We start from the raw sequence: 72,089 nt of genomic DNA, 5'->3' as shown, positions 1-72,089 counted from the left end.
ACACAAAAGATGATGGACGGAATGTTGCACAATGGCAAAACATTCACCCCCAGTCACAGATCTGGGTTTAATCCATCGTTATTTTGCTCACCAAGCCACCCAAGTTCAGACATGGCCATAGGCAAATCAGTCTTGACCCTGTGCCTCATGGGAACAGTCCAGACCGAACTGCCAAGCCATGTTTTCCCTGGACTGGAATCTAGCATCCTAGGACCGGTTTCTGGCTATCAGCCGTCTTCAGCCAGGATAGCTTGACTCAAGTGGCGTAGTGAGCACGGGACCCAAGTCTGGGCATACCCTTCCCACATAGGGTGAACAGCAAAACACACAAGGTGATGGACGGAATGTTGCACAATGGCAAAACATTCACCCCCAGTCACAGATCTGGGTTTAATCCATCGTTATTTTGCTCACCAAGGCACCCCAGTTCAGACATCGCCATATGCAAATCAGTCTTGACTATGTGCCTCATGGGAACAGCCCTGATCGAACTGCCAAGCCATGTCTTCCCTGGACCGCAATCAAACATTCTAGGACCGATTTCTAGCTATCAGCTGTCTTCAGCCAGGATAGCTTGACTCAAGTGGCGTAGTGAGCACAGGACCCAAGTCTGGGCATACCCTTCCCACATAGGGTGAACAGCAAAACACACAAGGTGATGGATGGAATGTTGCACAATGGCAAAACATTCACCCCCAGTCACAGATATGGGTTTAATCCATTGTTATTTTGCTCACCAAGCCACCCCAGTTCAGACATCGCCATATGCAAATCAGTCTTAACCCTGTGCATCATGGGAACAGTCCAGACCGAACTGCCAAGCCATGTCTTCCCATGGACTGGAATCAAGCTTCCTAGGACCGGTTTCCTGGCTATCAGCCATCTTCAGCCAGGATAGCTTGACTCCAGTGGCGTAGTAGTGAGCACGGGACCCACGTCTGGGCATACCCTTTCCACATAGGAGGAACAGCAAAACACACAAGATGATGGATGTAATGTTGCACAATGGCAAAACATTCACCCCCAGTCACAGATCTAGGTTTAATCCATCGTTGTTTTGCTCACCAAGCCACCTCAGTTCAGACATGGCCATATGCAAATCAGTCTTGACCCTGTGCCTCATGGGAACTGTCCAGATGGAACTGCCAAGCCATGTCTTCCCTGGACCGGAATCAAGCATCCTAGAACCGGTTTCTGGCTATCAGCCATCTTCAGACAGGATAGCTCGACTCCAGTGGAGTAGTGAACACGGGACCTACGTCTGGGCATACCCTTCCCACATTGGGTGAACAGCAAAACACACAAGATGATGGACGGAATGTTGCACAATGGCAAAACATTCACCCCCAGTCACAGATCTGGGTTTAATCCATTGTTATTTTGCTCACCAAGCCACCCCAGTTCAGACATGGCCATATGCAAATCAGGCTTGACCCTGTGTCTCATGGGAACAGTCCAGACAGAACTGCCAAGCCATGTCTTCCCTGGACCGGAATCAAGCATCCTAGGACCGGTTTCTAGCTTTCAGCTCTCTTCAGCCAGGATAACTTGACTCAAGTGGCATAGTGAGCACGGGACCCAAGTCTGGGCATACCCTTCCCACATAGGGTGAACAGCAAAACACACAAGATGATGGATGTAATGTTGCACAATGGCAAAACATTCATCCCCAGTCACAGATCTAGGTTTAATCCATCGTTGTTTTGCTCACCAAGCCACCTCAGTTCAGACATGGCCATATGCAAATCAGTCTTGACCCTGTGCCTCATGGGAACTGTCCAGATGGAACTGCCAAGCCATGTCTTCCCTGGACCGGAATCAAGCATCCTAGAACCGGTTTCTGGCTATCAGCCATCTTCAGACAGGATAGCTCGACTCCAGTGGAGTAGTGAACACGGGACCTACGTCTGGGCATACCCTTCCCACATTGGGTGAACAGCAAAACACACAAGATGATGGACGGAATGTTGCACAATGGCAAAACATTCACCCCCAGTCACAGATCTGGGTTTAATCCATTGTTATTTTGCTCACCAAGCCACCCCAGTTCAGACATGGCCATATGCAAATCAGGCTTGACCCTGTGTCTCATGGGAACAGTCCAGACAGAACTGCCAAGCCATGTCTTCCCTGGACCGGAATCAAGCATCCTAGGACCGGTTTCTAGCTTTCAGCTCTCTTCAGCCAGGATAACTTGACTCAAGTGGCATAGTGAGCACGGGACCCAAGTCTGGGCATACCCTTCCCACATAGGGTGAACAGCAAAACACACAAGGTGATGGACGGAATGTTGCACAATGGCAAAACATTCACCCTCAGTCACAGATCTGGGTCTAATCCATCGTTATTTTGCTCACCAAGCCACCCCAGTTCAGACATGGCCATATGCAAATCAGTCTTGACCCTGTGCCTCATGGGAACAGTCCAGACCGAACTGCCAAGCCATGTCTACCCTGGACTGGAACCAAGCATTCTAGGACCGGTTTCTGGCTATCAGCCGTCTTCAGCCAGGATAGCTTGACTCCAGTGGCGTAGTGAGCACGGGACCCATGTCTGGGCACACCCTTCCCACATAGGGTAAACAGCAAAACACACAAGATGATGGATGGAATGTTGCACAATGGCAAAACATTCACCCCCAGTCACAGATCTAGGTTTAATCCATCGTTATATTGCTCACCAAGCCACCCCAGTTCAGACATGGCCATATGCAAATCAGTCTTGACCCTGTGCCTCATGGGAACAGTCCAGATGGAACTGCCAAGCCATGTCTTCCCTGTACCGGAAACAAGCATCCTAAGACCGGTTTCTGGCTATCAGCCATCTTCAGCCAGGATAGATTGACTCCAGTGGCATAGTGAGCACGGGACCCACGTCTGGGCATACCCTTCCCACATAGGGTGAACAGCAAAACACACAAGATGATGGACGATCCATCATTATTTTGCTCACCAAGCCACCCCAATTCAGACATGGCCATATGCAAATCAGTCTTGACCTTGTGCCTCATGGGAATAGTCCAGACTGAACTGCCAAGCCATGTCTTCCCTGGACTGGAACCAAGCATCCTAGGACCGGTTTCTGGCTATCAGCCGTCTTCAGCCAGGATAGCTTGACTCCAGTGGCGTAGTGAGCACGGGACCCACGTCTGGGCATACCCTTCCCACATAGGGTGAACAGCAAAACACAAAAGATGATGGACGGAATGTTGCACAATGGCAAAACATTCACCCCCAGTCACAGATCTGGGTTTAATCCATCGTTATTTTGCTCACCAAGCCACCCAAGTTCAGACATGGCCATATGCAAATCAGTCTTGACCCTGTGCCTCATGGGAACAGTCCAGACCGAACTGCCAAGCCATGTTTTCCCTGGACCGGAATCAAGCATCCTAGGACCGGTTTCTAGCTTTCAGCTCTCTTCAGCCAGGATAACTTGACTCAAGTGGCATAGTGAGCACGGGACCCAAGTCTGGGCATACCCTTCCCACATAGGGTGAACAGCAAAACACACAAGGTGATGGACGGAATGTTGCACAATGGCAAAACATTCACCCCCAGTCACAGATCTGGGTTTAATCCATCGTTATTTTGCTCACCAAGGCACCCCAGTTCAGACATCGCCATATGCAAATCAGTCTTGACTATGTGCCTCATGGGAACAGCCCTGATCGAACTGCCAAGCCATGTCTTCCCTGGACCGCAATCAAACATTCTAGGACCGATTTCTAGCTATCAGCTGTCTTCAGCCAGGATAGCTTGACTCAAGTGGCGTAGTGAGCACAGGACCCAAGTCTGGGCATACCCTTCCCACATAGGGTGAACAGCAAAACACACAAGGTGATGGATGGAATGTTGCACAATGGCAAAACATTCACCCCCAGTCACAGATATGGGTTTAATCCATTGTTATTTTGCTCACCAAGCCACCCCAGTTCAGACATCGTCATATGCAAATCAGTCTTAACCCTGTGCATCATGGGAACAGTCCAGACCGAACTGCCAAGCCATGTCTTCCCTGGACTGGAATCAAGCATCCTAGGACCGGTTTCCTGGCTATCAGCCATCTTCAGCCAGGATAGCTTGACTCCAGTGGCGTAGTAGTGAGCACGGGACCCACGTCTGGGCATACCCTTTCCACATAGGAGGAACAGCAAAACACACAAGATGATGGATGTAATGTTGCACAATGGCAAAACATTCACCCCCAGTCACAGATCTAGGTTTAATCCATCGTTGTTTTGCTCACCAAGCCACCTCAGTTCAGACATGGCCATATGCAAATCAGTCTTGACCCTGTGCCTCATGGCAACTGTCCAGATGGAACTGCCAAGCCATGTCTTCCCTGGACCGGAATCAAGCATCCTAGAACCGGTTTCTGGCTATCAGCCATCTTCAGACAGGATAGCTCGACTCCAGTGGAGTAGTGAACACGAGACCTACGTCTGGGCATACCCTTCCCACATTGGGTGAACAGCAAAACACACAAGATGATGGACGGAATGTTGCACAATGGCAAAACATTCACCCCCAGTCACAGATCTGGGTTTAATCCATTGTTATTTTGCTCACCAAGCCACCCCAGTTCAGACATGGCCATATGCAAATCAGGCTTGACCCTGTGTCTCATGGGAACAGTCCAGACAGAACTGCCAAGCCATGTCTTCCCTGGACCGGAATCAAGCATCCTAGGACCGGTTTCTAGCTTTCAGCTCTCTTCAGCCAGGATAACTTGACTCAAGTGGCATAGTGAGCACGGGACCCAAGTCTGGGCATACCCTTCCCACATAGGGTGAACAGCAAAACACACAAGGTGATGGACGGAATGTTGCACAATGGCAAAACATTCACCCTCAGTCACAGATCTGGGTCTAATCCATCGTTATTTTGCTCGCCAAGCCACCCCAGTTCAGACATGGCCATATGCAAATCAGTCTTGACCCTGTGCCTCATGGGAACAGTCCAGACCGAACTGCCAAGCCATGTCTACCCTGGACTGGAACCAAGCATTCTAGGACCGGTTTCTGGCTATCAGCCGTCTTCAGCCAGGATAGCTTGACTCCAGTGGCGTAGTGAGCACGGGACCCATGTCTGGGCACACCCTTCCCACATAGGGTGAACAGTAAAACACACAATATGATGGACGGAATGTTGCACAATGGCAAAACATTCACCCCCAGTCACAGGTCTTGGTTTAATCCATCGTTATTTTGCTCACTAAGCCACCCCAGTTCAGACATTGCCAAATACAAATCAGTCTTGACCCTGTGCCTCATGGGAACAGTCCAGACCGAACTGCCAAGCCATGTCTTCCCTGGACTGGAATCAAGCATCCTAGGGCCGGTTTCTGGCTATCATCCGTCTTCAGCCAGTATAGCTTGACTCCAGTGGCGTAGTGAGCACGGGACCCACGTCTGGGCAAACCCTTCCCACATAGGGTGAACAGAAAAACACACAAGATGATGGACCGAATGTTGCACAATGGCAAAACATTCACCCCCAGTCACAGATCTGGGTTTAATCCATCGTTACTTTGCTCACCAAGCCAACCCAGTTCAGACATGGCCTTATGCAAATCAGTCTTGACCCTGTGCCTCATGGGAACAGTCCTGACTGAACTGCCAAGTCATGTCTCCCCTAGACTGGAATCAAGCATCCTAGAACCAGTTTCTAGCTATCAGCTGTCTTCAGCCAGGATAGCTTGACTCAAGTGGCGAAGTGAGCACGGGACCCACGTCTGGGCATACCCTTCCCACATAGGATGAACAGCAAAACACACAAGGTGACGGACGGAATGTTGCACAATGGCAAAACGTTCACCCCCAGTCACAGATCTGGGTCTAATCCATCGTTATTTTGCTCACCAAGCCACCCCAGTTCAGACATGGCCATATGCAAATCAGTCTTGACCCTGTGCCTCATGGGAACAGTCCAGACCGAACTGCCAAGCCATGTCTACCCTGGACTGGAACCAAGCATTCTAGGACCGGTTTCTGGCTATCAGCCGTCTTCAGCCAGGATAGCTTGACTCCAGTGGCGTAGTGAGCACGTGACCCATGTCTGGGCACACCCTTCCCACATAGGGTGAACAGCAAAACACAAAAGATGATGGACGGAATGTTGCACAATGGCAAAACATTCACCCCCAGTCACAGGTCTGGGTTTAATCCATCGTTATTTTGCTCACTAAGCCACCCCAGTTCAGACATTGCCATATACAAATCAGTCTTGACCCTGTGCCTCATGGGAACAGTCCAGACCGAACTGCCAAGCCATGTCTTCCCTGGACTGGAATCAAGTATCCTAGGACCGGTTTCTGGCTATCATCCGTCTTCAGCCAGTATAGCTTGACTCCAGTGGCGTAGTGAGCACGGGACCCACGTCTGGGCAAACCCTTCCCACATAGGGTAAACAGCAAAACACGCAAGATGATGGATGGAATGTTGCACAATGGCAAAACATTCACCCCCAGTCACAGATCTAGGTTTAATCCATCGTTATATTGCTCACCAAGCCACCCCAGTTCAGACATGGCCATATGCAAATCAGTCTTGACCCTGTGCCTCATGGGAACAGTCCAGATGGAACTGCCAAGCCATGTCTTCCCTGTACCGGAAACAAGCATCCTAAGACCGGTTTCTGGCTATCAGCCATCTTCAGCCAGGATAGATTGACTCCAGTGGCATAGTGAGCACGGGACCCACGTCTGGGCATACCCTTCCCACATAGGGTGAACAGCAAAACACACAAGATGATGGACGATCCATCATTATTTGGCTCACCAAGCCACCCAAATTCAGACATGGCCATATGCAAATCAGTCTTGACCTTGTGCCTCATGGGAATAGCCCAGACTGAACTGCCAAGCCATGTCTTCCCTGGACTGGAACCAAGCATCCTAGGACCGGTTTCTGGCTATCAGCCGTCTTCAGCCAGGATAGCTTGACTCCAGTGGCGTAGTGAGCACGGGACCCACGTCTGGGCATACCCTTCCCACATAGGGTGAACAGCAAAACACAAAAGATGATGGACGGAATGTTGCACAATGGCAAAACATTCACCCCCAGTCACAGATCTGGGTTTAATCCATCGTTATTTTGCTCACCAAGCCACCCAAGTTCAGACATGGCCATATGCAAATCAGTCTTGACCCTGTGCCTCATGGGAACAGTCCAGACCGAACTGCCAAGCCATGTTTTCCCTGGACTGGAATCTAGCATCCTAGGACCGGTTTCTGGCTATCAGCCGTCTTCAGCCAGGATAGCTTGACTCAAGTGGCGTAGTGAGCACGGGACCCAAGTCTGGGCATACCCTTCCCACATAGGGTGAACAGCAAAACACACAAGGTGATGGACGGAATGTTGCACAATGGCAAAACATTCACCCCCAGTCACAGATCTGGGTTTAATCCATCGTTATTTTGCTCACCAAGGCACCCCAGTTCAGACATCGCCATATGCAAATCAGTCTTGACTATGTGCCTCATGGGAACAGCCCTGATCGAACTGCCAAGCCATGTCTTCCCTGGACCGCAATCAAACATTCTAGGACCGATTTCTAGCTATCAGCTGTCTTCAGCCAGGATAGCTTGACTCAAGTGGCGTAGTGAGCACAGGACCCAAGTCTGGGCATACCCTTCCCACATAGGGTGAACAGCAAAACACACAAGGTGATGGATGGAATGGTGCACAATGGCAAAACATTCACCCCCAGTCACAGATATGGGTTTAATCCATTGTTATTTTGCTCACCAAGCCACCCCAGTTCAGACATCGCCATATGCAAATCAGTCTTAACCCTGTGCATCATGGGAACAGTCCAGACCGAACTGCCAAGCCATGTCTTCCCTGGACTGGAATCAAGCATCCTAGGACCGGTTTCCTGGCTATCAGCCATCTTCAGCCAGGATAGCTTGACTCCAGTGGCGTAGTAGTGAGCACGGGACCCACGTCTGGGCATACCCTTTCCACATAGGAGGAACAGCAAAACACACAAGATGATGGATGTAATGTTGCACAATGGCAAAACATTCATCCCCAGTCACAGATCTAGGTTTAATCCATCGTTGTTTTGCTCACCAAGCCACCTCAGTTCAGACATGGCCATATGCAAATCAGTCTTGACCCTGTGCCTCATGGGAACTGTCCAGATGGAACTGCCAAGCCATGTCTTCCCTGGACCGGAATCAAGCATCCTAGAACCGGTTTCTGGCTATCAGCCATCTTCAGACAGGATAGCTCGACTCCAGTGGAGTAGTGAACACGGGACCTACGTCTGGGCATACCCTTCCCACATTGGGTGAACAGCAAAACACACAAGATGATGGACGGAATGTTGCACAATGGCAAAACATTCACCCCCAGTCACAGATCTGGGTTTAATCCATTGTTATTTTGCTCACCAAGCCACCCCAGTTCAGACATGGCCATATGCAAATCAGGCTTGACCCTGTGTCTCATGGGAACAGTCCAGACAGAACTGCCAAGCCATGTCTTCCCTGGACCGGAATCAAGCATCCTAGGACCGGTTTCTAGCTTTCAGCTCTCTTCAGCCAGGATAACTTGACTCAAGTGGCATAGTGAGCACGGGACCCAAGTCTGGGCATACCCTTCCCACATAGGGTGAACAGCAAAACACACAAGGTGATGGACGGAATGTTGCACAATGGCAAAACATTCACCCTCAGTCACAGATCTGGGTCTAATCCATCGTTATTTTGCTCACCAAGCCACCCCAGTTCAGACATGGCCATATGCAAATCAGTCTTGACCCTGTGCTCATGGGAACAGTCCAGACCGAACTGCCAAGCCATGTCTACCCTGGACTGGAACCAAGCATTCTAGGACCGGTTTCTGGCTATCAGCCGTCTTCAGCCAGGATAGCTTGACTCCAGTGGCGTAGTGAGCACGGGACCCATGTCTGGGCACACCCTTCCCACATAGGGTAAACAGCAAAACACACAAGATGATGGATGGAATGTTGCACAATGGCAAAACATTCACCCCCAGTCACAGATCTAGGTTTAATCCATCGTTATATTGCTCACCAAGCCACCCCAGTTCAGACATGGCCATATGCAAATCAGTCTTGACCCTGTGCCTCATGGGAACAGTCCAGATGGAACTGCCAAGCCATGTCTTCCCTGTACCGGAAACAAGCATCCTAAGACCGGTTTCTGGCTATCAGCCATCTTCAGCCAGGATAGATTGACTCCAGTGGCATAGTGAGCACGGGACCCACGTCTGGGCATACCCTTCCCACATAGGGTGAACAGCAAAACACACAAGATGATGGACGATCCATCATTATTTTGCTCACCAAGCCACCCCAATTCAGACATGGCCATATGCAAATCAGTCTTGACCTTGTGCCTCATGGGAATGGTCCAGACTGAACTGCCAAGCCATGTCTTCCCTGGACTGGAACCAAGCATCCTAGGACCGGTTTCTGGCTATCAGCCGTCTTCAGCCAGGATAGCTTGACTCCAGTGGCGTAGTGAGCACGGGACCCACGTCTGGGCATACCCTTCCCACATAGGGTGAACAGCAAAACACAAAAGATGATGGACGGAATGTTGCACAATGGCAAAACATTCACCCCCAGTCACAGATCTGGGTTTAATCCATCGTTATTTTGCTCACCAAGCCACCCAAGTTCAGACATGGCCATATGCAAATCAGTCTTGACCCTGTGCCTCATGGGAACAGTCCAGACCGAACTGCCAAGCCATGTTTTCCCTGGACTGGAATCTAGCATCCTAGGACCGGTTTCTGGCTATCAGCCGTCTTCAGCCAGGATAGCTTGACTCAAGTGGCGTAGTGAGCACGGGACCCAAGTCTGGGAATACCCTTCCCACATAGGGTGAACAGCAAAACACACAAGGTGATGGACGGAATGTTGCACAATGGCAAAACATTCACCCCCAGTCACAGATCTGGGTTTAATCCATCGTTATTTTGCTCACCAAGGCACCCCAGTTCAGACATCGCCATATGCAAATCAGTCTTGACTATGTGCCTCATGGGAACAGCCCTGATCGAACTGCCAAGCCATGTCTTCCCTGGACCGCAATCAAACATTCTAGGACCGATTTCTAGCTATCAGCTGTCTTCAGCCAGGATAGCTTGACTCAAGTGGCGTAGTGAGCACAGGACCCAAGTCTGGGCATACCCTTCCCACATAGGGTGAACAGCAAAACACACAAGGTGATGGATGGAATGTTGCACAATGGCAAAACATTCACCCCCAGTCACAGATATGGGTTTAATCCATTGTTATTTTGCTCACCAAGCCACCCCAGTTCAGACATCGCCATATGCAAATCAGTCTTAACCCTGTGCATCATGGGAACAGTCCAGACCGAACTGCCAAGCCATGTCTTCCCTGGACTGGAATCAAGCATCCTAGGACCGGTTTCCTGGCTATCAGCCATCTTCAGCCAGGATAGCTTGACTCCAGTGGCGTAGTAGTGAGCACGGGACCCACGTCTGGGCATACCCTTTCCACATAGGAGGAACAGCAAAACACACAAGATGATGGATGTAATGTTGCACAATGGCAAAACATTCACCCCCAGTCACAGATCTAGGTTTAATCCATCGTTGTTTTGCTCACCAAGCCACCTCAGTTCAGACATGGCCATATGCAAATCAGTCTTGACCCTGTGCCTCATGGCAACTGTCTAGATGGAACTGCCAAGCCATGTCTTCCCTGGACCGGAATCAAGCATCCTAGAACCGGTTTCTGGCTATCAGCCATCTTCAGACAGGATAGCTCGACTCCAGTGGAGTAGTGAACACGGGACCTACGTCTGGGCATACCCTTCCCACATTGGGTGAACAGCAAAACACACAAGATGATGGACGGAATGTTGCACAATGGCAAAACATTCACCCCCAGTCACAGATCTGGGTTTAATCCATTGTTATTTTGCTCACCAAGCCACCCCAGTTCAGACATGGCCATATGCAAATCAGGCTTGACCCTGTGTCTCATGGGAACAGTCCAGACAGAACTGCCAAGCCATGTCTTCCCTGGACCGGAATCAAGCATCCTAGGACCGGTTTCTAGCTTTCAGCTCTCTTCAGCCAGGATAACTTGACTCAAGTGGCATAGTGAGCACGGGACCCAAGTCTGGGCATACCCTTCCCACATAGGGTGAACAGCAAAACACACAAGATGATGGATGTAATGTTGCACAATGGCAAAACATTCATCCCCAGTCACAGATCTAGGTTTAATCCATCGTTGTTTTGCTCACCAAGCCACCTCAGTTCAGACATGGCCATATGCAAATCAGTCTTGACCCTGTGCCTCATGGGAACTGTCCAGATGGAACTGCCAAGCCATGTCTTCCCTGGACCGGAATCAAGCATCCTAGAACCGGTTTCTGGCTATCAGCCATCTTCAGACAGGATAGCTCGACTCCAGTGGAGTAGTGAACACGGGACCTACGTCTGGGCATACCCTTCCCACATTGGGTGAACAGCAAAACACACAAGATGATGGACGGAATGTTGCACAATGGCAAAACATTCACCCCCAGTCACAGATCTGGGTTTAATCCATTGTTATTTTGCTCACCAAGCCACCCCAGTTCAGACATGGCCATATGCAAATCAGGCTTGACCCTGTGTCTCATGGGAACAGTCCAGACAGAACTGCCAAGCCATGTCTTCCCTGGACCGGAATCAAGCATCCTAGGACCGGTTTCTAGCTTTCAGCTCTCTTCAGCCAGGATAACTTGACTCAAGTGGCATAGTGAGCACGGGACCCAAGTCTGGGCATACCCTTCCCACATAGGGTGAACAGCAAAACACACAAGGTGATGGACGGAATGTTGCACAATGGCAAAACATTCACCCTCAGTCACAGATCTGGGTCTAATCCATCGTTATTTTGCTCACCAAGCCACCCCAGTTCGGACATGGCCATATGCAAATCAGTCTTGACCCTGTGCCTCATGGGAACAGTCCAGACCGAACTGCCAAGCCATGTCTACCCTGGACTGGAACCAAGCATTCTAGGACCGGTTTCTGGCTATCAGCCGTCTTCAGCCAGGATAGCTTGATTCCAGTGGCGTAGTGAGCACGGGACCCATGTCTGGGCACACCCTTCCCACATAGGGTAAACAGCAAAACACACAAGATGATGGATGGAATGTTGCACAATGGCAAAACATTCACCCCCAGTCACAGATCTAGGTTTAATCCATCGTTATATTGCTCACCAAGCCACCCCAGTTCAGACATGGCCATATGCAAATCAGTCTTGACCCTGTGCCTCATGGGAACAGTCCAGATGGAACTGCCAAGCCATGTCTTCCCTGTACCGGAAACAAGCATCCTAAGACCGGTTTCTGGCTATCAGCCATCTTCAGCCAGGATAGATTGACTCCAGTGGCATAGTGAGCACGGGACCCACATCTGGGCATACCCTTCCCACATAGGGTGAACAGCAAAACACACAAGATGATGGACGATCCATCATTATTTTGCTCACCAAGCCACCCCAATTCAGACATGGCCATATGCAAATCAGTCTTGACCTTGTGCCTCATGGGAATAGTCCAGACTGAACTGCCAAGCCATGTCTTCCCTGGACTGGAACCAAGCATCCTAGGACTGGTTTCTGGCTATCAGCCGTCTTCAGCCAGGATAGCTTGACTCCAGTGGCGTAGTGAGCACGGGACCCACGTCTGGGCATACCCTTCCCACATAGGGTGAACAGCAAAACACAAAAGATGATGGACGGAATGTTGCACAATGGCAAAACATTCACCCCCAGTCACAGATCTGGGTTTAATCCATTGTTATTTTGCTCACCAAGCCACCCAAGTTCAGACATGGCCATATGCAAATCAGTCTTGACCCTGTGCCTCATGGGAACAGTCCAGACCGAACTGCCAAGCCATGTTTTCCCTGGACTGGAATCTAGCATCCTAGGACCGGTTTCTGGCTATCAGCCGTCTTCAGCCAGGATAGCTTGACTCAAGTGGCGTAGTGAGCACGGGACCCAAGTCTGGGCATACCCTTCCCACATAGGGTGAACAGCAAAACACACAAGGTGATGGACGGAATGTTGCACAATGGCAAAACATTCACCCCCAGTCACAGATCTTGGTTTAATCCATCGTTATTTTGCTCACTAAGCCACCCCAGTTCAGACATTGCCATATACAAATCAGTCTTGACCCTGTGCCTCATGGGAACAGTCCAGACCGAACTGCCAAGCCATGTCTTCCCTGGACTGGAATCAAGCATCCTAGGGCCGGTTTCTGGCTATCATCCGTCTTCAGCCAGTATAGCTTGACTCCAGTGGCGTAGTGAGCACGGGACCCACGTCTGGGCAAACCCTTCCCACATAGGGTGAACAGAAAAACACACAAGATGATGGACCGAATGTTGCACAATGGCAAAACATTCACCCCCAGTCACAGATCTGGGTTTAATCCATCGTTACTTTGCTCACCATGCCAACCCAGTTCAGACATGGCCTTATGCAAATCAGTCTTGACCCTGTGCCTCATGGGAACAGTCCTGACTGAACTGCCAAGTCATGTCTCCCCTAGACTGGAATCAAGCATCCTAGAACCAGTTTCTAGCTATCAGCTGTCTTCAGCCAGGATAGCTTGACTCAAGTGGCGAAGTGAGCACGGGACCCACGTCTGGGCATACCCTTCCCACATAGGATGAACAGCAAAACACACAAGGTGACGGACGGAATGTTGCACAATGGCAAAACGTTCACCCCCAGTCACAGATCTGGGTCTAATCCATCGTTATTTTGCTCACCAAGCCACCCCAGTTCAGACATGGCCATATGCAAATCAGTCTTGACCCTGTGCCTCATGGGAACAGTCCAGACCGAACTGCCAAGCCATGTCTACCCTGGACTGGAACCAAGCATTCTAGGACCGGTTTCTGGCTATCAGCCGTCTTCAGCCAGGATAGCTTGACTCCAGTGGCGTAGTGAGCACGTGACCCATGTCTGGGCACACCCTTCCCACATAGGGTGAACAGCAAAACACAAAAGATGATGGACGGAATGTTGCACAATGGCAAAACATTCACCCCCAGTCACAGGTCTGGGTTTAATCCATCGTTATTTTGCTCACTAAGCCACCCCAGTTCAGACATTGCCATATACAAATCAGTCTTGACCCTGTGCCTCATGGGAACAGTCCAGACCGAACTGCCAAGCCATGTCTTCCCTGGACTGGAATCAAGTATCCTAGGACCGGTTTCTGGCTATCATCCGTCTTCAGCCAGTATAGCTTGACTCCAGTGGCGTAGTGAGCACGGGACCCACGTCTGGGCAAACCCTTCCCACATAGGGTAAACAGCAAAACACGCAAGATGATGGATCGAATGTTGCACAATGGCAAAACATTCACCCCCAGTCACAGATCTAGGTTTAATCCATCGTTATATTGCTCACCAAGCCACCCCAGTTCAGACATGGCCATATGCAAATCAGTCTTGACCCTGTGCCTCATGGGAACAGTCCAGATGGAACTGCCAAGCCATGTCTTCCCTGTACCGGAAACAAGCATCCTAAGACCGGTTTCTGGCTATCAGCCATCTTCAGCCAGGATAGATTGACTCCAGTGGCATAGTGAGCACGGGACCCACGTCTGGGCATACCCTTCCCACATAGGGTGAACAGCAAAACACATAAGATGATGGACGATCCATCATTATTTGGCTCACCAAGCCACCCCAATTCAGACATGGCCATATGCAAATCAGTCTTGACCTTGTGCCTCATGGGAATAGTCCAGACTGAACTGCCAAGCCATGTCTTCCCTGGACTGGAACCAAGCATCCTAGGACCGGTTTCTGGCTATCAGCCGTCTTCAGCCAGGATAGCTTGACTCCAGTGGCGTAGTGAGCACGGGACCCACGTCTGGGCATACCCTTCCCACATAGGGTGAACAGCAAAACACAAAAGATGATGGACGGAATGTTGCACAATGGCAAAACATTCACCCCCAGTCACAGATCTGGGTTTAATCCATCGTTATTTTGCTCACCAAGCCACCCAAGTTCAGACATGGCCATATGCAAATCAGTCTTGACCCTGTGCCTCATGGGAACAGTCCAGACCGAACTGCCAAGCCATGTTTTCCCTGGACTGGAATCTAGCATCCTAGGACCGGTTTCTGGCTATCAGCCGTCTTCAGCCAGGATAGCTTGACTCAAGTGGCGTAGTGAGCACGGGACCCAAGTCTGGGCATACCCTTCCCACATAGGGTGAACAGCAAAACACACAAGGTGATGGACGGAATGTTGCACAATGGCAAAACATTCACCCCCAGTCACAGATCTGGGTTTAATCCATCGTTATTTTGCTCACCAAGGCACCCCAGTTCAGACATCGCCATATGCAAATCAGTCTTGACTATGTGCCTCATGGGAACAGCCCTGATCGAACTGCCAAGCCATGTCTTCCCTGGACCGCAATCAAACATTCTAGGACCGATTTCTAGCTATCAGCTGTCTTCAGCCTGGATAGCTTGACTCAAGTGGCGTAGTGAGCACAGGACCCAAGTCTGGGCATACCCTTCCCACATAGGGTGAACAGCAAAACACACAAGGTGATGGATGGAATGGTGCACAATGGCAAAACATTCACCCCCAGTCACAGATATGGGTTTAATCCATTGTTATTTTGCTCACCAAGCCACCCCAGTTCAGACATCGCCATATGCAAATCAGTCTTAACCCTGTGCATCATGGGAACAGTCCAGACCGAACTGCCAAGCCATGTCTTCCCTGGACTGGAATCAAGCATCCTAGGACCGGTTTCCTGGCTATCAGCCATCTTCAGCCAGGATAGCTTGACTCCAGTGGCGTAGTAGTGAGCACGGGACCCACGTCTGGGCATACCCTTTCCACATAGGAGGAACAGCAAAACACACAAGATGATGGATGTAATGTTGCACAATGGCAAAACATTCATCCCCAGTCACAGATCTAGGTTTAATCCATCGTTGTTTTGCTCACCAAGCCACCTCAGTTCAGACATGGCCATATGCAAATCAGTCTTGACCCTGTGCCTCATGGGAACTGTCCAGATGGAACTGCCAAGCCATGTCTTCCCTGGACCGGAATCAAGCATCCTAGAACCGGTTTCTGGCTATCAGCCATCTTCAGACAGGATAGCTCGACTCCAGTGGAGTAGTGAACACGGGACCTACGTCTGGGCATACCCTTCCCACATTGGGTGAACAGCAAAACACACAAGATGATGGACGGAATGTTGCACAATGGCAAAACATTCACCCACAGTCACAGATCTGGGTTTAATCCATTGTTATTTTGCTCACCAAGCCACCCCAGTTCAGACATGGCCATATGCAAATCAGGCTTGACCCTGTGTCTCATGGGAACAGTCCAGACAGAACTGCCAAGCCATGTCTTCCCTGGACCGGAATCAAGCATCCTAGGACCGGTTTCTAGCTTTCAGCTCTCTTCAGCCAGGATAACTTGACTCAAGTGGCATAGTGAGCACGGGACCCAAGTCTGGGCATACCCTTCCCACATAGGGTGAACAGCAAAACACACAAGGTGATGGACGGAATGTTGCACAATGGCAAAACATTCACCCTCAGTCACAGATCTGGGTCTAATCCATCGTTATTTTGCTCACCAAGCCACCCCAGTTCAGACATGGCCATATGCAAATCAGTCTTGACCCTGTGCCTCATGGGAACAGTCCAGACCGAACTGCCAAGCCATGTCTACCCTGGACTGGAACCAAGCATTCTAGGACCGGTTTCTGGCTATCAGCCGTCTTCAGCCAGGATAGCTTGACTCCAGTGGCGTAGTGAGCACGGGACCCATGTCTGGGCACACCCTTCCCACATAGGGTAAACAGCAAAACACACAAGATGATGGATGGAATGTTGAACAATGGCAAAACATTCACCCCCAGTCACAGATCTAGGTTTAATCCATCGTTATATTGCTCACCAAGCCACCCCAGTTCAGACATGGCCATATGCAAATCAGTCTTGACCCTGTGCCTCATGGGAACAGTCCAGATGGAACTGCCAAGCCATGTCTTCCCTGTACCGGAAACAAGCATCCTAAGACCGGTTTCTGGCTATCAGCCATCTTCAGCCAGGATAGATTGACTCCAGTGGCATAGTGAGCACGGGACCCACGTCTGGGCATACCCTTCCCACATAGGGTGAACAGCAAAACACACAAGATGATGGACGATCCATCATTATTTTGCTCACCAAGCCACCCCAATTCAGACATGGCCATATGCAAATCAGTCTTGACCTTGTGCCTCATGGGAATAGTCCAGACTGAACTGCCAAGCCATGTCTTCCCTGGACTGGAACCAAGCATCCTAGGACCGGTTTCTGGCTATCAGCCGTCTTCAGCCAGGATAGCTTGACTCCAGTGGCGTAGTGAGCACGGGACCCACGTCTGGGCATACCCTTCCCACATAGGGTGAACAGCAAAACACAAAAGATGATGGACGGAATGTTGCACAATGGCAAAACATTCACCCCCAGTCACAGATCTGGGTTTAATCCATCGTTATTTTGCTCACCAAGCCACCCAAGTTCAGACATGGCCATATGCAAATCAGTCTTGACCCTGTGCCTCATGGGAACAGTCCAGACCGAACTGCCAAGCCATGTTTTCCCTGGACTGGAATCTAGCATCCTAGGACCGGTTTCTGGCTATCAGCCGTCTTCAGCCAGGATAGCTTGACTCAAGTGGCGTAGTGAGCACGGGACCCAAGTCTGGGCATACCCTTCCCACATAGGGTGAACAGCAAAACACACAAGGTGATGGACGGAATGTTGCACAATGGCAAAACATTCACCCCCAGTCACAGATCTGGGTTTAATCCATCGTTATTTTGCTCACCAAGGCACCCCAGTTCAGACATCGCCATATGCAAATCAGTCTTGACTATGTGCCTCATGGGAACAGCCCTGATCGAACTGCCAAGCCATGTCTTCCCTGGACCGCAATCAAACATTCTAGGACCGATTTCTAGCTATCAGCTGTCTTCAGCCAGGATAGCTTGACTCAAGTGGCGTAGTGAGCACAGGACCCAAGTCTGGGCATACCCTTCCCACATAGGGTGAACAGCAAAACACACAAGGTGATGGATGGAATGTTGCACAATGACAAAACATTCACCCCCAGTCACAGATATGGGTTTAATCCATTGTTATTTTGCTCACCAAGCCACCCCAGTTCAGACATCGCCATATGCAAATCAGTCTTAACCCTGTGCATCATGGGAACAGTCCAGACCGAACTGCCAAGCCATGTCTTCCCTGGACTGGAATCAAGCATCCTAGGACCGGTTTCCTGGCTATCAGCCATCTTCAGCCAGGATAGCTTGACTCCAGTGGCGTAGTAGTGAGCACGGGACCCACGTCTGGGCATACCCTTTCCACATAGGAGGAACAGCAAAACACACAAGATGATGGATGTAATGTTGCACAATGGCAAAACATTCACCCCCAGTCACAGATCTAGGTTTAATCCATCGTTGTTTTGCTCACCAAGCCACCTCAGTTCAGACATGGCCATATGCAAATCAGTCTTGACCCTGTGCCTCATGGGAACTGTCCAGATGGAACTGCCAAGCCATGTCTTCCCTGGACCGGAATCAAGCATCCTAGAACCGGTTTCTGGCTATCAGCCATCTTCAGACAGGATAGCTCGACTCCAGTGGAGTAGTGAACACGGGACCTACGTCTGGGCATACCCTTCCCACATTGGGTGAACAGCAAAACACACAAGATGATGGACGGAATGTTGCACAATGGCAAAACATTCACCCCCAGTCACAGATCTGGGTTTAATCCATTGTTATTTTGCTCACCAAGCCACCCCAGTTCAGACATGGCCATATGCAAATCAGGCTTGACCCTGTGTCTCATGGGAACAGTCCAGACAGAACTGCCAAGCCATGTCTTCCCTGGACCGGAATCAAGCATCCTAGGACCGGTTTCTAGCTTTCAGCTCTCTTCAGCCAGGATAACTTGACTCAAGTGGCATAGTGAGCACGGGACCCAAGTCTGGGCATACCCTTCCCACATAGGGTGAACAGCAAAACACACAAGATGATGGATGTAATGTTGCACAATGGCAAAACATTCATCCCCAGTCACAGATCTAGGTTTAATCCATCGTTGTTTTGCTCACCAAGCCACCTCAGTTCAGACATGGCCATATGCAAATCAGTCTTGACCCTGTGCCTCATGGGAACTGTCCAGATGGAACTGCCAAGCCATGTCTTCCCTGGACCGGAATCAAGCATCCTAGAACCGGTTTCTGGCTATCAGCCATCTTCAGACAGGATAGCTCGACTCCAGTGGAGTAGTGAACACGGGACCTACGTCTGGGCATACCCTTCCCACATTGGGTGAACAGCAAAACACACAAGATGATGGACGGAATGTTGCACAATGGCAAAACATTCACCCCCAGTCACAGATCTGGGTTTAATCCATTGTTATTTTGCTCACCAAGCCACCCCAGTTCAGACATGGCCATATGCAAATCAGGCTTGACCCTGTGTCTCATGGGAACAGTCCAGACAGAACTGCCAAGCCATGTCTTCCCTGGACCGGAATCAAGCATCCTAGGACCGTTTTCTAGCTTTCAGCTCTCTTCAGCCAGGATAACTTGACTCAAGTGGCATAGTGAGCACGGGACCCAAGTCTGGGCATACCCTTCCCACATAGGGTGAACAGCAAAACACACAAGGTGATGGACGGAATGTTGCACAATGGCAAAACATTCACCCTCAGTCACAGATCTGGGTCTAATCCATCGTTATTTTGCTCACCAAGCCACCCCAGTTCAGACATGGCCATATGCAAATCAGTCTTGACCCTGTGCCTCATGGGAACAGTCCAGACCGAACTGCCAAGCCATGTCTACCCTGGACTGGAACCAAGCATTCTAGGACCGGTTTCTGGCTATCAGCCGTCTTCAGCCAGGATAGCTTGACTCCAGTGGCGTAGTGAGCACGGGACCCATGTCTGGGCACACCCTTCCCACATAGGGTAAACAGCAAAACACACAAGATGATGGATGGAATGTTGCACAATGGCAAAACATTCACCCCCAGTCACAGATCTAGGTTTAATCCATCGTTATATTGCTCACCAAGCCACCCCAGTTCAGACATGGCCATATGCAAATCAGTCTTGACCCTGTGCCTCATGGGAACAGTCCAGATGGAACTGCCAAGCCATGTCTTCCCTGTACCGGAAACAAGCATCCTAAGACCGGTTTCTGGCTATCAGCCATCTTCAGCCAGGATAGATTGACTCCAGTGGCATAGTGAGCACGGGACCCACGTCTGGGCATACCCTTCCCACATAGGGTGAACAGCAAAACACACAAGATGATGGACGATCCATCATTATTTTGCTCACCAAGCCACCCCAATTCAGACATGGCCATATGCAAATCAGTCTTGACCTTGTGCCTCATGGGAATAGTCCAGACTGAACTGCCAAGCCATGTCTTCCCTGGACTGGAACCAAGCATCCTAGGACCGGTTTCTGGCTATCAGCCGTCTTCAGCCAGGATAGCTTGACTCCAGTGGCGTAGTGAGCACGGGACCCACGTCTGGGCATACCCTTCCCACATAGGGTGAACAGCAAAACACAAAAGATGATGGACGGAATGTTGCACAATGGCAAAACATTCACCCCCAGTCACAGATCTGGGTTTAATCCATCGTTATTTTGCTCACCAAGCCACCCAAGTTCAGACATGGCCATATGCAAATCAGTCTTGACCCTGTGCCTCATGGGAACAGTCCAGACCGAACTGCCAAGCCATGTTTTCCCTGGACTGGAATCTAGCATCCTAGGACCGGTTTCTGGCTATCAGCCGTCTTCAGCCAGGATAGCTTGACTCAAGTGGCGTAGTGAGCACGGGACCCAAGTCTGGGCATACCCTTCCCACATAGGGTGAACAGCAAAACACACAAGGTGATGGACGGAATGTTGCACAATGGCAAAACATTCACCCCCAGTCACAGATCTGGGTTTAATCCATCGTTATTTTGCTCACCAAGGCACCCCAGTTCAGACATCGCCATATGCAAATCAGTCTTGACTATGTGCCTCATGGGAACAGCCCTGATCGAACTGCCAAGCCATGTCTTCCCTGGACCGCAATCAAACATTCTAGGACCGATTTCTAGCTATCAGCTGTCTTCAGCCAGGATAGCTTGACTCAAGTGGCGTAGTGAGCACAGGACCCAAGTCTGGGCATACCCTTCCCACATAGGGTGAACAGCAAAACACACAAGGTGATGGATGGAATGTTGCACAATGGCAAAACATTCACCCCCAGTCACAGATATGGGTTTAATCCATTGTTATTTTGCTCACCAAGCCACCCCAGTTCAGACATCGCCATATGCAAATCAGTCTTAACCCTGTGCATCATGGGAACAGTCCAGACCGAACTGCCAAGCCATGTCTTCCCTGGACTGGAATCAAGCATCCTAGGACCGGTTTCCTGGCTATCAGCCATCTTCAGCCAGGATAGCTTGACTCCAGTGGCGTAGTAGTGAGCACGGGACCCACGTCTGGGCATACCCTTTCCACATAGGAGGAACAGCAAAACACACAAGATGATGGATGTAATGTTGCACAATGGCAAAACATTCACCCCCAGTCACAGATCTAGGTTTAATCCATCGTTGTTTTGCTCACCAAGCCACCTCAGTTCAGACATGGCCATATGCAAATCAGTCTTGACCCTGTGCCTCATGGCAACTGTCCAGATGGAACTGCCAAGCCATGTCTTCCCTGGACCGGAATCAAGCATCCTAGAACCGGTTTCTGGCTATCAGCCATCTTCAGACAGGATAGCTCGACTCCAGTGGAGTAGTGAACACGAGACCTACGTCTGGGCATACCCTTCCCACATTGGGTGAACAGCAAAACACACAAGATGATGGACGGAATGTTGCACAATGGCAAAACATTCACCCCCAGTCACAGATCTGGGTTTAATCCATTGTTATTTTGCTCACCAAGCCACCCCAGTTCAGACATGGCCATATGCAAATCAGGCTTGACCCTGTGTCTCATGGGAACAGTCCAGACAGAACTGCCAAGCCATGTCTTCCCTGGACCGGAATCAAGCATCCTAGGACCGGTTTCTAGCTTTCAGCTCTCTTCAGCCAGGATAACTTGACTCAAGTGGCATAGTGAGCACGGGACCCAAGTCTGGGCATACCCTTCCCACATAGGGTGAACAGCAAAACACACAAGGTGATGGACGGAATGTTGCACAATGGCAAAACATTCACCCTCAGTCACAGATCTGGGTCTAATCCATCGTTATTTTGCTCGCCAAGCCACCCCAGTTCAGACATGGCCATATGCAAATCAGTCTTGACCCTGTGCCTCATGGGAACAGTCCAGACCGAACTGCCAAGCCATGTCTACCCTGGACTGGAACCAAGCATTCTAGGACCGGTTTCTGGCTATCAGCCGTCTTCAGCCAGGATAGCTTGACTCCAGTGGCGTAGTGAGCACGGGACCCATGTCTGGGCACACCCTTCCCACATAGGGTGAACAGTAAAACACACAAGATGATGGACGGAATGTTGCACAATGGCAAAACATTCACCCCCAGTCACAGGTCTTGGTTTAATCCATCGTTATTTTGCTCACTAAGCCACCCCAGTTCAGACATTGCCATATACAAATCAGTCTTGACCCTGTGCCTCATGGGAACAGTCCAGACCGAACTGCCAAGCCATGTCTTCCCTGGACTGGAATCAAGCATCCTAGGGCCGGTTTCTGGCTATCATCCGTCTTCAGCCAGTATAGCTTGACTCCAGTGGCGTAGTGAGCACGGGACCCACGTCTGGGCAAACCCTTCCCACATAGGGTGAACAGAAAAACACACAAGATGATGGACCGAATGTTGCACAATGGCAAAACATTCACCCCCAGTCACAGATCTGGGTTTAATCCATCGTTACTTTGCTCACCATGCCAACCCAGTTCAGACATGGCCTTATGCAAATCAGTCTTGACCCTGTGCCTCATGGGAACAGTCCTGACTGAACTGCCAAGTCATGTCTCCCCTAGACTGGAATCAAGCATCCTAGAACCAGTTTCTAGCTATCAGCTGTCTTCAGCCAGGATAGCTTGACTCAAGTGGCGAAGTGAGCACGGGACCCACGTCTGGGCATACCCTTCCCACATAGGATGAACAGCAAAACACACAAGGTGACGGACGGAATGTTGCACAATGGCAAAACGTTCACCCCCAGTCACAGATCTGGGTCTAATCCATCGTTATTTTGCTCACCAAGCCACCCCAGTTCAGACATGGCCATATGCAAATCAGTCTTGACCCTGTGCCTCATGGGAACAGTCCAGACCGAACTGCCAAGCCATGTCTACCCTGGACTGGAACCAAGCATTCTAGGACCGGTTTCTGGCTATCAGCCGTCTTCAGCCAGGATAGCTTGACTCCAGTGGCGTAGTGAGCACGTGACCCATGTCTGGGCACACCCTTCCCACATAGGGTGAACAGCAAAACACAAAAGATGATGGACGGAATGTTGCACAATGGCAAAACATTCACCCCCAGTCACAGGTCTGGGTTTAATCCATCGTTATTTTGCTCACTAAGCCACCCCAGTTCAGACATTGCCATATACAAATCAGTCTTGACCCTGTGCCTCATGGGAACAGTCCAGACCGAACTGCCAAGCCATGTCTTCCCTGGACTGGAATCAAGTATCCTAGGACCGGTTTCTGGCTATCATCCGTCTTCAGCCAGTATAGCTTGACTCCAGTGGCGTAGTGAGCACGGGACCCACGTCTGGGCAAACCCTTCCCACATAGGGTAAACAGCAAAACACGCAAGATGATGGATGGAATGTTGCACAATGGCAAAACATTCACCCCCAGTCACAGATCTAGGTTTAATCCATCGTTATATTGCTCACCAAGCCACCCCAGTTCAGACATGGCCATATGCAAATCAGTCTTGACCCTGTGCCTCATGGGAACAGTCCAGATGGAACTGCCAAGCCATGTCTTCCCTGTACCGGAAACAAGCATCCTAAGACTGGTTTCTGGCTATCAGCCATCTTCAGCCAGGATAGATTGACTCCAGTGGCATAGTGAGCACGGGACCCACGTCTGGGCATACCCTTCCCACATAGGGTGAACAGCAAAACACACAAGATGATGGACGATCCATCATTATTTGGCTCACCAAGCCACCCCAATTCAGACATGGCCATATGCAAATCAGTCTTGACCTTGTGCCTCATGGGAATAGTCCAGACTGAACTGCCAAGCCATGTCTTCCCTGGACTGGAACCAAGCATCCTAGGACCGGTTTCTGGCTATCAGCCGTCTTCAGCCAGGATAGCTTGACTCCAGTGGCGTAGTGAGCACGGGACCCACGTCTGGGCATACCCTTCCCACATAGGGTGAACAGCAAAACACAAAAGATGATGGACGGAATGTTGCACAATGGCAAAACATTCACCCCCAGTCACAGATCTGGGTTTAATCCATCGTTATTTTGCTCACCAAGCCACCCAAGTTCAGACATGGCCATATGCAAATCAGTCTTGACCCTGTGCCTCATGGGAACAGTCCAGACCGAACTGCCAAGCCATGTTTTCCCTGGACTGGAATCTAGCATCCTAGGACCGGTTTCTGGCTATCAGCCGTCTTCAGCCAGGATAGCTTGACTCAAGTGGCGTAGTGAGCACGGGACCCAAGTCTGGGCATACCCTTCCCACATAGGGTGAACAGCAAAACACACAAGGTGATGGACGGAATGTTGCACAATGGCAAAACATTCACCCCCAGTCACAGATCTGGGTTTAATCCATCGTTATTTTGCTCACCAAGGCACCCCAGTTCAGACATCGCCATATGCAAATCAGTCTTGACTATGTGCCTCATGGGAACAGCCCTGATCGAACTGCCAAGCCATGTCTTCCCTGGACCGCAATCAAACATTCTAGGACCGATTTCTAGCTATCAGCTGTCTTCAGCCAGGATAGCTTGACTCAAGTGGCGTAGTGAGCACAGGACCCAAGTCTGGGCATACCCTTCCCACATAGGGTGAACAGCAAAACACACAAGGTGATGGATGGAATGGTGCACAATGGCAAAACATTCACCCCCAGTCACAGATATGGGTTTAATCCATTGTTATTTTGCTCACCAAGCCACCCCAGTTCAGACATCGCCATATGCAAATCAGTCTTAACCCTGTGCATCATGGGAACAGTCCAGACCGAACTGCCAAGCCATGTCTTCCCTGGACTGGAATCAAGCATCCTAGGACCGGTTTCCTGGCTATCAGCCATCTTCAGCCAGGATAGCTTGACTCCAGTGGCGTAGTAGTGAGCACGGGACCCACGTCTGGGCATACCCTTTCCACATAGGAGGAACAGCAAAACACACAAGATGATGGATGTAATGTTGCACAATGGCAAAACATTCATCCCCAGTCACAGATCTAGGTTTAATCCATCGTTGTTTTGCTCACCAAGCCACCTCAGTTCAGACATGGCCATATGCAAATCAGTCTTGACCCTGTGCCTCATGGGAACTGTCCAGATGGAACTGCCAAGCCATGTCTTCCCTGGACCGGAATCAAGCATCCTAGAACCGGTTTCTGGCTATCAGCCATCTTCAGACAGGATAGCTCGACTCCAGTGGAGTAGTGAACACGGGACCTACGTCTGGGCATACCCTTCCCACATTGGGTGAACAGCAAAACACACAAGATGATGGACGGAATGTTGCACAATGGCAAAACATTCACCCCCAGTCACAGATCTGGGTTTAATCCATTGTTATTTTGCTCACCAAGCCACCCCAGTTCAGACATGGCCATATGCAAATCAGGCTTGACCCTGTGTCTCATGGGAACAGTCCAGACAGAACTGCCAAGCCATGTCTTCCCTGGACCGGAATCAAGCATCCTAGGACCGGTTTCTAGCTTTCAGCTCTCTTCAGCCAGGATAACTTGACTCAAGTGGCATAGTGAGCACGGGACCCAAGTCTGGGCATACCCTTCCCACATAGGGTGAACAGCAAAACACACAAGGTGATGGACGGAATGTTGCACAATGGCAAAACATTCACCCTCAGTCACAGATCTGGGTCTAATCCATCGTTATTTTGCTCACCAAGCCACCCCAGTTCAGACATGGCCATATGCAAATCAGTCTTGACCCTGTGCCTCATGGGAACAGTCCAGACCGAACTGCCAAGCCATGTCTACCCTGGACTGGAACCAAGCATTCTAGGACCGGTTTCTGGCTATCAGCCGTCTTCAGCCAGGATAGCTTGACTCCAGTGGCGTAGTGAGCACGGGACCCATGTCTGGGCACACCCTTCCCACATAGGGTAAACAGCAAAACACACAAGATGATGGATGGAATGTTGCACAATGGCAAAACATTCACCCCCAGTCACAGATCTAGGTTTAATCCATCGTTATATTGCTCACCAAGCCACCCCAGTTCAGACATGGCCATATGCAAATCAGTCTTGACCCTGTGCCTCATGGGAACAGTCCAGATGGAACTGCCAAGCCATGTCTTCCCTGTACCGGAAACAAGCATCCTAAGACCGGTTTCTGGCTATCAGCCATCTTCAGCCAGGATAGATTGACTCCAGTGGCATAGTGAGCACGGGACCCACGTCTGGGCATACCCTTCCCACATAGGGTGAACAGCAAAACACACAAGATGATGGACGATCCATCATTATTTTGCTCACCAAGCCACCCCAATTCAGACATGGCCATATGCAAATCAGTCTTGACCTTGTGCCTCATGGGAATAGTCCAGACTGAACTGCCAAGCCATGTCTTCCCTGGACTGGAACCAAGCATCCTAGGACCGGTTTCTGGCTATCAGCCGTCTTCAGCCAGGATAGCTTGACTCCAGTGGCGTAGTGAGCACGGGACCCACGTCTGGGCATACCCTTCCCACATAGGGTGAACAGCAAAACACAAAAGATGATGGACGGAATGTTGCACAATGGCAAAACACTCACCCCCAGTCACAGATCTGGGTTTAATCCATCGTTATTTTGCTCACCAAGCCACCCAAGTTCAGACATGGCCATATGCAAATCAGTCTTGACCCTGTGCCTCATGGGAACAGTCCAGACCGAACTGCCAAGCCATGTTTTCCCTGGACTGGAATCTAGCATCCTAGGACCGGTTTCTGGCTATCAGCCGTCTTCAGCCAGGATAGCTTGACTCAAGTGGCGTAGTGAGCACGGGACCCAAGTCTGGGCATACCCTTCCCACATAGGGTGAACAGCAAAACACACAAGGTGATGGACGGAATGTTGCACAATGGCAAAACATTCACCCCCAGTCACAGATCTGGGTTTAATCCATCGTTATTTTGCTCACCAAGGCACCCCAGTTCAGACATCGCCATATGCAAATCAGTCTTGACTATGTGCCTCATGGGAACAGCCCTGATCGAACTGCCAAGCCATGTCTTCCCTGGACCGCAATCTAACATTCTAGGACCGATTTCTAGCTATCAGCTGTCTTCAGCCAGGATAGCTTGACTCAAGTGGCGTAGTGAGCACAGGACCCAAGTCTGGGCATACCCTTCCCACATAGGGTGAACAGCAAAACACACAAGGTGATGGATGGAATGTTGCACAATGGCAAAACATTCACCCCCAGTCACAGATATGGGTTTAATCCATTGTTATTTTGCTCACCAAGCCACCCCAGTTCAGACATCGCCATATGCAAATCAGTCTTAACCCTGTGCATCATGGGAACAGTCCAGACCGAACTGCCAAGCCATGTCTTCCCTGGACTGGAATCAAGCATCCTAGGACCGGTTTCCTGGCTATCAGCCATCTTCAGCCAGGATAGCTTGACTCCAGTGGCGTAGTAGTGAGCACGGGACCCACGTCTGGGCATACCCTTTCCACATAGGAGGAACAGCAAAACACACAAGATGATGGATGTAATGTTGCACAATGGCAAAACATTCACCCCCAGTCACAGATCTAGGTTTAATCCATCGTTGTTTTGCTCACCAAGCCACCTCAGTTCAGACATGGCCATATGCAAATCAGTCTTGACCCTGTGCCTCATGGCAACTGTCCAGATGGAACTGCCAAGCCATGTCTTCCCTGGACCGGAATCAAGCATCCTAGAACCGGTTTCTGGCTATCAGCCATCTTCAGACAGGATAGCTCGACTCCAGTGGAGTAGTGAACACGAGACCTACGTCTGGGCATACCCTTCCCACATTGGGTGAACAGCAACACACACAAGATGATGGACGGAATGTTGCACAATGGCAAAACATTCACCCCCAGTCACAGATCTGGGTTTAATCCATTGTTATTTTGCTCACCAAGCCACCCCAGTTCAGACATGGCCATATGCAAATCAGGCTTGACCCTGTGTCTCATGGGAACAGTCCAGACAGAACTGCCAAGCCATGTCTTCCCTGGACCGGAATCAAGCATCCTAGGACCGGTTTCTAGCTTTCAGCTCTCTTCAGCCAGGATAACTTGACTCAAGTGGCATAGTGAGCACGGGACCCAAGTCTGGGCATACCCTTCCCACATAGGGTGAACAGCAAAACACACAAGGTGATGGACGGAATGTTGCACAATGGCAAAACATTCACCCTCAGTCACAGATCTGGGTCTAATCCATCGTTATTTTGCTCGCCAAGCCACCCCAGTTCAGACATGGCCATATGCAAATCAGTCTTGACCCTGTGCCTCATGGGAACAGTCCAGACCGAACTGCCAAGCCATGTCTACCCTGGACTGGAACCAAGCATTCTAGGACCGGTTTCTGGCTATCAGCCGTCTTCAGCCAGGATAGCTTGACTCCAGTGGCGTAGTGAGCACGGGACCCATGTCTGGGCACACCCTTCCCACATAGGGTGAACAGTAAAACACACAAGATGATGGACGGAATGTTGCACAATGGCAAAACATTCACCCCCAGTCACAGGTCTTGGTTTAATCCATCGTTATTTTGCTCACTAAGCCACCCCAGTTCAGACATTGCCATATACAAATCAGTCTTGACCCTGTGCCTCATGGGAACAGTCCAGACCGAACTGCCAAGCCATGTCTTCCCTGGACTGGAATCAAGCATCCTAGGGCCGGTTTCTGGCTATCATCCGTCTTCAGCCAGTATAGCTTGACTCCAGTGGCGTAGTGAGCACGGGACCCACGTCTGGGCAAACCCTTCCCACATAGGGTGAACAGAAAAACACACAAGATGATGGACCGAATGTTGCACAATGGCAAAACATTCACCCCCAGTCATAGATCTGGGTTTAATCCATCGTTACTTTGCTCACCATGCCAACCCAGTTCAGACATGGCCTTATGCAAATCAGTCTTGACCCTGTGCCTCATGGGAACAGTCCTGACTGAACTGCCAAGTCATGTCTCCCCTAGACTGGAATCAAGCATCCTAGAACCAGTTTCTAGCTATCAGCTGTCTTCAGCCAGGATAGCTTGACTCAAGTGGCGAAGTGAGCACGGGACCCACGTCTGGGCATACCCTTCCCACATAGGATGAACAGCAAAACACACAAGGTGACGGACGGAATGTTGCACAATGGCAAAACGTTCACCCCCAGTCACAGATCTGGGTCTAATCCATCGTTATTTTGCTCACCAAGCCACCCCAGTTCAGACATGGCCATATGCAAATCAGTCTTGACCCTGTGCCTCATGGGAACAGTCCAGACCGAACTGCCAAGCCATGTCTACCCTGGACTGGAACCAAGCATTCTAGGACCGGTTTCTGGCTATCAGCCGTCTTCAGCCAGGATAGCTTGACTCCAGTGGCGTAGTGAGCACGTGACCCATGTCTGGGCACACCCTTCCCACCTAGGGTGAACAGCAAAACACAAAAGATGATGGACGGAATGTTGCACAATGGCAAAACATTCACCCCCAGTCACAGGTCTGGGTTTAATCCATCGTTATTTTGCTCACTAAGCCACCCCAGTTCAGACATTGCCATATACAAATCAGTCTTGACCCTGTGCCTCATGGGAACAGTCCAGACCGAACTGCCAAGCCATGTCTTCCCTGGACTGGAATCAAGTATCCTAGGACCGGTTTCTGGCTATCATCCGTCTTCAGCCAGTATAGCTTGACTCCAGTGGCGTAGTGAGCACGGGACCCACGTCTGGGCAAACCCTTCCCACATAGGGTGAACAGCAAAACACACAAGATGATGGACAGAATGTTGCACAATGGCAAAACATTCACCCCCAGTCACAGATCTGGGTTTAATCCATCGCTACTTTGCTCACCATGCCAACCCAGTTCAGACATGGCCTTATGCAAATCAGTCTTGACCCTGTGCCTCATGGGAACAGTCCTGACTGAACTGCCAAGTCATGTCTCCCCTAGACTGGAATCAAGCATCCTAGAACCAGTTTCTAGCTATCAGCTGTCTTCAGCCAGGATAGCTTGACTCAAGTGGCGAAGTGAGCACGGGACCCACGTCTGGGCATACCCTTCCCACATAGGATGAACAGCAAAACACACAAGGTGACGGACGGAATGTTGCACAATGGCAAAACGTTCACCCCCAGTCACAGATCTGGGTCTAATCCATCGTTATTTTGCTCACCAAGCCACCCCAGTTCAGACATGGCCATATGCAAATCAGTCTTGACCCTGTGCCTCATGGGAACAGTCCTGACCGAACTGTCAAGTCATGTCTCCCCTAGACTGGATTCAAGCATCCTAGAACCAGTTTCTAGCTATCAGCTGTCTTCAGCCAGGATAGCTTGACTCAAGTGGTGAAGTGAGCACGGGGCCCATGTCTGGGCATACCCTTCCCACATAGGGTGAACAGAAAAACACACAAGATGATGGATGGAATGTTGCACAATGGCAAAACATTCACCCCCAGTCACAGATCTGGGTTTAATCCATCATTATTTTGCTCACCAAGCCACCCCAGTTCAGACATGGCCATATGCAAATCAGTCTTGACCCTGTGCCTCATGGGAACAGTCCAGATGGAACTGCCAAGCCATGACTTCCCTAGACTGTAAGTAAGTAAGTAAATAAGTTTATTGTGCAGTTAATTAAAACCATTACAAAAATTGACCCTCTCTTATAAACTGTAAAACCTCAGGTTTAAAAAAAGGCTAATGGCCACAGTTAAAAACACACGTTAAAATTGCGAAGAAAATCCACACCCCCTTGGTGATCCATAATCTTATTTCTTCATTTCGGTCGGCAAATAATAGTTGCAGTCTGTGTGATAGTGTTACCCCCCTTATCAGAGTCTTGGCTGCAGAATGATGACAGGCCGAGAGGCGCCAATTTAAAGTGCATAGTGCCGCCTCAACTTCCGTTGGTTTGTGCAAAGTATGTCATATAGTTAGCCTTTCGATTATATTCTTTGAGGCTTAGGTGTGCAAAAAAGCTTGACATTATGGGCTTAAAACACTATTAAGGCTGTATGCACTTTTTTTAAACCGTAGGTCAGCTGCAGATAAAAACTTTACCAGACAACAGCTTAGTTGAGTGTCTTGGCCAGAGAAGCTTGCAAGCACCGCTTATCTGTACGACCGTATTTGGTTTTTGTTAAAAATGGGTCTGAGTAGTAGCTGGCGCTCCTGCATCAGCTCACGGCAAATAGTTATAATGTTGATTAAGTCCTCCTCTCCTTCCCTGCAAAGACGGCACATTGCTGGCTTTTGAGGGCACAACCAAGGGGGCAGATGGTATACTGTCGATAATAGACCTAACCAAAATTTCAGAAACTTCTCTTTGGTGGTTCTGGAGAAGTTAGAAAGGAGGTAAACTTGAGGAGTCGCTTTACTGTAAGATTGTATAGTGAGCCAGCCAAGGCCGCTTTGTCTTGTAAGATAGACTCTTTTTTAACAATATTATTTACGATTTTCTTGAAGCTTGCCATGGTCCCAGACGTTGCCCAGAGTTGCCTTAACCCCAACTGGTTCAGTGCAGTGTCCAAGAAATATCTGGCTGGGCAAGTTTCTTTCATTTCTATTTTTCTCCTCAAGTAGAAATTTAACGTTTCTGACTGCCCTTTTTTTAACTTGAATCAGGTTCTAACAAAGGCTCCTTTTCTGGCTAGCTCCTGTTTTTGTGTACCGAATTCCAGCCTCATTTGCACCGGAGATGTATATCCAGGCAACCCGTATATAATTCTCAGCGCTCTCGCGATGGTGTCATTTAATGTTTCTGCGTCCCTCCCTCTCATGGCTTTACTTCCATAGGTGATTGATGGTATAAGTTTTGTTGTAATTTAGCAGACCATTGGATTAAGCATTAGCAGAAGACATTTCAATATCTTGAATATCTTACGTTCTGAGATCTTGGTATTCTGGTTTTAACTGTTAACTTGACATTTAGTGGACTCCATTTTGTATTCATGGCAGCCATCTTGTCTGCCTCATGTTGCCTCGTGTCGACCATGTGCTTTGTCCTATCTTCCTGTTCACGATAGCTGAAATCTGCCCTGTGGCTATATTTAGAATCCCCGACTTTCGCGCATGTCAAGTAGAGTCCACATCTGTTGGCGATTAGTTACCGATAGGAATGTGCTCGACGACCACCAGAATTTGTAACTCCTCCCACTGATCGATTGTGCCTCTCGATATTACCTTATATGTACATAAATTGTGCCTCTGTGTTTGTACCGACTTCTTTTGAGCCCCTGTGTGGGTATTAATAAACCTCGCTTTGTTAGCTCGGTGTGCTGCTTCTTGCAATACCGAAGGGTACTGTTTGAACCGTGGCACCCCCTCATGAGGTGTAATAAATATTGCTCTTTGTATTCTAGCTTCCGTGCCAAATTTCTTACCATTGTCTGAGGACTTGTGCAGAGATGGGCGAACCCCTTGCACTAGCGGGTCTGGCTGTGGCTTGTTACAACAGTTTGGCCTGTATCACCTTGGTCAGAGGGAGAAAGCTAGGGCCCGCGGTTATGTTCTTCAGGGTTCTTAGTGCTACTGCTGTCATTAATCCCCTCTTTTTTATTGCCTCAAATTGTGCTTTGTAATTGCCTTTGCTATCTATCATAACCCCCAGATATTTGTAGTCTTGTACGACTTCGAGCTTGCATCTTGCCAAGTGCCAGTTGTATTTTGTTTTTATTTTCCGGTAATTTATACACATGACTTTTGTTTTGTCTTAGTTGATGCTTAATTTGTTGGTGTCTGAGTATTGAGATGTAATGTCCAGCAGGCGTTGTAATCCTATAGGTGTCCGACTGATGAGTACTAAATCGTCTGCGTATAGGGGGTTAGATAGCTGGTGACCTCCCAGATTTGGGGCATGCGTGTTGCTTCCATTAAGTCGAACTGAAAGTTCGGCCATAAATAGATTGAATAGTGTTGGGGCTAATACACAACCTTGTTTTAGTCCTGAGGTTCTGTTCATCTTTTTCAATAGATAGTCACCTGCCCTCATCTTTACTTGTACCCAGGTGTTACTGTGCAGGATTAGTTGTCTTAGGAGCAGTGATGGAATACCTAACATTTTTAGTTTTTGCCACAGAATATTTCTGTTTATGTAGTCGATAAAGCACATGTACAGAGGCTGTTTGATTATAAGTGCTGCGTCTATCATTAGTGAGAGGGCGGAGATGTTAGTGGCAGTGCCCATGTCTCTACAGAAGCCGGTTTGATTGTAGGGTATTGCTTTAATTTCTGTGGCCCATGTTGTTAATTCTTGAAGCAGTACCCCGGCATAATATTTGGCTTCGTTGTCCAAAAGAGCTGCCAACCGATAGCTCTTTGGATTGTTCCTGTTGCCTTTTTTGTAAATGGGAGAGATTATTGAACCTCTCCATGATGATGGTAATGTTGATGTCTGCAGGATTCTTTCACAGATCGGTTTTAGAACTGTAGCCCAAAATGCAGGGTCTTGTTTAAATAACATGGGCGGAATCCCATTGGGGCCAGGAGCTCCTTCTCGTCTACCTTTCAAGATTCTTTTGTGAACTTGGGTGTTTGTGATTGTGAAGTTCTGTCCAAGTTCTGCATTGAGATTTGCCTGGATCGGTTGAAGTTCCATACTAGGCGCACGGGTATTTACACCGATTTGGAGGGTCTGATCTTTGGTAAAATGGGGTTCAATGAGGGTTATCCATTCGTCTTCTGTGACATTGGAGCTGATGCATTGACCTAGCGGGTTTGATAGGGCATTTATCTTCTTCCAAATTGTGCACTATTGTTGTTCTTCATATCATACAGGAGTCTGGCCCAGAGAGATTCTTCAGTTTACTTTTTATTTTGCCGAATAAGTTTTTTGCGAGTGGCTGCTTCAGCTCTTGAGGGATCTTTCTTCAGCCTCCTCAATGTGAAGTTTATCCGTTTTTTTAGCTTTTTTAATTTGGCTCTATTCCTTAAATTGGAGCCAGGCCGTGGATTTTGCTGGCACTTTATTCTCCCGTTTCCCGAGTGGCCCTTTGTATCTCCGTAGCTTTTACGTAGGGCGTTTGTAAATGCCTCCCAGCCTCCAATTATGTCGGGACTAACTGCTTTCGCTTCTTCCCAGAGTTGTTTTGCTCGAGCGAGTAGTCCTTCGGGATTGTTGGTACTACATTTTACTCTTCTCTTGTTCTTGGTGTATTCTGAGCAGATTATGTTTGCTGGGGGCAATTTATATAATGATGGCTCATCTACTGTTATTTCCCGGGGTAAGTGGTCGCTACATTCTTCGCTCGCAATGCAATCGTTTTTTACTTTTGTGAACATGCAGCGAGAGCAGAAAGTGTAGTCAATTGTTGACCTCGTTACTGCATTATTGAATGTAGCTGTTTGCGGGTGATCTCCCGGGAATCTGCCGTTTAGTGCCCGTGCACCCAGTTGTTCTAAAAACGACAATAGACTTTTCGAGGTGATTGTGAGTCTTCCGTCTGTGTTAATGTCTTGGGGCATCTCCTCCCAAGCAAATGGATCCTCCTTTGAGTTGATGTTGTCAGTTCGTCTCCTCAGCATGTTTAAGTTGAAGTCTCCTGTGATTATCCAATTATTTGTTTCCTCATTGTAGGAGAGTAGGGTCTGCTATCCTATGGTCACCACATTTTTTTTGCTTTTTTGCTTCACTGGTTTTCGACTTAATGTGGCTGTGGGCCTGCTAATTAGACCCACAGCCCTGCTGTTCTCTCTCTTAATTCACAACCATGTACTTTAGGTACATCACCAATTGGGATTGGGTCACCTTATGAGCCCCTGTACAGTGTACTATAGGTACCCAGGGCATAGGTGCATCCAAGGCCTACCAGGGGCTGCAGCATATCTTTTGCCACCCCTGGCTGGCCATCCAAACTGACACAACTGGCTGATCACTCAGCTGGGGCAAGGTCGTGTAATCACCCCTTGCTTAGATATAGTATACCTATGTCTAACCTTATATCTGGACACATAGGGCCCGATTCACAGAATGAACTTAAGACTCAATCCTAAACTTACTACTAATTTGGTATTCACAGAATGCACTTACTACTTTTGGCATTCACAGAATGAACTTACTACTTTCGGTATTCACAGAAATTAGGATTTTGTCTTAAGTCGGTCTTAAGTCTGTCTTAAGTTTGTCTTAAGACAAACTTAAGACAAAATCCTAACATTCTGTGAATGCCAAAAGTAGTAAGTGCATTCTGTGAATACTAAGATAGTAGTAAGTTTAGGATTGAGTCTTAAGTTCTTTCTGTGAATCGGGCCCCTATACACCTATAAGCAGACCCCCCCAGGATATAGCGGCATGGATTAGCAAATTTAGCGGCACAAAAAGGGAAATTTAGCGGCACAAATATGGAAATTTAGCAGCAAATTTGCGGCATTTTATGTGCCCATTGTTCCTACAACAAACACAGATATCTTAATTTTTTTAGTTATTTAACAACATGAAGCTATGTATATTTGGTTTATTTACAATGCAGACACTTTGTTTCCCTCGAGCGTGTGCTTCACAATTATTGGCTGCTGCAGTTTCACAGCAAATCTACAACTAGGAAGGAATATTTCTTTCCTGTCCATATTTTATTGTATCTTGCTCCCTGTCCCATCCTTCCCCTGTTGTTGCAACAACACCTCCTCACTGTACAGGAGTTTTTTCCAGCTAGTACTGCAGCCACTACGTCTGGTGCACTATGTGATTTTAACATGGCATCTCCCAGTCTATGATATTGAGTATTGTGAACCACTAGTAACTCGATTGCTCTTGACCTTCACTCACCCAGGCACCCAGGCAGGGCACAATAAAAAAAATTAAAAGGCTAATCATAATTCTACTTTATACATTTATGCTTGTTTTTTCCAAAGGTTTTTATTTTGGAATTTAAAAAAAAAAATCCTACGTTGGCCTTCCCTACACCTCCATTAGTTATGGGGATGTTCCTTCCTCCTTCCCACCCTGTATATGGATTTAGTCTAACCGTATCCAGACTGGAAGTGTGCCTCGGCAAAGTTTGTGAATACCCTCAGTCATACGTTTTTGTGTGAACAATGAACATCACATTTCTGTGGCACGCCTCCCCCCTCCCGCTCCCCTCACAAGGGAGCTCATTTACTACAGAGTAACTTTCCAAACTACATTTTCGTATCGTAAATATAAAATGTTAAAACGCATTCAAAAATCTTGCAGCCCATGCAGAGTTTAGGTGCTCAAATGGATTTCTGAATTAGGCCTGGCAAGAAGATTGCGCCATTAAACTGGTGGCATTGATTCTGTGTGCGTGCAGACAGGAAGTTCACAGACACAACTCTTTCAATAAAAAGAAGGCGCTGGCTGTAAAGAGCCTGACTAAGACGATTCAGACAAGAAGGCACATTAGACGCAAACAGGGCACATCTGGAGGCCTCTTTAATCTGCTCTTTAAATAATTTCCCGCATGGTATGTTAAGGTGACGCAGGGCCCCGAGGGCTCCGTGGGATGAAAGCGCAGTAAAACATTCCAACTGGAGGAAGACGAGCTGGGGTATAATGACAAATGTGGACAGGAGATAGGGCCTCCCCCAGGGCCTCTCCCGTCGGCTGCTGCTGCTGCTGCACTGCAGCCTCCTTCCCACCCTTCCAAAGTAGTTTGAGGCTGTGCAGACCCCCCCAGGATATAGCGGCTTTTGTAAAAATGCCGTGCGATTTCTACAAAAGTACCGATTTTGAGGGCACTTTTGTAAAAATCGCAGCATTTTTACAAAAGTGCCAATTTTGTGGGAAATCGCGAAATCGCGATATACTGGAGGATCTGTATAAGTCACTCCTATGGCAGGCCTTAACAATCCTGGAGGCAGAGTGCTTGGTTGTATGTGAGATGGTGCTCTAGCATGAGCTGAGCCTGTCTGCAGCTTTCGGAACCATGTCCTTATAGGTGTTCTAGGATATTGCCATACCATATACTCTTAAGTGCATTATGAACCTCGCGGTTAAATGATATCTTTGGTTTGGCTTTATCAAAACATGTCATGTAAGGTGTCATACGCTTTGGAATACTACCCCCTCGCCAATACTGGTGACGGGGGTAGCATTCCACCTTTCTAGAGGGAGAAGATATGTTACTAACCTTAATCCCGGTTAAAGTTAACCAGAGCCTCAGCATCACAAAATGGATGCTGCTGCCACAGACACAAGTCTGGCCTCCTACCGCTGACCGAAACTCCGGCAGGGGAGGCCTGGACAATCAGTTTCCTGTCACATGGAGGTGCTAGCACCACCCCAGACAGGAGATAGTGGATTGGGACAGGGAGGGCTGAATGAAACTAGACACTGCCTGGGACACACAAGGTGTCCCATGCATAGCCCAGTTCAAACAGGTGCTGGGGCACTCCAGCCCCAGCTCTGGCATGAAACTGGACAAAAGCAAAGGGGTGTAACCACCCCCTTCCTGGGTCCCACCCATAGGCGGTACGTAGCAGGTAATCCAGCCCCTTGATTTGAAATCAAGGTAGAAGCTGTGTCTATAGACTTTAGATAATCCTGACTGAAACTTTGAAACAGAACTCCGGACCCTTCAACATCCTACTCAACGTAGAAGACTGAAGAATCTCCCTTGTGGTCAAGGAGTCACCACCCTGTGAAAGCAGGCACCACCAAGCGCTCAACGGTTTGCTTTGTTGTTGCTCCTGCCAGAGCTCGAACAACAGAGATCAACAAGACCCAGACTTCCAGACTCCCAACAGCCCGATCCACAGCCACAGCAAAGCTGAGACTTGTGGAGGCGACGTGAGACGTGGGACCAGCCATCTTGGAAAGCTAGCAAAGTGCTTTCTGTGCAGCTCCTGAGGCACCCTCGAAGCTGTCCATTGGGGATTGAGAAGCCCCAGCCCTGAGCAGCTTTTGCACCGAAGATCACCTCTCTACACTCACTGAGTGCTGCGTGGGGCCCTTTTGCATTTTCCTGCTTGATGCGTCTGTCAGGCCACTTGCCCGTTGGCTTGTGGCCTCTGCGACGACGAACCTTTGAATTTTCAACGCTGGTCTGGTTGCTCCAGACTGGCCCTTGCTCCCCTGAAAAGAAACAGCGCATCAGACCTTGCTGGTCTGATCCAGAAGCCATCTTTGATTCCTGCGTGGGTTGTATTTGCCAAGGCCTGTTGACTTCGAATTGAGAACCGACACCGCCAACACAAGAGCCTTTGTGGGACAGTCCGTGTCCACTGCCTGGTCGTCGTCGACACCTCCTGGTCCACCTGGCAGTGGAGACAAGCTCCATGACATCACGTGATCGCAACCCGACATCGCCTGGTTCCTTCGTGGTCACTGGCTAATGACCCAGATGCTGTCCCCTCTGCTTTCAGTTACTCTTCATCTTCGATCCACCATTGGATCCAACCGGACTCTTCTCTCCTGGTCGCCTGCAGCATCTTTTCTCCAAGGCTCCATAGAACTCCACGAGGAAACCCGACACACCTTGACACCTATGCACCCGCTTCCTGTGGGTGAGGTAACGCGAGTACTGCGGTGCTCCTGTAGAGATTTACATCCCTAGTGTCCCAGTTTTAAGTGGTTAAGTTCTAGTCCAGTCGGAAGACTTCCAAATCTGTAACTTTTCATCTTTACGCACCCATTGACTTCTATAGGTGCACGCATGTGCATTCAGACACTGCACCCGCATCCTGTGGGCCTCCTACGTCCTTACTGCTGTTAGTCCAGTGTAGCCCTAGGCCTTACCATTGTTCGTGACCTGGTTCTTATACCACTATTTTAGTATATGGTTTTAAGGGCCACCAGGGCCTATCCATATTTGTGCAACTTTTGGATGTTATATTAAGTTACTTGTTATACGCTTGTGCTCCTGTGCTCATAAAGAGTTAAGGGGATCTATTTAGAAATATATAGATATATATTTTGAATATATAACCTGTGTGGTGTCCTTTCATTTGGTATTAAAAGGTTTGCATATGGTAAAACAGCCGGCTTCACATGCCCTCTTGAGTTTAGCCTAAGACTACTTTTGTCCATGCTACCACTAGGATAGCTGGTCTATAAGGTTGACTTTACCACCATCACCATAAGGGTTGTTTGGACTGGTGCAAGGTGCTCACTAGAATAGTGAACATCATATACCGGCCAACTTTTCACACTCATCTGTTATTATTTTCACCAATTCCTCCTTTAGTTGTTGACTCCCCTTATTTTTATCACGTGGGTGCAGATAGAGGTTTACCATTAATATGTATTCCTTGCTTGTCTTCCCCTGTAGAGTGATTCGACTTACTTGCATTTCGTTTGGTGGCGCTAAGTTGTATGGTAAGAGTTCTGTTGCGTAAATGCTGCTTATGGAGGTGTATGTGACTAGACCTCCCTTGTTGTGGCCGTATTTAGCGTTTCTGATTTCCGGTAGCTAGAGCATGTTAAAGCCATGCAGTACCGTTAGTAGTATGCTCCATGTTTCCTGGAGTGAAATGATATCAAATTTCTGCAGATAAGTTAGCAGTTCCGGGTCCGAGGTCTTGTCTCCCAGCCCATTGATGTTCCAGGAACAGATTTTCAATAAGGTCTTTTGTGGGGGTACATTATACTTAGAATGTCACGGTCTTCCAGTTTTGGTGTTTATTGTCCTGGTATCCCTGCTCCACTCCAGTATAGATCTACTTCTGTCCTTACTTGCTTACTTACTTACCCTAGACCGGAATCAAGCATCATAGGACTGGTTTCTGGCTATCAGCCGTCTTTAGCCAGGATAGCTTGAGTCCATTGGCGTAGTGAGCACGGGACCCACGTCTGGGAATATCCTTCCCACATAGGGTGAACAACAAGTTCACCACACCCTATTACCCACAATGCAATGGTTTAGTTGAAAGGTTTAACAAAACCTTAAAGGGTCTGATCAAGGGTCTCCCAGAAAAACGTAGGCGGACATGGGACATCCTACTACCCTGCCTTTTATTTGCATACAGGAAGGTTCCTCAGAAGGGGTTGGAAGGGGTTGATTACAGCCCTTTTGAACTTCTGTTTGGGCATCCTGTAACAGGTCCCTTGTGTTTGGTGAAGGACGGAAGGGAGTTACCTCTCAAGCCTCCTAAATCAGACATAGTGGACTATGTACTTGGTCTCCACTCCAGGATGGCTGAGTCTATGAAAAAGGCAACCAAAAACCTTGAGGCTAGCCAGGAATTGCAAAAGGCCTGGCATGACCAAAAGGCTGCACTGACTGTTTACCAGCCTGGACCGAAAGTGTGGGTGTTGGAGCCTGTGCCCACAGCAGCTCTCCAAGGCAAGTGGAGTGAACCCCACACTATTATTGAACATAAGGGAGAGGTAACCTATCTGGTAGACCTTGGAACTCCCAGGAGCCCCCATGGGGTGCTTCATGTCAACAGACTGAAACCTTATGTTGACAGGGCAGACATGGGCTTGCTCATGGCTACTGATGAGGGACAGGAGGAAGAGAGTGATCCACTCCCTGACCTGCTCTCACAGAACACTGATGATTAGTCAGTTGATGGTGTAGCCTTGGCAGGCAGCCTCACTGCTCAGCAACAAGCTGATTGTAGACAGGTGCTCAATCAGTATAGGAACATGTTCTCACTGACTCCAAGTCAGACTACATGGTGCAATCATGAAGTGGACACTGGGGACAGTCTACCTGTTAAAAATAAGATTTACAGGCAACCTGATCATGTCAGGGATTTTATCAGGACAGAAGTACAGAAAATGTTGGATTTGGGACAACCCCTGGGCTAGTCCAGTGGTCTTGGTAGCAAAACCTCACACCCAGGGTGGTAAAAGAGAGAGATGAGGTGTTGTGTTGACTACAGGGGTCTCAATGCAGTCACTAGGACTTGATGGAGCAAGGATTCGCACGTAGAGCGACTTGCTTGTACTCAACCCTCTCTATTTAACTCATAACGTAATAATAAACATGTTTCGTGTATTAAAATTTGCATTTTATAAAGTTTTCAACATCTAGGGGAAGCTTGCATATGTGTTTTACTAATCTTAACCCGCTTGCATTAAAAATGTCCGCTTACGCTGGATTTTCGTATTGGCATGTGTCAGTCATACTCATGAGACATGACGTACTCTCTGCTTTGGAGGGAATCTTTTGCTTCTGCGCACTAGAACTAAGATGGCTGTTCTGTGTTACCGCATGCATGAAGCTTGCACTGCTGCTTATGCTAAGCTGTTCGTTCTGCTTAATTCTAACGCTATAGATAATTTTAAAGTTATATTACAATTGAATGGGTTTGCTTAGATTGACTGCACTCTATTCTTTGCCATCACAGGTATAAACATGTACGATAATAACGAGTAATACGAAATTATTGTGGAGATTGTTTGTTCGGATGATATATTTATTCTGCATTATATATCCAAGGTCAGTGTGACTTAACCCCCTATACTGTACACTATCAGGTCTCGTACATTGGAATTACGATAAGGATTTGGGAGGTTATTTCATTTACTTAAGGGAATCAATCTCTGATTATGGCCTCCTTTGATGATAATAGAAATGCCCTTATGGATGATCTATTTAATACTAATCCAACATCCAATATGGACAATGTCAGGACAAGTGGTAATGAAGGAATGAAGCAAAAATTCCTACGTCTGGAGAGGCTGAAGAAACAGGAGCTCTCCAGATGGTGGGATGCAAGTGTACTTCGCAAATACATAGCAAAAGGACAGGTGCCGAGAGGATTAAGGATTCTGATTTTTCCATCATTTGAGGATCTAGATAGGGGGCACCTCAAAGAATGGGAGAAGCTACTCTCCAACTCCTCTGCGGGTATGATAGATATCCTAATTAGAGATGCTGAATTAAAAAGAGAAAAACTCCTAGCAGAAATTGCTGTGTTAGAGAAGGAGATAGATGACATGAACCTTCCAGAGGTAGTACAAAAGAACCTGGTCATACTCAAAGAGGAGATACAAAAACATCAATTATACTTGAAAGAGAAAAAATTGCAGAAAATAAGACGAGATGAAAGGGACTATCAAAATGGAAGAGTTTATACCTTTGCAAAAAAGTTCGATAATATCAGAACATCAGGCCCTGTGAATAATGATGCTAGATCAGTTACGACTGACACCCCAAGCTTATCAGCAGCCTCAAGTGTTAGTAGTTTCACCAGTGTAGAATCAGCTAGTTTGTCTGAACCAACACCTAGTACCAGCAATGACCCCTTTTTTTTAGAGCTTCAAAGATTCCGCAAAGGGAACAAGCAAGCTCAACAACAAGATCAAGTCACAAGAAGACAAGGAGGGGGAAATGTAGACAGAAATGCAAATCCAAGGGCAGGGATGACATCCAGATCAACAACACGCAATCAACAACCGTGAAATGTACTTCTGTTGATAAAAACACAGACAGTGTGAATGTGATCAATTTGTCTGGTTATGATTTGTCCGAAAATGAAATAAATCTTTTGAGCAGAGGTCTTGGATTTTGTCCATTTGTATATCCCAATTTCACATCATTACATGTAAGCTGCTTCAAATTGATAGAATTCACTTTTCGACACCTAATTACTTATTGCCGATGCGTGAGTTAGCATCATATGGCTAACTAATGATGTTTGTATATGCACTAATGCTGAATTATTCTACTGCTACTTACGTATATTCAAATGCATGTGTGACCACATTAGTTTCTTAGCTTAGCCTGTGTGCCACCATTTTGTGTAATCCTCTGTGCCTACGGGCCCTGCTCGCTCATGTGCCCCTCCCGCAGGAATACAGAAATGTACTAAGACAGCAGTTTTCATTTCTTAGCTTGCTGTGGCCGAAACTAACAAGTCTCCTTATCAGTAATATTCTCATGCCCAGAGACGCCGAAGCCTAGCTCCATGGCCTTGAGTAGAGATAATAATGTATCCCTCGCAGGTGCAGATGCCTGCTCTATGAGAGCATTGTTCCATGGTCTGGGGCTCGGTAATTTTCCACAAGGGGCGTACCCCTCGTTACTGTATTGCATTATAATGTATTGCTGTGATGCAGAGAGTCAGTCCTCTCGTTCGCACTCCTAGGAGTGAGGTCGGACAGGGCCCTCTCATATGAGTGTTGTTTGGCCTAATAAAGACTTTTGTTTATTCTTCTCCACTGTCCGGCTGACTTCCTGTATAGTGACTATAGGTGAGTGCGGTAAGTCACTCGGGTGGATTTGAGCCACGCTTATCAGATGGCGCCCGAATAGGGACCCCGCGATAAGGATCTTTCTCACCCGTAAGTGGGTAGCAGAAGACCGGGGACCCGCTGGTCGGCACGGTGGGCCCGGGTACCCATCTGATGCCGAGCTTGGTTCTCGCAGCGCTGCCCCACCCTGCTGATCGGGAGAGGTCCCGGTTCGGATCCTACGCCGGGGTCCAGAAGGCGGAACTTGAAGCTGACCGTGTTGGTCCTGGCAGCCGGAGGTGGAGAACGGTAGAGGTCGGTGCCGCCTACGGAAGGTGAGTGGTCCACCTGTGATTATTGTAGGAACGGGAGTGTTCCGGGAGACTGGAGTGTCTCCAATGGTTTGAGGAGTCGGTGTGCTCCTGGGGCTAGTGTGCTCCGGGGAACTCAGAGTACGAGTTGGTGCTCTGACAGACTTGATGAGGGTGGGGACGTATTTAGATGTGATTGTTTGTAGTGATCCGACCGAATGGTACTGTGGTGAAGGCGTGGCTCATTGTGGGCAGACTCCGGTACTTACCCTGAACTCCTAGTGTGGCGGTTCAGTGGAGGTGAGATCTGGGTTTCCCGCGGTAAAGTGCGCAGCGATCCATAGTGCCGCACGGGTGGCGGATCTGTTCCCCGTCCTCAGAACAGTTAGCGTACTGTTCGGTCTGCGGTAGAGTCCAGGTTCCCCAGGACTTGGTCGACGGGCCTTGTCCCATTTGGTAACACGTGTTTGGAGATATTGTATATGTGTACGTGGTTCTCTGATGTCTGTCTATATGTGTGTGTGTGAATGAACTCGAGTTGTGATTCAAGGTAAACGTAGTCAGTGGAGAAGTGTTATTTTTACATCAAAGTAAAGATGCCGTGTTTCAGCAAATTACGGTGTTTCGGATGTTGTTGTCGACCCTCAGATACTAGACTGGCTAAAAGCCAACCTGCCCCTCCTGAGGGCACTCCAAGCTTTGATATGTATGTCAAGCATGGATTGCCCCCGATCTTGTTTGGTACCTTATGGCATCGGTACACTGCTGATAATGTGGATTTACAATGGCCTTTGACGGGTTCTTTTGAGGAGGAAAAATTGGATTATTTACAGGACAAATTGTTTGCTCGGCGTAGCCGACAGAGCATGTTTGACTCTCTGAGATTATGGCAGAAAGAAGCTCGGAAGCGTAAGATGAGAGAAGAGAAAGAGGCTTATAAAAAGTCCACTCAGACTATGGCACAGAAGGCGAGAGAACACACTAAGAATGAGAATGAGCAGCGTTTGGAGCGCGCAGACAGGCTTTGCAGGTTGAAAGAAAACAAGAGTTATGTAGTGCGCGAAGACGACCCAGATGAGATGGAAGACATTTTGAATGCCCGACCCCCTCCTCCTTATGCCCCACAGCCCTTGTATCCCTCCTTGCCAGTTTCGGCCCCTAGCAGTGAGGTCCCCTCAAGTGCTCCCCAACTATCTTCGCCCTCAACCCCCCTCGTTTCCCTACCTCAGATCCAGACCACCTCACCTGCACCCTCCCAATTTTCTTTGGCGCTCCCCAGTGCTTCAGCCAGTACCACCCCCAGCCAGGAGATGCTAACACCGAGTCGAGCCGCAGGTAGCGGATTATTTTCGCAGGTACGGAAGTTGCTTACACGCTCTACAGTTGGTTTGGATGAAAAAAGTATGGTGGCCAATCAGGCATGTCAGTGGGCAAGGAACAATATTTATTCGTTTGAGGATATTTGGTCCACTATGAAGGATTTTGAGCCTTTGATGCAGCAGCACGCTTTGTGGCATATGTCTAATGTATTGATACCGCTATGGGAACAGGGGTATGGAGGTGTGGCCCCGGCGGTTTTACGAGATATACAGGCTGGAGCATACAGAACGAACACAGGGGTGAAAGAAGTGATGAGTAGTCTACGCGCGCTATTGCAATACAGGAATTAATTACCCTCTGCCGGCACACCCCATTTCCCAGGCCTCCATCCAATGCGCGAGGTACACCCCATTTTCCATCCCGAGGTCCCCGAGTTGCTAGACCCGGTAACGAAGGCTGTTACTAGGAACAGAATTGATGCACATTTTCAGGAACAATGGGTGTATACGCCATGGAAGAGGAGTGAGGTGTTGTCATTGAAGGCCCAGCTACCGGATTCTAGAAAGAATCCGACTGCCTATTACAAAGAGCTTACGGAAGCGGCGTCTTCTACGGTGATGACGTTGGCCGATGTTGAATTGTTTTTCGGGCTTTTGGTCCCGGTTGATGTGTGGCGGCAAGTGAAAGGTAGTGATCATAAGGAGGAGCTGGGAGGTACATGGCAGGAGTTGCAGGATTGGGACAAGGAGCGTAAGCCAGGGGAGAAGCCGAAGGCTGAGATATTAGCTTTGCCAGGGCGCATAAGAAAGTATATGCACTCACTTATCCCACCGAAAAAGGTAGATTGGGACAAGTTGACGGCTTGTAAGCAGAAAAAGGATGAAGCGGTCTCGGATTTCTTTACGAGATTTGAGGAGACGTTTATGGATTACAGTGGACAGGATGTGTCACAAGATGGCGGATTGCGGCTTTTTGTTAATAGATTTGTTACAAACTTATTGCCTGAAATATCCGCTAGGTTGCAAGCGTCGGAGAGTACGTGGACAACGTCCTCTCCTTCGGGTATCCTTAGCATGGCTCAGTATTATGAACACAGGGAAAATGAAAGTAAGGACAAACAGGAAAAGAAGGCTAAGGATTTGAAGACGAGGGTTTTGTTACAGCAAGTGGCTAGAGGAAGGGGAAGGGGTGCAGCGCCGAGTCGAGGAGGGAGTTTTGGAAGAGGTGAGAGTAGGGAGCGGCTGGGGCCAAATCAGTGTGCGAAATGTAAGCAGGAAGGGCATTGGTGGCGAGATTGCCCACTGCTCCAGTCAGGTGCCGGCCCTGGACGAGGAAGGGGTCGTGGTGGTGGTGATTTTGGAAGGGAGGTTGCCCGGACAGATGTTGGTGGGAGACCGGGAGGAAATTACTTTGACAATGGTGCGGACAGACAGCAGTCACAAAGGGGTGGCGGCCAGTACTATAATGATGATTACTCAGTGGATGAGCTGACAGGATTTTCCCACAACTAGGATAGCGTAGGACAGAGCATGGGACCGGTACTTATGGAAGTTGATCAGAGGGGACCTTATGTCGAAGCCGACTTATTGGGGTCTCAACAAAAATTTCTAGTGGATACGGGTGCAACGAAAAGTTCTGTGGCTCGTTCTCGTGTCCCAGGGGCGGCTCTGTCTGGCAAAAATAACATCTCCGTGGGTTTCGCGGGAACTCCGGTGATTAGCCCCATTTCTAAACCTCTCACGTTAACGATTGGCCCTTTTACGGTTGATTCACCATTTCTTTTGACATCCAATTGTGGGGAAAATTTGTTGGGTCTAGATTTATTAAAAAGGTTGCACGCCACCATCTATTGTTCTCCTGACGGCGTGTACCTTACTTTGGGCCCGAACGTTGCCCGCCCATTCCAATGTTTTTCGAAGGATGACCCGTTACCACCTGAATTCCAAGGCATACCCGACAGCTGGTGGGCTATCAATGATACTGATGTAGGCAGAATGGATATTGCTCCGGTGACGATAAGGGTGAAGGTGGGAGCGAAACTGCCCCGAGTTCCACAGTATAGGATCCCTAGGGAGGGGGAAAAAGCCCTGTTACAAATAATACAAGATTTAATACGGTCTGGTGTAGTGGAAGAGACTGATTCGAATATATGCAACAGCCCTATTTTACCTATCCTCAAAAGACGGTCACCTGAGGCTACAGATAATACCCCTGATGTTTATAGGTTTGTGATTGATTTGCGGCATGTAAATAAGGTGGTGGAGCCACAGTACCCGGTGGTCTCAGACATTACTACAATATTGACAATGATTCCACCTTCAGCTAAATATTTCTCTGTCCTTGATTTGAAGAATGCTTTCTTCAGTATACCAGTCCATGAAGAGAGCAGATATCTCTTCGGATTCTCATTGGCTGGCCGAAGTTTCCGCTTTAAAAGAATTCCTCAGGGGTACACTGAGAGTCCGAGCATCTATAGCCAAGCACTGAAGGCACAATTGGATGAGTTGGAACTTCCACCTGGCAACGTTATGTTGCAGTATGTGGATGATATCCTTATAGCATCGGATGACGAACAGGGTTGTCGGGATGCTACTGTGAAATTACTCCATCATTTGGCTGCGAGGGGGCATAAAGTGTCCCTTCCAAAATTTCAATACTGTCGAACGGAGGTCATCTACCTCGGTCACCTCCTTTCGAAAGTGGGGAGGAGATTGACGCCAGAGCGCATAAAAGCGATCACTAACATGCAGGTCCCTAACACGCAGCGAGAGGTGCGCGCGTTCTTAGGCATAACATCGTATTGTCGTCAGTGGATACCTAACTATGCGTTACTAACAAAACCCCTATTGTATCTGACTACCAAAGAAGTGCGCGAGCCCCTACCCTGGACACCTGCATGTCAAGAAGCGTTTGAGTCACTAAAAACGTCTTTGTGTTCTGCGCCAGTTCTTGGAACACCTGATTACCAGAAGCCTTTTGTTCTTTACGTGCACGAGGCGGAAGGTTGCGCGTTGTCTGTCTTAACTCAGTGTTTTGGGGGGCAGCAGAGACCCTGTGCGTACTTCTCCGCAATGCTCGATAACGTGGCAAGAGCGCTGCCGAGCTGTCTGAGAGCCACAGCGGCTGCTGCGGTCTCTATAAGACAATCGGCAGGGCTCGTGCTGGGATCAGACCTCACAGTAATGGTACCGCATGCTGTGGACATTTTGCTGAACAGGACACAGACGCAGCATTTAACAAGCGCTCGTCTGACGGGTTACGAGATGACTCTTTTTGCACCCCATGTAACGATTAAAAGGTGTGCTACATTGAACCCCGCCACCTTGTTACCTATCCCCACAGACACTGACACAAAAGACGATGACATACATGACTGTCTGTACAGGACTGAAGAGGAGACAAAGGGGAGGGTGGATCTGACAGACAGGCCCATGGAAGAACCAGATGGGGAATTGTATGTTGATGGATCCTGTTTTAAATTACCAGACGGTACATCGACAGCGGCATATGCAATAACAACATTACAGACAGTGGTGGAGACTTCTAGAATACCTTACAATTCTGCCCAGGCTGCCGAAATTATTGCCTTACTGAGAGCATGTGAGTTGAGTGAGGGGTTGGATGTGAACATTTATACTGATAGCCAATATGCCTTTGGCGTGGCTCATAATTATGGGCGACTTTGGGCAGAACGGGGATTTTTGACTTCCCATGGGCAACGAATACAACATGGTCCACTGATATTACGACTGCTAACGGCACTGACACTACCTAAGAGATTGGCTGTGATAAAATGTAGCGCACACAAGACGATAGTGGATGATGTGGGAAGAGGCAATGCTTTTGCCGATGAGACAGCGAAGGAAACTGCTAGAGAAAAACTACCACGAATGTTTGTGGCAGGACCAGCTAGATGGGTCCCAGATGTTCATATGTTCGCAGACACTGTACAGAGTGTCAAGAACATACAAGGAAAAGCGACAGACGAGGAATTGAGAGCATGGAAGGATGGGCAGGGACGACTGGATGCGGATGAATGCTGGACAGATGTGACAGACAAGAGACGATGGCTGCTACCGAATGCGTATGTCCTTCCAGTAGTGACGATGGCTCATGGGCCTGCCCATGTGAGCGCCAAGGGTATCTGCAAACTGTTAGACCCGGTTTGGAGTAATAAAAATATCTCTAAGATGGCCACTAATTTGGTTCGCCAGTGTATGGTGTGTTTGAGACACAATCCTGGAAAGGGTACTCCTGTTCCAACTGGAAATTTTGCACCCCCTTCTTTCCCTTTCGAGGTGATCCAGATGGATTACATCGAAATGGAAAGGGTCAATAACTTGAAATACGTCCTTGTAGTCGTATGTGCTTTTAGTAGGTGGGTGGAGGCGTACGCTACGAAAGATTGTACAGCCATTTCTACTGCTAAAATGTTGATCAAAGAGTATTTCTCCCGCTTCGGATTACCTAGGGTGATCTGGAGTGATAATGGTACGTCCTTTAATGCTGAATTAGTGAAAAATATATGCAAAGGTTTGCACATCTCCCAGAAGTTCCACTCAGCCTTGCATCCTCAGGCGGCAGGACTGGTGGAACGGTTTAACGGCACACTCAAGTTAAAGATGGCCAAAATATGTGAGAGTACAGGTCTCCGTTGGCCAGACGCACTTCCCTTAGCTTTGCTTTCCACGAGAGTCACTGTAAATGCAAAAATGGGCGTCTCCCCTCACGAAGTGGTATTCGGCCGTCCGGCCAATATCTGGGGAGTGCCCCGACCTAAATGCTTTTCTGAAGTTCCTTACCCTCTGTTGACAGATTATCTGTATGCTTTGACTAAAGATCTTCGTTCTATTCATCAGCAGGTAGCAGACACTCTGAAGCCGTTGCCGGAGGGGCCTGGACACACCATCCACCCAAGGGATTGGGTCGTGGTGCGACGATACCAGCGGAAGTCTTGTCTGGAACCAAGGTGGTCAGAGCCGCGCCAAGTGCTCCTCACCACGCGCACGGCGCTTCGGATCGACGGCAGGAAAGCGTGGACCCATGCCTCACATGTAAAGAGAGTCCCGCTCCCGTTGCCCTATGACAAATGGGTACAGGATGGCATCGCTGACCAAGAGCACGAATCTATACCGAGGTATGCTCCTTTCTCGGATGCTTCACTGATTGGAGAAGAGCGTAGCGGAATTGAGAATTCAGTGAGCTCTACAACTCCCCTTGCTACTAGTGAAGAGACATCAGAAAGTCCAGCGTCTGCCACAGATACACCTGCTTTGTTCACAGATCCTGAAGTGCCAGGGAGCACTCGCTACAATTTGAGGCCCCGAATAAGAAAATAACAAGTACAAGTGCTGAAAGTGATGGACTGGACACCGGAAGAAGGGCTTAGTGGATCTCATGAATAAGAAGATTTAGTGGTAGGGATGGACTTATAAGAGCCCTGGTGTTTGGCCGAAGATTGTGTTCTTTGAGACTATAGAGTGGTGCGGGGCCCGAATTAAGTGTTTCCCTTGTTTCTAAATTGCTGAATAACCATCGGTGGAATAAGGTATGGACAGTAAAAGCCTGCCTGTGAGGCTTTGAAGGACACAGGGAGAAGATCCCTTTTAAGGGTTGAAGAACCCCTCTGGCCGGTTGAGGATTGTCTGGGACTATTTTTCTAGTAGTAGTGTGATTTTTTTGATTTTTGATTTTTGATATTTTTTGAAAGATTAGTAAGAATGTATCCCTTTGGGCGTCCAATTCCTGATGAGGAGCAGCCCTTTGCGGCTCCTCCAAGACCTGTGCCTGATTCCCCTTGGTTGGCCCTTCCCCGAAGAGGAAAGATAGTGGTTATCATCATTGTTCTGATTGCTTTTATAGTGACTCTTGGAATATTATTTTTCTTGGATAAAGCTTACCCTGTTCATATGCTTGCACCCACACCCACTCCTGTTCCTGAACACAATATGATTACTGTTGATTACGGTGAAAGGATGCTGAGAAAAAATTATAAAGATAATGTTTTTATTAAGACTTTGCACCATGCACACGCCACTACCAATATGACAGATTGCTGGGTTTGTGGGCTTTTGCCTTCTGCTGCCTATAAGAAAGATAGATTCCTTGCTCTCCCTTTGACGCCGGTGAATAGTTGTGTGGGGTGGTATACTCTTATAGGTCTTGTTAAACATTTCCAACAGCCAGATTCCCTGTCTCCCCGACTGCAGAATAGGGGGTGGACAATGACAATGCGAGTACGCCCTCTGCCTCCATCTTCCCTTGGACGAATATATACTGATGGACCTTTTGACCAGACTTTTATAGAGACGTGTGAGAAAAGGCTGGGTCGATTCCTGATACCAAATGATACTGACAGACTTAGGGATAGTTTCTGAAATTGAATGCCACTCTGTCCTACAGACACCCCCCCGAAGAGTAACGACAGTTCTAAGTCTCTGATACCCCTGGCTGTGGTGGGTCCTTCTCCATTTTTCTGTATCGAGGGAAGGGGTCCCATAAAAGTTGGTAATAGCTCTTGTAATGTGACTGCTTCAATACGCTTGCCTCTTAGCCCCTCTTTGATTGCCCCACCCAGTATCTATTTCGTCTGCGGTGATAATGGATACTTATGGTTGCCCGAGGGTTGGGGTGGGGTGTGCTACCTAGCCTACATGATTCCCCCTGTGTATGTGGCTCCCTCTGATTACCACAAAACTCATCGTCGATTCCCCAGTCCTCAGGAGCAGCCGCAAGAGCAGCGTAAAAGGAGGGAACTTCAGGTAGATGACGTCGACCAGACGGACACCTCGTATCAGCAATGGACTGATTTCTCTAAGGGTTTGCTGCCTTTCTGGGGTCCGATATTTAACAGTAGAGCTATTAGACGACTGTCTAGAGTAATGGAAAAGGTGGTCCTAACTGAAGCTGACATTATGACTAACATATCTGTTGAGATTCAGGCTATGAGATTATTCACGATCCAGAACAGGATGGTCCTTGACGTCATACTAGCTGATAGGGGCGGGGCCTGTCGCGTCATCGGGACGTCTTGTTGTGTCTACATACCTGACTCCGCCCCGACTGTTAACTTGGCAGTACAAAAATTGCATAGACTAGCGACTGAACTGCATCAGGATAACGGGTCATGGTCCCTGCAGGGGTGGCTTTGGGGTGCCTTTTCTTCCTGGGGTTGGAAAATACTGATGGGTCTGGTTGGTGTCGTGGCTGTCATTTTAACTTGCTGCCTTTGCATATACTGCCTTCCCCCTTGTTGTTCAATGTGTGCTGCGAATATACGGCCGAAAAAGAAGCCATCTGGTCAATACACAAATTCTATGATTACTGAAATTCCTGCTGATGCAAGTTGGTTGATGTTCATTGCTGAGGATGTTCTAGATTAAAAAAAAAAAAGACATATACAAAGTCCTGCCCCTAGAATGGATGTCGGCGCTACCTTTTGGCAAATAAATGAGGCCATAGTTAGCCAATGATGCTAAAAGGAGGGTCTGATAGAATTCACTTTTCGACACCTAATTACTTATTGCCGATGCGTGAGTTAGCATCATATGGCTAACTAATGATGTTTGTATATGCACTAATGCTGAATTATTCTACTGCTACTTACGTATATTCAAATGCATGTGTGACCACATTAGTTTCTTAGCTTAGCCTGTGTGCCACCATTTTGTGTAATCCTCTGTGCCTACGGGCCATGCTCGCTCATGTGCCCCTCCCGCAGGAATACAGAAATGTACTAAGACAGCAGTTTTCATTTCTTAGCTTGCTGTGGCCGAAACTAACAAGTCTCCTTATCAGTAATATTCTCATGCCCAGAGACGCCGAAGCCTAGCTCCATGGCCTTGAGCAGAGATAATAATGTATCCCTCGCAGGTGCAGATGCCTGCTCTATGAGAGCATTGTTCCATGGTCTGGGGCTCGGTAATTTTCCACAAGGGGCGTACCCCTCGTTACTGTATTGCATTATAATGTATTGCTGTGATGCAGAGAGTCAGTCCTCTCGTTCGCACTCCTAGGAGTGAGGTCGGACAGGGCCCTCTCATATGAGTGTTGTTTGGCCTAATAAAGACTTTTGTTTATTCTTCTCCACTGTCCGGCTGACTTCCTGTATAGTGACTATAGGTGAGTGCGGTAAGTCACTCTGGTGGATTTGAGCCACGCTTATCAAAATTCACTAGGAAATTGAAGCTAAAAAAATTCTTTAAAGATCAAACACAATCTATACCTCAAATATCTGAAATTGATCCATCAGGACAAACCCAGACCATCAAAGATATCAAAGCTACACACTTATTATTGACCATGGGTGATCAAGATACTTCCATGTCACTAGAGAGCTTGGCAGCAGAACTCAATCTGGACACGTATGATGGCTCAGACAGTGGTCTTAGACCTAGATCCAGATTCACACCACAACTTCCGAGCAATAATTGCATAGATATATTTCAAGAATTGGTCTACGAGGACTTATACAAACTAGAGGATAAATTTAAACTTGCACATCACAAAGAGAAATACAATCTTTCTCGGGAAGAACAGGCTGCTCTGAAAAATCTAGCTGACAACACCTCCCTTGTCATCCGAGAGGCTGACAAGGGAGGAAACATTGTAGTAATGAATAAGACTGACTATATGGGTGAGATAAACAGACAGTTAACTGATGAGACTACTTATACACCATTGCCGGGCAATCCAATCAGATCTACTGTAACCCTTATTGAAACCCATCTGAAACATTGGAAAAGCAAAGGTCTAATCTCAGAAACAGAATATAGGTACCTTTTGAATGACACGCCAACAAACCCTTGCATTTACATACTCCCCAAGGTTCATAAGCAAGGCAGATTCCCACCAGGGAGACCCATCATTTCCGGTATTAATTCTCCAACTGAGAAAATATCCGAATACATTGACATGTATTTACAACCCCACGTAACAAATCTTCCGTCTTACATCAAGGACACTCGGGATGTGCTCAGTAAAATCTCAGATGTAGAATGGATTGAGGGGCATTTCCTAGTCACAATGGACGTGTGTTCACTGTACACTTGTATACCGGGATTAATGGGTCTCAAAGCAGTAGAACATTTTATGGACTGTCGTCCAATTGCGTGTTATGAACACACACTAATGATATTGGACCTTATCAATCTGGTCCTTGACAACAATGTTTTTTTACACAATGGCAAATGGTTTCGCCAAAAGAGAGGTGTGGCCATGGGGGCAAAATTTTCTCCTTCATATGCAAATCTGTATATGGGATTTTTCGAACTAATGCACATTTGGCAGAACTGCCCAGGTCATCTCTTACAACACATTCTTTATTTTGGACGTTACATTGACGATGTTCTTTTGTTTTGGGCAGGATCAAAGTTAGATTTGGATACTTTTCATGAATTCCTAAATAAAAATGAGTTTAACCTATCATTCACAATGGAGTGTAGTACAAAACAAATCAACTTTCTAGACATAACAATAGGTGTGGACATTGATAAATTGGTCACCACTCCGTACAGAAAAGAAACTGCATGCAATGCCATATTGCATGGAAGGAGTGCACACCCTAAATCTCAGATTAATGCAATCCCATTTGGTGAGATGCTTCGAATCAAGCGGAACTGTAGTGTGGAATCTGTTTTGAAAGAGGAGCTGGACAATGTTGAACATAGATTCATTCAAAGAGGGTACCCACTAGCCATTATCACACAGGCTAGAAACAAAGTGAAACAAATTAAGCGGTCTTCCCTTCTGACCGACAAAAAAGGCAAAAAAGATAAGAAGACCTTCAAAAACATCAACTTTGTTACACCTTTCTCAGGTGCCAGTACTGATGTATATAAAATTTTTAAAAAACACTGGCACCTTCTCACACACGACACTGACATCAAATCAATGATAGGGAATAATCCTGTCATTACCCATGCCAGAGGTAGAACCTTGAGACAATATCTATGCCCCAGTTACATACCCCCCAGTGGCAATGAGGGTTGGCCACGCTGCTCACAGAAAGGCTTCTTTTGCTGTGGAAAATGTAACATCTGTTGTTTTGGATTACATAGGAAAAGTCAATTCAAATACAATACAGCTAAAACGTACACCATTAACAGTTTCATAAACTGCAACACACAATACGTGGTGTACTGTTTGATTTGTCTATGTGGCAAAATATACATAGGGAGTACTATCAGACCCCTTAAGGAACGAATTCAAGAGCACATTCGTGCTATCAGAAACAACAACACTGTTTATCCCTTTGCAGTACACTTCAACAAAACACACAGCTCAAATGACTTACACAAGGTGGCCTTTCATGGAATTGAGAGCGTCAATTTAGGACCAAGAGGTGGGGACAAATTGGCATGCCTACGGAAGAAAGAGAGCTTATGGATCATAAAACTACGAGCAGTGGAATGTGGGGCAAATATTGTAAAGGATTTACATGAATTCTTGTAAATAATGAAAACTATGAGATTCGGGTATATGATAAAAGAGTGTCTGAGACCTAAGAATATGTATGAGTGCTGAATTAAAATGTAGTGAAATAGAAAGGAATACACTCTGGATGTATAACAGTCATAGTTCATCTATAAGCAGATACGAAATGCATGCAGATAAAGGAAAGGACTTACATTGTTGAGATAATTTTATACTGAAAACAATGTCAACTAGATCGGGAAGATCACCGAATATGATGTGCACTATATTTCTGTTTTTTTCTCTCTTTTGAGTTTCGTGAAATGACAAAAAAGACTCTTTCAATAGAGAAATAGATTGTAGTGGTAAACATGGAATCCCAGTATTCGTCCTCTGTGCTGGTGGAACGAAATCTCTTTATTTTTAGAAGACAGTGGTGAGAATGACGAGTGAGAACCCATTTCCTGCTAAATTCGGTATCACAATAGGAGTGAATATTGAGGTATACGTTATTCTTCGCTATGTGAGCCAATGGAGTCAGTGGTGTTTCTCCTCAGATAATAAATAGGAGGGCGCCGTTAACAATTGCCTTCTGCTATCTTTTACTGAATATCTTTGATTTTGATACTCATTCAATCTCTTTAGTTATTATCATGCATTTCGCTATCCAGGATGCACGTTTAACAATGGCGCCCATTCTCATGGGATCGCTCGCCCGACTGCAGTAAAGAAGTCCCTCGTTTGTGTTTATGCTACTTGGGACGCTTTAACAATACGTATTTAAACTGGGGACACGGACCGGCAACCCGTGTTTGGACTGGATCTACCTGGGCGCGTTACACTGCTCCCGCTGTTATCTAAGAGGTAAGAGGAAACTGTCGGCATATTTAACTCATGGGTGTATGACCTTTCGAAGGCTCAATTTGCCGTCAGAATGCTGTTCGAATCGTGGAGGAAAGTTCGATGGGGGAACTAGATATGATATACAAGTCCTTACTTTAAGTAGGGTTCGTTACTCTTCGGTAATTAATTAGAGACCCACATGGTTAATCTTATAACGCGCTTAAGAGTACGGTGTCGTTTGTTGCAATATGTCTATGTTGATAAATAGCTTTCATAAGAAGGACCCACGCCTCCCTCATGATACATGGATCGCTCATAGCAATGAATCCACTCGCACAAGCATTTTTGCGATGCCGCTAGAATACTCTTTATACATTCTTTGTTTCCCGGGTTTTCTCTAATACATAAACTTTAATTATTGACACAGATTTGGTCTTGGATTTATCAAGATTCAAGGATTTACACCCATACCTTGGGATTGGATGCCATATATATTGGGAATTTGGCTCTTACATTCGGAAAGGAAATGAATATATTCCCTCCTATTGGACATAGTTTCAATATAACATAGGTAAGACTTCGTTCTGCTATTTTAGCATTTTTATGAGTGATTTTTGTTTCCCATAATAGGGGTACTAAGAGAATATTAATGTATGTTGTAGTCAGGATTATGTGATGATGGAACACATTCATTTACCTGTTCCAATTAGTGTGGAGATTTTCCATTTTTTGAACTTAGTTTGAGTATTATTGGACCCCATTCTTTTAAGATTATAGACAATAACTGATGGCCTTATTACATTTTCAGAACAAATGACAAAAAGCAGACCCATTTCCTAAGGTGTGATTGACTGGATTCTTAAATACTGATTTCTGAAAATATTTTTCGCAGATTTTTTACACTAGAAGGAATTAAATTACAAGGTGAGATATATCGTGGCTGCAAAAAAATTCTTTTGCACAGGATAGAGGCTATCTTTTCCATATGGTTTTAACTTTTATAGATACCTAGCAGAATACTTTCCCATTTTACTAATTTCTAAACACATCACTTTTTATACGAATCGTCCTGGCTTTATAATTAATCCCCTTATCCTTTATCACTTTTTGTAAATTTCCTGTTTCCACCATTGCAGATGGGTGCAATCTGGGAGTTCATGTGCACCAGGGTGAATTGCAAATATAAAATGGTGTACATCCCAGCACATATCACGGGATGGCCCAGGTAACTAACAGGAACCACGTGTGATTCTGCATGAACTGGAGAAGTACACTTTTTATTGTAAATCAATGGAAGTGAATGTTTGCCTGATGGATATGTATCAATACTTTGTTCGCAGCCTTGAAAAAGCCCTGTGGGCGAAACGCGCGTCGGCTGCTTGCTTCCAGTGATATATGAAAATAAACAAACTTCAATCCAAGGAGACCTGTCTGGACTATCATATCATTACTTCCTGAGACTTTAGTTGTTTGTCTGGACTATATCATACAGGGCATTGAGTTTGCCAAAATTGTGTCAAGTAATACTAAGACTACTATTCACAGAAATAATGAGAAGGGTGTGCTGAGGTATTGTATTTTTAGATAATTTTAAAGTAATGGGAATAGAAAAATGATAAGTGGTATATAGTGCGTTCATTTTCTCTTGTTCTAAAATTGTCTTTTTCTACTCTTTCATGTCCGAGCCTGAAATGTACCCGATACTCCATTTTGAAACTTTCTGCACTCCATATTGAATTCCTTGAGTCTGCGCACAAGTGTCTGAAACCCATCGAGTCATGACATTGACCAGTGCCAAGGACAGCTTTGACCAAGATGCGCCTCTGAACTTTACCTCTTGATCTCTATAGAAGAAGGAATGGACTACTCTGTAACAAACTGTGATACATTCACTGCTGGGTGGAATAAGGACGTAATGGGAAAATAAATTGATGGGCGGGAACGAAATTTTGAATATTTAATACAGAAAAGTTTCATTTTGGTATGGTGTGATGACCTCTCCCCGTCTCTTCACCAATCAAAATTGGGCATTCTTATACTTGCAACATTGGGGGGTGTACACTGACCTGAAAAATAGTATAACTAGGGTAGGTCTAGTTAGAAAATGTGTCTGACTTGTCCGAATAGCTGACCTGTCACTGACCCAACGCACTCACTAGGTGATCAAGAGCAGAGAGCTGCGGAGCACTCTGTCAGAAGATTCGATAACCCAATCGGGGTTCTGGGAGCTGAAGTGTTGGCGGAGCACTTTGTTGGGGAAATCGAAAACCCAATCGGGGTTTGGCTGTTTATGCTGCAGAGAGGGAGTAGCGCAGGTGTTGCAACTTAACTGCGGGTGCCAGTCTTAACCTTTGATGGTCCTGTCCTGATCCAATTTGGTTTTACCTGTCCTGAATTCTGATCTACACCTGCTAGCCTACCGGCGACTGCAACTTTCGGGGTCCTGACCTTCAACTGACCTGTGGCCAGGGTTAGTTCGTCACACCATTCTAGGTAAATATAAAAAATCCCTGTGGGTTCTTCATTGAATTATTTCCTTCTCTTCCCCTTCCTAATCGCTACATGTTTTAATTGCATATGTTCCTTTTTCTTACCCTCCATTGTTAAATGCCTGAAATCATTTTGATTGTATTTCATGTTCTCTTCTCTCTACCCTTCCTTTTTACTAGATGATTGAATTTGATTTATTATGGGCCAGATTCACAGAATGAACTTAAGACTCAATCCTAAACTTACTACTATTTTGGTATTCACAGAATGCACTTACTACTTTTGGCATTCACAGAATACACTTACTACTTTTGGTATTCACAGAATGAACTTACTACTTTTGGGATTCTGTCGTAAGTATGTCTTAAGTTTCTCTTAAGTCTGTCTTAAGTCTGTCTTAAGTTTGTCTTAAGACAAACTTAAGACAAAATCCTAACTTCTGTGAATACCAAAAGTAGTAAATTCATTCTATGAATGCCAAAAGTAGATGCAGATTTTGCATATTGATTCACAGACAACACTTGATACTTACTGCCTAGCACCCTGGTCGGCTATCGGCCGATTTACAGGCTGAGGCTCCCGGGCGCCGCATTTTTGGCAGCGGCCATCTTTGATTGGGCATTTGTGTTTCAGGCGCTCTAGTCACCAGTATTTAAACAACTGGGTATGGCTCCGCACAGCGGACGCGATCAGCGGCCGCGCCGCATTTGCGCCGGAGTCGAGCCAGAGTCCAGCCCGTCTGGGCCCGTCAGCGACAAGGAGGCGCCAGGGGCCAGCCATAATGTCTCAGGTGATCCTTCATATCTATCTACTGTCCTGCGAGCCTTAAAACCCTCTAGGCTGCCCTGCCATTACTCCTTAACTCCTGAAATTCTTGCTACGACCTCTGTATGTAGCTGCACTAACAAACCCACTATGTCTACTTCGCAGGATAAGGCTATCTATCGTCCCCCTTCTACAAGACCTTCCCCCTCTCCCACTGTCTACACGGGTCTCCTTTTAAACACCCGCTCATTGGTCAAAAATAATATCTCCTTTAGAGACCTTATCTCACAGGAAAAGCCCTCCTGGGCCTTCATTACAGAAACTTGGGCCTCAGATTCTTCTCAGCCGGATCTGATAAATGCTATTCCTGAAGGGTACTCGCTGGCCAGGGTGGACAGAGTGGGTCGTGTGGGAGGAGGTCTGGAGTTACTCTATCTCAGCTCTATAAAATGCCGGACTGTCCATCTGTCCTCCCCATCCGAGCACTTGCAAGCAATGCATTTCACCCTCACCCCTTCCCCTACTATCTCCTTTACCGGGATACTGGTCTATAGACACCCTGGTCCTAGGTCGGCGTTCTGCTCTGAATTTCTTAATATCTTAGAGCCCTATATCGATGGGCCCTGCTTAACCATTTTAGGAGATTTTAATTTCCATTTGGAGAAGCATACTTCCCCGGACACCTCCCATTTGTTAGACGCCCTATCCTCCTATGACCTACCTCTGTTAAGGACTGGGCCTACCCATTTAGCTGGCCACACTCTGGATGGAATTTTCAGCAATGATTTTCATCTCTCTATTGGCACCCCTTTCCCTCTGTCGTGGTCAGACCACTTTGTTGTCCCTTTTCGTTTTTCCCCTCCTCCTCCCAGTTGCTCCCAGTCTTTTCACACCAAGTGGGTCTTGAGAAGGAATTTTGGGGAGATTACTAATGACTCCCTTGCCCCTTATCTGGCCACATTTAAGCCCTCTTCCATTGGTGATGTTCACACGGCGGCTCTTGAGTTCTCCAATTCCTTGACGGAGGCTGTCAACTCACTCGCCCCTGCCAGGCCCCACTATTCTGCTAGGAAACGGCCCTCAGCTCCCTGGTACTCCGAATCTCTTAGGATTCTTAGACAAGGATGCAGAAGGCAGGAAAGGCTTTGGAGGACACATCTTGATCCTATAGAGAGGGAAAAACATAGAACCCTTCTCAAAGATTATAAATCGGCCGTACTTAGAGATAAACAGGCTCACTTTTCCAAACTCACATCCTCCCTTAAATCATCTAGTGATCTATTTAAGATAGTGGATAATCTCTCTCTCATTCAGATGCCTGACCCCATAACAGCTTCACAGGTTCTGTGTGACCAGATCTCCACTTTCTTCCATGAGAAGATCATGGATATCTACACAGACTTGGAAACTCATACCTCCAGTCCCCTCTCTGCCTTTCATTTAACTCTCCCTGATATCCCTGTCCCCACCCCCTCCCACGCTTTTTCCCAGTTCCCCGCCATCACCTCTGCTCATCTCAACTCCCTGCTTGACAAGCTTAAGTCCGGATCACCTTTGAATCCATGCCCCCTTAAGGTCCTCAAAGACTGCAGACAGACTATCCTTCCCCCTTTGATGGAAGTGATGAACTTGGCCATTTCAGAGGGGATTTATCCCCTCTCTTGGAAATTGGCCACTGTCAAGCCCCTACTTAAGAAACCTACCCTGGACCCCGGGACATTAAAGAACTTTCGTCCCATCTCCCTTCTTCCTGCCCCTGCTAAACTTTTGGAGACTCATCTCAACCTCCACTTGAGTTCTTTTCTTGACAGTACCAACTCTCTTGATCCCTCACAGCATGGTTTCCGGAGGACCCATAGCACTGAGTCGGCACTTACAGTGGTGGTCAATAGCATCCGCTCTAGGGTCGACACCGGTCATACCACCTTACTGGTGTTTTTTGACCTTACGGCAGCTTCCGACACCCTGTCCCCTACTATTCTTGTTAACCGACTCAGTGAGCTGGGAGTCAAGGGTTCTGCACTCAATCTTCTTGCCTCCTTTCTTGACCAACGGAAGCAAAGGGTCAAGCTTGGCGAGTATATGTCACCTGTTAAGGCCGTGAAGTGTAGGGTCCCCCGGGGCTCTTCACTGAGCCCAATGCTTTTTAACATTTACGTCGCTCCTCTCGCCAGGCTTATAAGATCCTTTGGGCTGGAAGTTCTCTCCTATGCCGACAACACGCAGATTGTGGCTTCCATCTCCCAATCTGTGAGCTTAACCGCATACAATTTTAAAAACTGTATGGAGGCGGTCGCCGGATGGATGCTTAAGAACTTCCTTAAGTTGAATGGCGAGAAAACGGAGGTCCTTGTTTTCGGAGGCAAAAGTGAGATCTGGTCTATGGATTGGTGGCCGTCTGTCCTTGGGGCCTGTCCTATGCCCACATTTTCTGCCCGCAACCTTGGGATCATATTGGACACCTCTCTTTCTTTGGATAAGCAGGTCAGTAGGACTGTGTCCACTTGCTGCAATGCCCTGAGGATTTTAAGAAAGATCACTCATTACCTTTCCCCTGAGGCACGCAAACAGGTAGCAATAGCGGTCATTGCCTCCAGACTGCACTATTGCAATGCCTTATACCTTGGCATTAGCAGTGGTCTTATCCAGCGCCTCCAGACCGTGCAGAATGCGGATGCCCGGTTTGTTGTAGGTGCTCCTAAACGTTCCTCGGGCACCACCATCAGAAAAGACCTGCACTGGCTCCCCATGCAGGCAAGGATCAACTTTAAGGCTTTATGCCTTACTCATCGTGCCCTTAATGAATCTGGACCGGAGGCTATTCGTGCCCTGGTGGCCCATTATGTCCCTGGGAGAGCACTCCGCTCTTCCACAAAAACCTGCTTGCGGTTCCCCGTATATCCAAGGTCATGTGGGGAGGAAGGTCCTTTCGCTTCCTTGCGCCCAGACTTTGGAATACGCTCCCTAGTGACCTCAAGGTGATCTCCTCTCAACTTCAATTCCGCAAGGCACTCAAGACTTGGATATTCCAAGCAGCTTATCTCTAATTCCCCCTCTGGCTGATATTTGAGCTCTCTCGTTACCATCTTCAGCGCCTTGATGCCCATGGGTTTAGTTGCGCTATTTGTATACAAATTGCCATTAATAATAATAATAATAATAAAGTAGTAAGTGCATTCTGTGAATACCAAAATAGTAGTAAGTTTAGGATTGAGACTTAAGTTTATTCTGTGAATCGGGCCCTATATCTTTTGCATAGTTAGACTGTGATTTTGATCTTTGTAATGGAAAGTCTTTTAGTGGTAAATCTTTGGATCATGACCAATTAAGAAACTTAGATAAAGAGTTTAAACCTTTCCGAAGTTTGTGGTTATTTTTTGAGTGCAAAGATTATTATCCTGCCTATTATTCTAACTCCTTCGATCCCTTAGGACTTTAGGTACCGAGAGTAAGGATTTGTAAGTTGGTGGTGTAGGCCCTAAATGAAATTCATAATTTCTGATTAAAGTAAACGCACAGGTTACCGGATTAAGACTCGGCAGATATGTTTATGGGCCCAGGTGAGTATTGGTAGTTTAGGGCCCGATTCACAGAATGAACTTAAGACTCAATCCTAAACTTACTACTATTTTGGTATTCACAGAATGCACTTACTACTTTTGGCATTCACAGAATGAACTTAAGACTCAATCCTAAACTTACTACTATTTTGGTATTCACAGAATGCACTTACTACTTTTGGCATTCACAGAATGAACTTGAGACTCAATCCTAAACTTGCTACGATTTTGGTATTCAAAGAATGCACTTACTACTTTTGGTATTCACAGAAGTTAGGATTTTGTCTTAAGTTTGTCTTAAGACAAACTTAAGACAGACTTAAGACACACTTAAGACTCACTTAAGACAGACTTAAGTTAGGATTTTGTCTTAAGTCTGTCTTAAGTCTGTCTTAAATCTGTCTTAAGTTTGTCTTAAGCCTGTCTTAAGTCTGTCTTAAGTCTGTCTTAAGTCTGTCTTAAGTTTGTCTTAAGACAAACTTAAGACAAAATCCTAACTTTTGTGAATACCAAAAGTAGTAAGTTAATTCTGTGAATGCCAAAAGTAGTAAGTGCATTCTGTGTGATTGTATGAATAAATGATAGTGAAGAGTTCACTGGCAAAACTTTTTTGTGTGATATCACCTAGAAAGGGTCACACAGAAGGAGTAGCAGGTTCGTCTAAGCTTGATTGATAGCAAAGGAGTTCGCTGGTGAAACTTTAGTCTTAGTATATCTCAGAAGGGATAAGTCTAAAGAAGTAGCAGGTTCTCTAATGTTTGCATGAAAAGTAGGCGGAAGGGATCTACTTGTAGTAAATGAAGAGTAAGCGGAAGGTACTCGTAGTAAATGAAATTTATCTTTCCTTTATTTAGTCACTCATGTACAGTGGCGAATGTTTTTACGTTGTTAAATAATAAAACTTTACATTAAAAGTGAAAGAAGTTAAGATTACCTTGCAAAGGAGGGAGTCAGTCGCGAAACTGTGCTGCCGTCACTCGAAGCCGCGCTAGTATTGGTTGAGACAGCGGGTGTGTAACTGAGGTATTTTGTGAAGGAGGGTTGAGTACAGGAGTGTGAGAAACAGTCTCACGGGAAAAGCCGCGCAACTATTGGTTAGCAGCATTTGGATCTTGAAAGTTGATTGGTCACTGAAGAATAAAAGACGTGTTAGTATTGGAGGAGGTTTATACAAACAAATTGAGAAATATTACAAAGATCGGAAGTTAAAAATATATGTGGCACATAGGTCCGAGTGTAGGAAATAGACCAGATAGAAGATATTTAGGGTTTGCACAAGAACAGTTTGTACGAGGAAGACGGAGGAAAGAGGAAAATGTCGTTCATTAAAAAAATAAGAAACGATTTCGAGAAAGATAAAGCAATTAAAACTAGAGAAGGAATTGTTATTCCACCACCGAATACGCCCGCATCATACATGATGGTCGAAAGGGGCTATCACACATGTGTGTGGTTAGAGAATTGGATAGAGTACACAAAAGATGATGGTGTTTTAGCATTTCCAGAAAATGGTACGTTTAATGGCAGAGTCTTGTACAATCTACGAACTCGCATGAATGAATTAAATCCTAGACCTAGATTAACTCAGTATGAAGCATTGGAGGAAAGGGAAACTGAGGCTTTTGAGCGAGACAGACCCAGAAGTAACAGTAATTAGAGTAAGTTTTACCCAAGATTTCCAAAAGAAACAAGAGACAAACAAATGAAGCAATGGAGACAATCTATGTTAGTAGAAGGATTGTATCCAGTTAGGACGCTAGATGAAATGCTAGGAGGTAAAATTACAGAGAAGACGAAAAATGTAATGGTTAGTGGTGAGTCGGATGACGATTATTTGGAAGACTTGTTAATGAAAAATCTGCCAGCTTACCATGAGGAACCAAGCACAGTTAACTCAAGTGCACCGTTTGCAAAGTTACCTCTAGTACCACAAGTAGTGCATGAGACTTCATTAGAAAAAGTGTTACAAGACAGGGAACGAAAAGCATTAAATAAACAAACGAGTGAATTAATTTAGAAAATATCTCAATTAAATACAAGTCCTGAAGCCCTAACTATTCCAGTAACTATTGGTCCCGTAGTTCCTCTATATGGGGATAAGCAGTCAAATCCAAATCCACCTGTCCTAGCTACACCTGTAGTGCAGCCAAGAAAAGAGACCTTGATTGTGGATGATCAAGCAAGTGAGTGTGAATTAGGAATATCCCTGATGGACTTACCTATAAGGGAACTGGAAAGGAGCTCGGCTAAAAAAGGAACTCCTGGGAGCTCTAGACGGGTACGGATGGAGACAGCATCCGGTACAGTAAATGCAACAGTTGTTACCCCAGAAGAGATAGAGAGATGGTCTCGAGAACTAGATAAACCAAAGACCTCAGCAAAAGTATTGGATATAGTCAAATTAAGAGTTGAATTAGAAGAAATGATGGCTGGAAATGTGGGATTGGACAGATTAAATACATTCAGTGAGGACGAATTATGTCCTGGGGCAGAATATATTCTTTGACCATGTGCACAATGGTCACATTTAACCATGTAAACTTATGCAGAAATGCTTTTGTATGTTCTATTAGCTATACCCAATTATAAAACAGCAATCTACCCACTTTTCACTTGACAGGCCTACTGGAATACAGTGCCCACACCCTCCTCCCTTGGACTAATAGGACCCTCAGTCCACCACTAGTTCTACAATTTACTCAGGTAAACAATATGTCATACTATTCACCTCTTGTTCTCACTCTTTTGCCAAGATGAGATTGAAAAAAAAATTTCGCTCTCCAACTTAACATGTCCTTACATAAGGTATGACCCGGCTTTCCATTGTTTATGTCTTCCAGTAGACGGCTTTAGACAGATACAATATTAAGGTGGCAAGACCGTCTACATCACCCAGGAACCCTGATAAGCACTAACTTCATCGCCCATTAGCATGCTTACAGTAAGTAAATACTATTAAAGAAACGCTAGACTTAATGACAGGGATCACGATGCCCCTTTCACCTGCTGCGAAATCCTAGCAAGCAGTGCCAACTTTGCTGTCTAACGGTACAATGACATATTCCAAGATGGTTATTTTTCCATTTTCATGTCCCCGCTAAGGTCAATTTTTGCAAATTCAACATCTGAATGAACTAACATACAACAGGATTACAGTATCCGGGAAGGCGATCCTTGGACCCCGGTTCCTCTCACATTCTCCCCATAAGCGACGTTTCATAAATTTAAAGGTAAATGAGTATTGGGCTCTATGTAACACTGGTATTCCTTGTTAGACGTAGTTGGATCCTAATTCTCTTTGGTCTCCTTTTTCTTAATATATGACCGAGCCTGCTTTAATGACAATCAACAACACCAGGCTTCCAATATGGAAGTAGCCTAACCCCCATAGGGGTTTTTTCTCTTGCTATGTTCTTCTCAACCATATTTTCTTTCTCTCTTATTCTGGTCCTCCTTTTTTGTGTCACAGTTACACACATAGGCTCAGCACATACCGCATGCCGTTTGCACACATTCGTCTCCCGATTGATGAAATCGCATGCTGTAAATGTAAACAGTCTATGAATTGATACCCTGTAACTGTAAATATTGCTTATTTTAACTGTAAATAATGTGTATATATTTGTACATATCTCTGGGCTTAAATGTATCCCCCTGTTGATATATTGCCTGTGGGCTAACGCCATAATATCAATGAATGCATAAGCTCCATGTCTATCATTGTAATGTTTTTAATATGTTTTGTTGTTGTACATGTTGCCAGATTGGATGTTGATCATTGTATATAGAAATTGATTGTATGTATATATGTTTTTTACCGACAGCCCTGAAGAAGTCCCAGCTTGGGACGAAACGCGTCGGCTGTATATGTTTTACTGTTTATTGAAAATAAAGATCAAAAGAAGACCTTCAACATCTCTGAGAAATATTTCTTCTTTGTGCTTAAACACCATTTGTACTTATTGTTTCACTCTTTTTGTGGTGCACCTTTGCGGTTGTTTCATGAGGACGAATTATTGTTCATATGTAAAAGTATTACTAGAAATACAAGAGTGGTTCATGACAAACTAACAGACATGACAGCCAATATGGGGATAGACATTGGAAAATCTAAAGTGTTACAGAAACCATATAAAGCTGAATTCTCTGACAAAGATTTGGAAAATATGAATGTATCAGGTAGAAAAGTCCAAATTAAAGAACTCATTGCAAAAATGGGGTGACATAGAAAAAAGGAAAACTAGATGGGCAAAGAAAAAGGAAGAGACTCGATCAAAACAAATGGTATCTGAATATGTGTTAAAAGAAACAGAAAAAGTGGAAAGGTTGTGTCCCATGAGAGAGGTACCAGGTGGAGGTTATGTGCATGTTCTATGGTCCCGACAAGACATTTTATCATTTACAAATGATTTTCCAAAATTGCAAGAAAAACCTGTAGAATGGTACAGACTAGACGAGAAATGTCTTTTAAAAGATTTAGATGGATTGATTGACACTGTTGTTCCTGTGGATCTGGGGACAGAATGTAAAGTTGCTGTTGATTGGCCTAGTGATGAGACAGACAGGAGCTGCCTCAGAGGATGTGATGAGGAAATATAATCAAGTAATATTGTACCTCAAATGGAAAGTACCTGCAAAGGAAACTGATTGGACTAAAATAGACAGAACTATTCAGAGTAAAAATGAATCTGTACATGCATATTATGAACGCTTGTTGCAAGTATTCAAACAGTACAGTGGGTTGGATAACATTGACATTAAAGACATCACGCATTTCATCTATCGGTTTGTGTTAGGATTAAGGCCAGAAATTTCAAATGGATCAAAGACCATAAAATTTGTTGGCAGGCTAAACCGATCGATGAAATTCTGAAATATTCTAAAATTGTCAAGATAAGATTGACAATAAATGAAAAGAATTAAAAGAAAAGGTAATGTGGGCTCAGGTAAAATTGGCAGAGCATCAGGAACAACAGTTAAGTCAAGCAAGTAATAATCAGGCACAGAATGATGGAAATGGGGGCAAGCACAGGGGAAAATACAGTAAAGAAGAGGCAAGAAAGAAATTCCCTTGTCACGGGTGCGGTAAGTTAGGGCACTGGAAAAATGAGTGTAAGGCCATACAAAGTGGTAATGTCCAAACTAATGATTTAAATCCACAGACGCAGAATGAGGCGCCACGGAAGCAACAGCCGCAGGTAATACAAAACCAGTTACCTTCTGCACCTATGCCAAATTATAGTAGCAAAGCACAGCAGAAAGTGGCTACCACAAATTGGGAGGGAAGTGATCGAAGAGACACTGCAACATCACAATTCCTTTTGAGTGACACATTCTTTGGTGAAGACCCATATTGACAGTGCCTGAGAGGGGAGGACAAGGAGTGCATACTTGGCGCATCCTTGCCGGTAGATCAATCAGGTCCATACATTGAAGGAACGGTTGAAGAAAATGATGTCACCTTTCTGTTGGACACTGGTGCTACCCGTTCTACTGTAAGAACAGCAGACGTTCCAAACCTACCCCTCTTGGGAGAAGCGATCCAAGTAACGGGCGTTTCTAATAAGCAAATTTAACCCCAGTTACAGAGCCAATGGAAGTTTGAATAGGTAATTTTAAAGAGATGCACAGGTTTGTTGTATGTGATTCAAGTCCAGTAAACCTATTAGGCACAGATTTGCTGTGCAAAATGAAGTGCACCATTTTCTGTACACCAAATGGCATTGAAATACAAACCCCAAATGAAGACGGAATTTATAAACTAATGTTAGCCAAACAAGAGACAGAAAATAAAATGTTTACTGTAGAAGACTTACCGGAAGAATTACAGCATACTGTGAATTCTATTGTATGGGATTTCACAGGAAAGGATGTAGGATTAATGGCAAATGTTGACCCAATAAAAGTAACAGTGAAAGAAGATGCAGTTTACCCAAATACTTGACAATACAAAACGAACTCAGAAATAAAAGCAGGAGTTGCAGCAGAAATAAAGCGTCTAGTTGAAACAGGTATCCTACAAGAAATAATGAGTAGCCCATGTAATTCTCCCATAATTGGCATAAAGAAACCAAGTGGGAAATATAGGGTCGTACAAGACCTTCAAAAAATAAATAAGATTGTTGTTCCATGTTGTCCAATTGTGCCAAATCCTGCAGTGATTCTGTATCAGATACCGTGGGAGGCTGGATGGTTCACTGTGATAGACCTGTGTCACGCATTTTTCTCAATTCCATTACATCCAGATAGCAAGTTTCTATTTTCTTTTGAATTCGACAGTCATGTATATGTTTGGAATCGCGTGCCTCAGGGGTATACAGAGAGTCCATCGATTTTTAATCGGATCTTGAAAACATTTCTTGAATCTTTGGTGCTGCCTGGACAGTCAGTCCTGGTCCAGTACATAGATGACCTATTGGTGGCATCCAAAACTCGAAATGACTGTGTCAGTGATACCATTGTTTTGCTGAATCATTTGGGTAAAGGAGGACATAAAGTATCACCTGAGAAATTACAGTTCTGTACCACATTAGTAAAATATCTGGGTCACCAGATAGAAAGAGGGGTCAGAAGAGTCACTTCAGAAAGGATCAGAATAATCAAAACATGAACCTACCTCAAACTCAGAAGGAAATCAGAATGTTTCTAGGAGTTATAGGATATTGCAGGCAGTGGATTGTGGGATTTGCAGTACTAGCAAAACCATTGATACAAATGACAAAGAAAAGAGCAAAAGATCCAGTAGAGTGGGATGACGAAAGCATGACTGCTTTCTTAAAATTACGAGAATACCTGTGTACAGCTCCAGCATTAGGGATGCCTGACTATTCAAAAGATTTTGCACTGTTCTGTGACACACAAGATAATTGTGCACTTTCCGCTCTAACCTAAATTCATGGTTTGATGAGGTGTCCTGTGGCATATTTTTCTTCCACACTGGACCCAGTGGCATCTGCCTTGCCAGGATGTCTAAAAGCAGTATCTGCAACTTGCATGAGTCTTGAACAAAGTGACTCCATCATTATGGGACATCCAGTAACTGTGTATGTTCCACATGCAGTTGTAATATTACTGACCAGGACAAAGATCCAGTATTTGACTCCTAGTCGGCTGACTAGATATGAACGAATCCTTGTAGGTGCACAGAATGTAACTATTGCTAGGTGTAATATTTTGAACCCAGCAACCCTGCTACCAGATTCTCATTTTGCAGAGGTAAAAGGAGAAGTCGAACATGATTGTATCGACTTGACTGAATACCGTACAAAGCCACGTCCAGACATAAAAGAAGAGCCATTGATAGATTCTGAAAATGAGTTGGCTCGTGCATGAGACATGAGGAAGGAGGTTTAAGTGCTGCTTATGCAGTCTGTACTTTGGGGGGTCCAATTGAAGCATCCCATTTACCTGGTGTCAAGTCTGCACAGGTAGCTGAATTGGTGGCATTGACAAAGGCTTGCAAATTTTGGAAAAATTGGAAATAAACCATTTACACTGATAGCCAGTATGGTTACGGAGTTGTGCACGACTTTGGCCAGCTTTGGATGCAAAGGGAGTTTCTGACTTCTTCAGGCCCTCCTATAAAAAATGGTCACTATGTACAAAATTTGCTTGAAGGAATACAGTTGCCATAAGAAGTGTCTTTGGTCAAGTGTGCTGCTCACCAATCTGCAAATGACAAAGTGACAGCTGGTAACCGATATGCTGACCAGTTAGCCCAGCATTGTGCAAAATTCAAAATGGCTGTGAATAAGAAAATTGAAATAGACGGAAACAGCTGCCAACTTATGTTGCTTGAAGGTGTGAGAACGTGGGAGGAAGTGAGAGATTTGCAAAATGAAGCAGAACCAAAGGAAAGGGAAGGCTGGAGAAAGATAGGTAGTCAGATAAGGGATGAAGATGGTGTTATTGTTTACCTTGATGGTAGGCCTGTGTTACCAGACTGCATGCTTGCTCCTATGGCTAGGATGTTCCATGGAAAATCTCATTTGGGGAGAGATGCCATGATACATTTGTTCAGCCAGTCGTGGTTTTAATGCAAAATTCAGGAACATAGCAGAAGCACTTTGCCAGAGATGTTTGATCTGTCAACAAATGAATCCTGGGAAGAAAACTGTAGTGTTGCCAGGAAGGATTGGGAAAGCAGAGGGTCCCCTCATACATTTCATCCAGTTACTGCCTTGTAGAGGATTAAAATACATCCTTGTCATTGTTTGCCTATTTTCTAGTGGGTGGAAGCTTACCCTACACGTATGAATGATAGCATCACTGTAGCCAAGTTCCTACTTAGAGAACTTATACCAAGGTTCGGTTTTCCAGTAACAATTGAATCAGACCGAGGAAAACACTTTAATAGTGAGATAATTAGCCTAATCTGTGAAGCATTCAACATTAAGCAAAGACTGCACTGTGCATATCGCCCAGAGGCTTCTGGAGTGGTAGAACAACTGAATGGCACAATCAAGTCAAGATTGGGAAAAATGTACGAATCTACCAGATTAGAGTGGCCAGATGCTTTGCCTCTCATCTTGATGCGACTCAGAAGTATTCCAGATCGGAACACGGGCTTGAGTCCTCATGAAACACTGATGGGAAGAGCAATGAGGCAAGCATGAGTGCCAGGACACAAGTTGATAAATATATCTGATGACTTAGTACTGGAGTACTGCAAAGAACTGCCTTGCCAAGTGCATTCTATCTCTCACCAGGTTGGGGAAGACGCTGTCGCCAGACAAGCAACTCCAGCGCATGACCTGAACCCAGGTGATTGGGTAGTGTTAAAGAAAGACACTCGAAAGTCTTG

This window comes from Lissotriton vulgaris, chromosome 1_2, assembly GCF_964263255.1.
Source record: "Lissotriton vulgaris chromosome 1_2, aLisVul1.2, whole genome shotgun sequence".
Taxonomy (NCBI): domain Eukaryota; kingdom Metazoa; phylum Chordata; class Amphibia; order Caudata; family Salamandridae; genus Lissotriton; species Lissotriton vulgaris.
Note: the sequence above shows the minus strand (reverse complement) of the source record.